The 71,796-nt window shown below is 44.6% G+C and overlaps 4 protein-coding genes across 10 annotated transcripts in view; 3 read left to right on the forward strand and 1 right to left on the reverse strand.

The window, feature by feature from the left end:
• Positions 1–6,986: 6,986 nt before the first annotated feature.
• Positions 6,987–14,088, reverse strand: LOC140495753 (T-cell-specific guanine nucleotide triphosphate-binding protein 2-like). 2 transcript variants are annotated; one of them, XM_072594822.1, is made up of 3 exons: positions 13,840–14,088; positions 12,948–13,220; positions 6,987–10,921 (listed from the first exon to the last, which is right to left on the reverse strand). In XM_072594822.1, the coding sequence occupies exons 2-3, from the start codon at positions 12,965–12,967 to the stop codon at positions 10,246–10,248; spliced, it is 696 nt and encodes a 231-aa protein (XP_072450923.1). In that variant the 5' UTR covers positions 12,968–13,220; positions 13,840–14,088; the 3' UTR covers positions 6,987–10,245. The 2 variants fall into 2 exon arrangements, with proteins under 2 accessions (XP_072450923.1, XP_072450924.1); XM_072594823.1 differs by lacking the exon at positions 13,840–14,088 and adding an exon at positions 13,497–13,509.
• Positions 13,079–32,350, forward strand: LOC140495752 (interferon-inducible GTPase 5-like). Of its 2 annotated transcripts, none has more exons than XM_072594821.1 (3): positions 13,079–13,116; positions 22,203–22,366; positions 28,973–32,350. In XM_072594821.1, the coding sequence occupies exons 2-3, from the start codon at positions 22,347–22,349 to the stop codon at positions 30,234–30,236; spliced, it is 1,284 nt and encodes a 427-aa protein (XP_072450922.1). In that variant the 5' UTR covers positions 13,079–13,116; positions 22,203–22,346; the 3' UTR covers positions 30,237–32,350. The 2 variants fall into 2 exon arrangements, with proteins under 2 accessions (XP_072450922.1, XP_072450921.1); XM_072594820.1 differs by lacking the exon at positions 13,079–13,116 and adding an exon at positions 20,691–20,856.
• Positions 32,351–40,523: 8,173 nt separating this feature from the next.
• On the forward strand, positions 40,524–55,575 carry LOC140495755 (interferon-inducible GTPase 5-like). Of its 3 annotated transcripts, none has more exons than XM_072594825.1 (3): positions 40,524–40,623; positions 45,470–45,633; positions 52,180–55,575. In XM_072594825.1, exons 2-3 carry the CDS (start codon positions 45,614–45,616, stop codon positions 53,441–53,443), a joined length of 1,284 nt encoding a protein of 427 aa, XP_072450926.1. In that variant the 5' UTR covers positions 40,524–40,623; positions 45,470–45,613; the 3' UTR covers positions 53,444–55,575. The 3 variants fall into 3 exon arrangements, with proteins under 3 accessions (XP_072450926.1, XP_072450927.1, XP_072450925.1); XM_072594826.1 differs by lacking the exon at positions 40,524–40,623 and adding an exon at positions 43,693–43,860; XM_072594824.1 differs by lacking the exon at positions 40,524–40,623 and adding an exon at positions 43,940–44,122.
• An 8,174-nt stretch (positions 55,576–63,749) lies between these two features.
• The window catches only part of LOC140495756 (interferon-inducible GTPase 5-like), a 17,287-nt gene continuing 9,240 nt past the window's right edge, over positions 63,750–71,796 (forward strand). Inside the window, exons 1-2 of one of the 3 annotated variants that reach the window (XM_072594829.1) lie at positions 63,750–63,849; positions 70,830–70,993. In XM_072594829.1, coding sequence (XP_072450930.1) covers positions 70,974–70,993 — 20 coding nt within the window. In that variant the 5' untranslated portion in view covers positions 63,750–63,849; positions 70,830–70,973. Of the gene's footprint in view, positions 63,850–67,051; positions 67,163–67,274; positions 67,425–70,829; positions 70,994–71,796 lie in introns of those variants that run through there. The other 2 variants (XM_072594830.1, XM_072594827.1) reach the window with 2 other exon arrangements.

The raw sequence follows: 71,796 nt of genomic DNA on the forward strand, positions 1-71,796 counted from the left end.
CCACTTCCTTCAGACCAAAGGGGTAGCCATGAACACCTGCATTGGCTCCAGCTATGCCTGTCTCTTCATTGGGTATGTGAAACAATCCACCTTCCACAATTACACCAGCACCACCTTTTCCTCTACTACTTCGATGACTGCATCAGCGCCACCTCGTGCTCTCACAAGGAGGTTGAACAGTTCATTCACTTCACTAACACCTTCCACCCTGACCTCAAATTCACCCGGATCATCTCAGACACTGCCCTCCCCTTCCTGAACCTCTCCATCTCCAATTCCGGTGATCAACTCAACACGGACATCTACTTCAAACTCACCGACTCCCACAGCTACCTGGATTACACTTCCTCCCAACCCCTCCTGTAAAAACATTATCCCTTACTCCCAATTCCTCTGTCTCCACTGCATGAGGATCAATTCCATTCCTAAACATCCCAGATGGCCTCAAGGACCGCAATCTCCCCCCCAAAGTGGGCAACAATGCCATCTAGCGCATCTCCTCCACTGCCCACCCCTCCAACAGCAACAAGGATAGAACTCACCATCCCTCCCCCCTCCCCCCTCTCCCACCCCACTCTTCACCTTCCATCCTACCAATCTCTGGATACAACGCATCATCCGCCGCCATTTCTGCTACCTACAGTCAGACCCCACCACCAGAGATATATTTCGCTCTCAACCCATTTCAACATTCCATAAATACCATTCCCTCTACGCCACCCTCCCCCCCACCCGCCCCCCACCCCCCCACCACCCCCCCCCCCCCCCCACCCCCACCCCCACCAACCCACCGTCCACTCCTGGCACCTTCCCCTGCCACCGCAAAAGGGGTAAAACCTGCACCCACACCTCCCCCCCAGCTCTATGCAAGGCCCCAAAGGATCCTTCCATATCTGGCAGAACTCTTCCTGCATCTCCAAATACCTCACCTACTGTGTCTGTTGTTCTCGATGTGGTCTCCTATACATTGGGGAGACAGGACGCCAACTTACAGAACATTTCAGGGAACATCTCTGGGACACCCACACTAAATAAGCCTACTGCCCTGTGGCCAATCACTTCAACTTCCCCTCCCATTCTGCCAAGGACATGCAAATCCTGGGACTCCAACACCATCAAATCCTAGTCACCTGATGACTGGAGGAAGAACACCTCATCTTCCACCTTGGGACCCTCCAACCACATGGAATCAATGTTGATTTCAACAGCTTCTTCATCTCCCCTCCCCTCCCCACCTTATCCCAGATTCAATCCTCCAACTCGGCACTACTCTTTTGAACTGTCCTACCTGTCATCTTCCTTCTCACCTATCATCTCCACCCTCCACTCTGACCTATCACCATCACTCCCTATCTGTGTCCAACTATCGTCTTCCCAGCTACCTTCACCCACCCCCATCCCCCTCCTATTTATTAAATCTCACCCCCCTTAAGCCACCCCTACATTCCTGATGAAGAGTCTATGCTCAAAACGTCAACTCTTTGGCTCCTCAGATGCCCCCTGACTGGCTGTGCTTCTCTAGCACTACACGCTTTGACTGTAACCTGATGATTTTTTACTTTGGCCAACACTAGTACCTCCAAATCTTGATTACCAGGAAAAGTTATCAGGGATGTACAGGTAAGTGCTACTGTTGTCAGAGTTCTACTGAACCAGTGGCTGCTTTCGCATTCGAGAGAAAGAGGGATCACCATGCCTCAGGGAAAAAGGGAAGGGTTGAGAGGGAGCCCAGTTGCTGATGGGAATTACATCCACACCATCTGCAATGCAAACCAGCCATCCAGCGAAATGAACTAACTGACCCTATAGCAATATGTAAGAATGGAGAGTTCACTATAACAATATCGGAGTAAGCTCAAAGTGTTGAGTGGCCTAATCTTGGTCTTATGCTCAGATGTTGTTCATTTGGAGTGCTGGTGCAGACTCAATAAACCACATCGCCTGTTTCTTCACTCTTCCTGTGATTCTGCATTCAATAAGGGAGAGCTTTAGATCTTTGTGATTTACAGTACCCTGCCACTACAGTGATAGAGAGCAACATTTTACATGTGAACTTTAACATTGCACGACAGTGTTGTGGGGAAAATCACCAGTCTCAGAGTCAGAATCTGGATTCGACGACAGAGTTTATTGTACTAAGAAACCGGAGTTCCAGGGAGAGAGAGAGACGGCTGTCAGCTGTGAGCCTTCTCTCACCCTCGAAGCACATGTCACAATATTTTATACATTTCATGGTATAATGGTCCAGGTATCAAATCTTTGTTTGTACAGCATGGCTTGTTTACAGAAAACATTTCAGAGTCATTGTCAGTTTCAGAGGAATTTTGCAGAGTCATTGTCAGTTTCAGCAGCTACGTAGAAGTCCATTGCTGTAGTAATTGGACATGATCATTCTTCCTGAGGAGGAAGATTGTTTTCCATTGCTGCAAATCTAAGGTATTAACACTCATATACAAGCAGTCTCAAGTAGTTAACATTTCTATTGACACTTTCTATCAGACACTTTGGTAGGCAGTAGACGTTACTGATGTGTATTCTCTCTCCCACCCACCATAAACTAATTATCTATGTTCTGTGTCTACTATGCTGGTATCCTGTTAGCCTCAGGCAGTATCTGTGTATGCTTCACTGTACTTTCCCATATAATGGCTCAGTGGCCATCTTGTGTGCTAAGTGACCAATTTATGGTTCAGCGGCCATCTTGTGTCTGTGTGCCCCGTGTAAACTCCCACTTGAACAGACATACAGAGGAACAAACTGCATCAAATTGCTGCCAAATCTATACCAGAGAGGCCAGTAGGTAATGAAAGTGGTTCACTGATCAGGTTTCTCTTCCATTCTGTTATCTGCTTTGACTTGGTGTCCATTTAGATTACTTACAGTGTGGAAACAGGCCCTTCGGCCCAACAAGTCCACACCGCCCCGCCGAAGCGCAACCCACCCATACCCCTACATCTACCCCTTACCTAACACTAGGGGCAATTTAGCATGGCCTGCACATCTTTGGACTGTGGGAGGAAACCGGAGCACCCGGAGGAAACCCACGCAGACACGGGGAGAACATGCAAACTCCACACAGTCAGTCGCCTGAGGCGGGAATTGAACCCAGGTCTTTGGCACTGTGAGGCAGCAGTGCTAACCACTGTGCCACTGTGCCGCCCACTGACTACTGATCTGAGAAACTAACTTAGAGATCGGGAGAGAAAAGAAATGGACAGCATTAGACCAATACTGCAACCAACTCTGTCACTGGTTAATTCTTAAATTCAAGTATGTTTCCTTTTCAGAAAGATGTAAAACAACTTAAAATGATGTCTAATTTAATATACAAAGTCAGCAGTTAAATGCTCCACTAAGAGATTAGCTGGACACATTGGAATTGACACAGTGTCAACAAACCATCCAGGCTAATTAAGGCTCATCTGGAGACAGATTAACCAACAGATGCTCAGCCTATTTTTCTAATCAGCCTGTTCAGTGATGTTATTACGCACTTAAGAGTCATAGAGTTTGACAGCATGGAAACAGACCCATCATTCCAACTTGTCCATACCAACAAGATATCCTAAATTATTTTAGCTTCATTTGCCAGCATTTGGCCCATATCCCTCTAAACCCTTCGTATTCATATACACATCCAGATGCCCTTTAAATGCTGTAATTGTACCAGCCTCAACCACTTCCTATTGCACACACACTCCACCCTCTACATGAAAAGGTCACCCCTTAGGTCCCCATTAAATCTTTCCCCTCTCACTTTACCGTCATGTAAACAATAGCTAATTTGTTCTGGTTGAGGTAAAATAGGTTTTCTCATCATGATGACACTCTCACCAGCTGTCCCAGATACAATCCGGCCAAAATGTTCTTCAGGATTTGGTCAGTTCAGTTATTAACGTACTACTGGGCTCTTCATTGGTGATAGGCATGGAAATCCTCCACCCAGAGCTCAGTCTAACTCCTTACTGAGCCATTGCCTTTGGTGGGTCTCTCATGTTGCTAGGAAGAAATCTAGCCAGGGATTCTGATAGAGGAACACTGTTGATTCTGATCAAGTCTGGCTAGTCTGTGGGTCAGCTTCCACAATTCACAAGCAAGTGTCAAGATGGTTGGAGATGTGGAGTGTGTACACACGAATGGTCGTTTACTGTCATTTCTTCCTGGAACATGGAGATTGCTAGCAAAGCCAACATTTATTGCCCATCCTTACTGTCCCTTGAGAAGAGGGTGGTGCGCCTCCTTCCAAAATCGCTGGCGTCCGTGTTGTAAAGACACACCCACAATTCCTTGTGAGGGAGCGAACGCCAGCAGTTTGACCCAGTGGTAGACACAGTGATGTATTTTAAACTCCACTCTGCATGCTGAGAAAAGAGCTCTATGGGATTGACTTGGTTCATCATGCCTTCGTCTTTACTGATCCCAGGATTTCTAGTGGATCCAGCTTTTGCCTTTGTGCGGTGGTTTGATTCAATTGAGTGGTTTAAGAGGGATGCAGATTTCTGTGAGGGCAGCATCAAAGATTGGGTTACAGATGACAGATTTCCTTCTGTGAACAACACTAGTGAACCAGTGAATTAGAATCCACTACTTTTATTTTTTTTTCTTTTTTTTTCAGCAGTAACAGGGAGTCCTTGCACGTGTGCACACACAGTCACACACTGATCCAATCTCCAAAAGGGGGAAAACACCCGAGTGGCCAGTGACAAGCACTGGCCTTCGCATCAAAGGGCAATGCTGTGTGATCAATCTCCTGTTTATATTTTTTTCTTCTTTTTTTTAACCCCCACACTACCGCCTAACTGCGGTAGTGCTTATTTTTTTTTCGCCAGCACCCATGGTGTGTGTGTGTGTGTGTGTGCACGCAGGTGTGAGACACAGTGAGAGACACAAAGTGCATGAATCTTTATTCAATTTCCACCACCAGGAAGATAGGAAACACCCGAGTGGCCAGTGACAAGCACTGCCCTTCACATCAAAGGGCAATGCTGTGTGATCAAAACAGTGAAGGGGAGGGTAAGGACTCAATCAAAATAGAGTTGGAGGGGGAAATAATGCACTCTCCACTACTTTTATTCAGAGTAATATTCCAGAGTTATCTAATTAACTGGAATTTGAACTGACTCTATAATACAACCTACTGGATGTTTCACCCAGTCACACAGCAGTGTGCCTTGTGTAGTTTGATAATGATGGTAGAGTGTGACTGTGGGCAGGTTTGTAGACAGCAGACCTGGAGGGGCTGTTTGAACTGTATATGGAGTGCGATCTGATATAACCTAGCTGTGCAGGTCTGTAATGTAGGAATAAGTGAGGACTGCAGATGCTGGAGATCAGAGCTGAAAATGTGTTGCTGGAAAAGCTCAGCAGGTCAGGCAGCATCCAAGGAACAGGAGAATCGACGTTTCGGGCATCAGCCCTTCTGCCGAAACGTCAATTCTCCTGATCGTTGGATGCTGCCTGACCTGCTGCGCTATTCCAGCAACACATTTTCAGCTGTAATGTAGGAATGCCTGACAAACTGTTGGAATTGTGACTGTAAGAATATCTGAGGCATGCATGCAATGAGCATTCTTGAGGAGTGTGGAGTGCGACTTTGGGAATGGTGTGAAATAGGACCCAGATGGGTGTGGGGTTAGGCTACAGGAGTAGCTGGGACATGAGTGGAGTAAGAGTGTTGCTTTTGCATTAGTGGACTGTGGTGCCCCCTGCTGCCATCATGTTATATTGGTTCGTTATGCCTACCACCAGATAATGGTGCCTCAGATGGATATGCTTCCATCATTCTTTCTAGCTGTTGTTAGCCTGAACTGCTAATACCATGTGGGGAAGGTTACCCAGACAACATCTTAGACAGACGATGGCTCAACTTTGATGAAGAGTAAATAGATTTGATGTAAATTACTTCTAGAATGTTGTACTAATCTGAGATTGCCTCAAGAGGCAATCAGGCTCAATTTCAGAGTCGGTTCACTTTACTCCATCAGCTATGTGCTGGTAACATTAAGAAAAATCACTGAGTACAACTCTGGTGTGACCGTAGTGACTCAGACAGTACATTGAGCAAACCTTGCACAGTCGAATTCAAGATTCTAGTTAGCTCCTCCCAGGACCAGTCCGTCATATCGTGATCGACTGAGCTTGTGTGGTGATATAAGTTCACCCTTACAGGTAGAAACTATCTTACACTTGAGCTTTAGCTGCTAGAGTTAGGAGTGGATCTATAAGAATAGCCAGAGCTGCCTGCAGCAGGGTAGTGGAAGAATTGCTGAGAGCTTTAGTACAGGAATATATGAGGACCAGAGGGAATGGAGTTGGAGGCAGAAGTATCTAAGGAGTACAAGAGAAGCACTTGGACATGAATATAAAAGCAGGACCAATATGAGAGAAAAAAACATACTTGACCTCATCCTCAATCTGTTGGTCATAGATGCATCTGTCCATAATAGTATCGGTAAGACTGACTACTGCACAGTCCTTATGGAGACAAGTCCTACCTTCACATTGGAACAACTCTCCATTATGTTGTGTGGCACTACACAGGTGCTAAACAGGTAATGAGCAGATGTAGCATCCAAAACTGTGCATCCACGAGTCCCTGTAAACCATCAGTGGTTTAATTATGCAACAGTTCAATTGCAACCTCTGAAATGTCCACCTGCTTCCTCAACTGGGGATTCCCCAACACAGGGTCCTCAGCCAGGTCTGACCCATCTCCCAGACTCCGCTTCAGACCTCACCCCTCTCTTCTCTCCCTCAACAGCAATAGGGTCCCCCTTGTCCTCATCTATCATCCCACCAGTATCCACATTAGCTGCCACTTCTGCCACCTCCAGCAGGTTGCCACCAACAGTCACATATTCCTCTCTCCACACTTTCTCAGCCTTCCCCAGGGACCGTTCCGTCCGGGACATCCAGGTCCATTCCTCCTTCATTCCCAACACCACCCCTAACCCCCTCCCCCACAGCCCCATGGCATCTTCCCCTGCAACCGCTTAAGATGTAATACATGCCCATTTACCTCCTCCCTCCTCAGCATCCATGGGCCCAAACACACCTTCCAGGTGAATCAGCGCTTTACCTGTACTTCACTCAATCTAGTCTATTGCATCACAATGTGGTCTGCTCCACACTGCGGAGATAAAGCATAGAAAGGGTGACCACTTCGCAGAATACCTAGGTTCTGCTCACAAAAAAACTGCTGGCCACTTTAACACATCACTGGGTTCCCTGGCCAACGTCTCTGCCTCAGGCTTGCTGCAGTGTTCCAGTGAAGCTCAGCGCAAGCTGGATAAACAGCACCTCATTTTCCGCTTGAGAGCTCTAAGGGCTTCTGGACTCTATCTCGAGTTCAACAACTTTAGGGCTTGAGCTTCTCCAGTGTCCTTACCAGAACCCCCACGCTCCAGGCTTTGTTATCAAATGGTCACCTATCACAGGGGCAGCACGGTAGCTCAGTGTTTAACACTACAGTCTCACAGCGCCAGGGACCCGGGTTCAATTCCAACCTCGGGTGACTGTCTGTGTAGAGTTTGCATGTTCTTCCTGTGTCTGCGTGGGCTTCCTCAAGATCTCCGGGTTCCTGTGCAGATCAGATGGATTGGCCATGCTAAATTCCCCATAGTGTCAGGTGTATTAGTCAGAGGGGACTGGGTCTGGGTGGGTTACTCTTTGGAGGGTCAGTGTGAATTGTTTGGGCCAAAGGGCCTAATTCCAAACTGTAGGGAATCTGATCTATTACACACAACTCATTGTTAGCCACTAATTGTCCACATTAGTAGCTATTCTCTCTCCCAGCCTGATCACTATCCACTCCTTTGTCTGTCCAACTGCTCTTCTCTCTCTTTGGGCTCTGTCTCCACTTGTTGTTTACACCTTATCCCCTCCCCCCACCCTATCTTCTGCACAAAAACTAACATTTTCCTAGCTACTATCAGTTCTGAGGAAGGGTTACTGGACCCAAAGCGTTAACGCTGACTTCTTTCCACAGATGCTTACAGACCTGCTGAGCTTTTCCAGCAATTTCTGTTTGTGATATCCAGCATCCACAGTTCTTTCGGTTTTTGCAGTCTGCAATCTCATGGCCCAGCATATACCCCACTGAACCATGATCTTCAATCTGGGAGACCAACCCTGGTTAGATGGGGAGTGCAGGATGGTATGCCAGGAGCAACATCAAGCACAGATGGATCACGTATTACAGACTTAATTTTCACCCGTCTGACTTTGGAAGGATGTGGCAGTAAAGGAGCAGGGGAAATTGGGTTGAATAAATAACAGATGAAATTAGGAATGGTCAACAAAACTGGCACATGGAGTTCAACATGAAAATGTTTTGAGATTGAAGGATGATATCAGAATATTCTTTACATGGTGAGAAGTGAAGATACAATTGAATGGATAGCTTTTGGAGTTCAGTTACAAAATTCACTGAAAGTTAACGGACAGAGACAAAAACAAAATTGAATAGACAAATCGAATGTGTGACTTTATCTCAGCAGGGTTTTAGGTCAGACTTCAATTGTACAGATCAGACCTGAGCAGGATAACCTGCCGACAGTTCTATATCTTATACCTCAGGAGTCAGTTGGTAGTCAATGGAAAGATACCATGGCAGAAAAGCATTGAGTTCTGAGGACAATATAACACAGGCCTGTGTTTCCTCGAATATAACAAAAAACTGAGGGATGATCTAGTTGACCTTGAATGGTTATGACACAGGAACAGGCCATTCAGCTGGTGAGTCTGTGATGGCCATCTGCAAGAACAATGCATTCAGTGCCATTCCCCATGCAATCCTGATATTTTATTTCTCAGATCTTTTTTGGATTCATTTTCCAGATAAGGACATTGCTGGCTAGGTCAGTATCTAGGGCAGGACTTATACACTTAATGGTAAGGTCCTGGGGAGTGTTGCTGAACAAAGAGACCTTGGAGTGCAGGTTCATAACATCTTGAAAGTGGAGTCACAGGTAGATAGGATAGTGAAGGTGGTGTTTGGTATGCTTTCCTTTATTGGTCAGAGTATTGAGTACAGGCGTTGGGAGCTCATGTTGCGACTGTACAGGACATTGCTGAGGCCACTGTTGGAATATTGTGTGCAATTCTGGTCTCCTTCCTATCGGAAAGATGTTATGAAACTTGAAAGGGTTCAGAAAAGATTTACAAGGATGTTGCCAGGGTTGGAGGATTTGAGCTACAGGGAGAGGGTGAATAGGTTGGGGCTGTTTTCCCTGAAGCGTCAGAGGCTGAGGGGTGACCTTATAGAGGTTTATAAAATCATGAGGGGCATGAATGGGGTAAGTAAACAAGGTCTTTTCCCTGCGGTGGGGGGGTTCCAGAACTAGAGAGCATAGGTTTAGGGTGAAAAGGCACCTAAGGGGCAACTTCTTCACACAGAGGGTGTGCATGCATGCAATGAGCTGCCAGAGGAAGTGGTGGAGGCTGGTACAATTACAGCATTTAAAAAGGATCCAGAAGGGTATATGAATAGTAAAGGATTAGAGGGCTATGGGCCAAGTGCTGGCAAATGGGACTAGATTAGGTTAGGATATCTGGTCAGCATGGATGAGTTGGACCAAAGGGTCTGTTTCCGTATTGTACATGTCTATGACTCTATGACTTTATTTACCCATCTCTAACTTGTCTAGTGGACAGTTTACTGCCAAGTTGCTGTGCGTCCAGAGTCTCATTTGGGCCAGATCAGGTAAGGATACTCGTGAGCCAGATGTGTTTTCCCAACAATCAACAGTGGTTACACAGTCACTTTTAGTCTACCTTTAAAATTCATATTGCATTCAAAATTCGCCACCTGCCATCATGGGATTTGGACCCAGGGCCCCAACAATTAACGTGAGGCTTTGGATTATTCATCTAGTGTTATTACTACAATACCCCTATCTCCCCATCTAGATGCAGGATGCATCAAGGACTTGCAAGGCTGGATTAAAGGAAATTACAGTTCTGGTGCGAGAGTCTAATGAGAGGTGCATCAACATAAAATGAGTCTTTGTCCGACAGGGTTGAAATCAAGAAGCACTTAGTTAGACAAAGGATAGTAGAAATCTGAAACTCCAGCCACTCCCCCTTCCCCACCCCATGTTACCTCCACCCTGAACAATGAAAACTGAAATTAAGTTTTGTTTACTTAAGGAGTGTGAAGGGTTACAGAACAAAGAGGAATGGATAAAAATAAATGCAGATCAGCCATGATCTAATTAAATGGGAAAACAGAATCCAAGGGATAAATTATGTTATAATGTTACTTTTTAACAGTTTAAAATCATACAGGTTCTGATCAAAGTTTGATATCAGGAAAACATTGGGTGATGGGATGCCTGCAAGTTGTAAATTTTTGATACAGTCATTCCTGATCTTTGCTAGTTCCTCCTTTTCATTAAATATCCTGCAGTGATTTCCCATTGATTTGAGATCATTATCAATTTTAGATCGCACAAAGTAGAATTTCTTCCCAAGCCGTGTAATTTCTTTGGCAAGGTTTGCATCGTTTTCTTTGAACCGGCAGTGTGAGATAATGATGAAGAAATCATACCTATTAAAGTTCATTTCCCTCAGGTATTTATCTGCTGGGAATTTCGTTGTTCCAATTCCTGGCAGATCCCAGAAACGCACATTTGACATTTTGAGATCTTTGTACCCAATAGGCTCCATTGTGGTTTCAATGTTCCCAGTTTCAGCTGCTCCCTCATCATCACTCTGCAGGCTCCTCATTGCATTGATGAAGGTGGATTTCCCAGAGCCTGTTTCTCCTGTCACTGCAATGTTCAGCTCTGTAGAATCCAGATCATCTAACTTTGTGCGTAATGGTGTAACCTTTACTACCCATGAAGTTTCATCATCAGACTTCAGTTTGTTGAGCTCTTCCTGAGTGAAGGAGGTGTTTGGAGATGGAGCCATTTGATCACTGAAAGCAAAAATGTTGCACATGATGTTTTGCATCAGACTATTTGAAATAATTTGCAGTAACACAGCACAACAAATTGGATTTTGAAGACATTAGTGAACAAATGGCATTCGTCATTCATTACTATGGGTTTTTGTGACACAGTCAGAAATGCAAAATAACATTAATCCTCGATGAGGGATCTGGGATCTGTATGACCCAGGGCAATCGGTTCTGAGCTGAGTTTTCGTCATGGAGATGGAAGGCAAGGGTTAGGTTTGACTGTAGGTCATGAACCTGCCTCTTTTGAGAAATTGATAAAAGCCATAATTTTCAATCTTTAATCTTTAACTGATATGGAGATTGGTGTCAAACTGCTATTCATCCACTTCTGAGGTAGCAGTCAGTCTGCTTCTCCAACTACAAATTTGCATTTAATAGTTCAATACAAACATCAGCCTGCTTTCATCACTTCCTAAACAACTCCCCTTACTGGTGCAAACCAAACCTTAAATACATGCCCAATGAATATCGGCTGTTTTCTATTATTTATTGAGCATGTCTGGCTTCAATGTAAAAGGTTTACATCATTTCCAACATTGTCAGCAATCTCGCAGACTATTTTGAAGGAGAGGAACTAGATGGCAAGAAGGGTGAGCCTAAACAAGGGAGATGAGCAGTGATTAAGTGGGTGATGGTGGGTTGGACATTGTTGAGGGATTTGAGGAGGGCTTGAGTAATGTTGGGGGGAATGAGAGGGATGGACTTTGTCAGAATCGGAGCAGTGTTGCAATGGGACGCTCTGCTGTGTCAAGGGCAGACATGTCCATTGAAGAACTCTGTCAAAGAACAGGAGATAGACCCCCAAACGAGTGCACCGTCAGTTTCTGATGAAAAGGGGATGTGGCTTTGTTTTTTCTGCAATCAGCTACCCCCTCCTTCTCCCCAACTCCTCCTCTTTACCCCCTCCCCCCCACATCCCTGCCCAATTCTGCTAAGCACTGGATACAACCTGGAGCTGGGACTGTGAGCATAGAACCAAGTGGATGGTTTCAATTGCAGTCAGAGGGCTGTGCTCCCATTCCATTACTAACTGGAAGATCTGGACTAGTGGTGCACTGAACAGTGAAAAGATTCCTTTGCTTCTCTCTCTCTCTCTCACACACAATTACAGATAGAGATGGAGCTCCTGAGGGATTGGGCAGGCCAACAAGAATAACAGGATGTGTGCAGGAACATTAAACAATAAAAAAAATCTGATTCTCCTTTGCTATACATGTTCACTTTCCATTTTCAAAAAGAGATTTATTGAATTACACTGACCACCGCTCACTGAAACATTTGCAGTCTATCTATTGAAAGATGAGGATATATAAGGCCCTGTGTGAAAGGCATTACAGCCAGTCCGGGCCTCTGCAATGACCCCCTGGATTTGTAATGACTGTCTGGTCAGACATTGGTAAAAACTCACCCATTGTACTCTATGCTACTTTCTCCCCACCTCCACCCTCCTCTAGCTTATCTCTCCATGCTTCAGGCTCTCTGCCTTTATTCCTTATGAAGGGCTTTTGCCCGAAACGTCAATTTTGCTGCTCCTCGGATGCTGCCTGAACTGCTGTGCTCTTCCAGCACCACTAATCCAAAATCTGGTCAGACATTGGGTGACCACTGGCATGGTCCAGAGACACCACTGTTCCACACTCAGATTGGGTACATTGTGTACAATCAGGGCGAGACCAGGTTACAAAGTTCCAATCGGATATTGGGGAATCCATGGATTTGTTCTGCCCCCTTTATGGCCAAGTTCCCCAGGCCACAACTGACCAATTGAGGAACTTTGACAGATGAATCCACAGTCCATAGTGTGACTGAACACAGCCAATGCGCTGTTGGGTGTGAAGAAGTGGCGAGGTTAAATGGAGGTAGTGGAGCTGGAGAATTGTCAGTACACACTCATTACAAGTGATGCCACTGAGCAAGGGGCATGTGTTACAATGACAGGCTGTGTTCGAACAGGAGACACAAAAAGAGGAGTTTCTTGTCCAACCTGGAGCTGGCTCCTCCCATCCTCCTTCTGTGCCTCTCACTGCTTTCCCCGTCTGACTGCCCAGTGATTCCAGAGAGTCCTCCTCAGAAAGGGGGGAGGGGCCAGAGGGCCGTAGCTCCTCCCACGATGTCACTTCCGTGTCTTTGGTCGTGTTCGGTTTTCTCCTAAGGTAAATGAAGGGCTTTTGCCCAAAACGTCGATTTCGCTGCTCCTTGGATGCTGCCTGAACTGCTGTGCTCTTCCAGCACCACTAATCCAGAATTCGGTTTTCTCCTGTTAGAGGGAAAGCAGAGAGTGAGTGAGTGGCAGCACTTTATTCACCATCAGATAAAGTACGAGACTGGTGTGAGGAACTACAGCAGAGAAATGGCTAAGAGAGAGATTTTCACAGTTTTAGAATGCACAACCTGAAACACTAAGTTTAAAGCCAGGGAGTGGGACAATATGCACGGTAGCTCTCTCCAGTGGGATCTGTGTCCGCCTCGAAGCTCAGTAAATGGCCCGGACACCCGGAAAGCTACAGATCATTTTAAACGATTTTGTTTTTACCCCTGCTACTTGCAGCTGGGGTTTCAGTCGAGAGTGGTCATTTCGCTGGCTTTCTCAAGACCCACCGTCACTGAACAACACCGCCATGTCCCACTTCATGTCCCCAAACATTTCCGGAACTGGCACTTCCTCATTTCATGCTTTCACCTCAGCGCTCCTGAGTTTTCAGAGCTGGTGTTTTGAATAATCTCTTTTTGAAGAGATCGAAACAATATAAGGAATCACTCGTTACAGTGTTTAAAGTTGAGCTGTAATTTGGTTTAAACCTATTGAATGTGATTCTCCCTCATTATTTCACTGACTCCCCTCCCCTCCAGTTTGTTGGTTGATTCTTGGTCCTTACCTGTGCTGCTTCCTTGAAAGAGGAGAGTATCAGTGAAGTTCTCCCACTGTCAGCACCTTAATGCAGAGCTGCCGTTATTTTCTCTCTCTCGCACTCACGCAATGTTGAATGAAACAGCCTAATAGTGTGGTACAGCCCCCAGTATAATCAGTGGGACAGACTGCTGTATGGTCCTCCAATCAGAATCACAGTTGGTGCTCATGTGTTGCTGGGGGCAATTTGTTTTAACAAACATGAATACCAGAAGATATTTCAGACATGTTTGAAAACGTTGTGGATGGGTGAAAGTCTGTATTGTGAAGAACTGAGTCCAGGCACAGGCAGAGTTTTAAACTTTTCAAGAGAGGATTTGGATTTCTTTTCAAACAAAGTCAGCTGCAGCTCAGTCAGGAGGACGTTTGCCTAAGTCACAGCTTTCTCAGTCTAAAGTCCCACTTCAGGACAGGGGCACAGTAATCAAAGGTGAAATTCCGGTCCAGTACTGAGAGAACAGGGATAAAAGATTGAACTGAGCCTCTATCTGCCTCCTTCGGGTTGATGTAGAAGATCCTATTTCGAAGTGGTAGATTTGTCCCTGGTTAATATACAGTCCTTAATCAACATCACAAAAACAGATTACCTCACTACTATATTTTTTTTAGGTGTGGGAGCTTGTTGTGCATACATTGTCTGCTTTCTTTCCATGATGTGGAGGTGTCAGTGTTGGGGTGGGGTGGACGAAGTTGAAAATCGCAAAACACCAGGTTATAGTTCAACAGGTTTATTTGAAAGTCCAAGCTTATACTTTCAAATAAACCCTGTGGACTATAATCTGTTGTCGTGTGCTTTATTTCCTACATTACAACCGTGGCAATAATTGCTTCATTGTCTATAAATCACTTTGAGTTGTAGCTGGCCATGAAAGGTGCTACATAAATGAAAGTCTCTCTTTAGTTTTCACCTTTTCAGCAACAGTTACATAACATTTTACGCTATAGGAATAGGTCATTCAGTATGTGTATGTTCCACAAATGCTATCTCCAACCTCATTTAATTTAACACTCTCTCATCAAATCTTCTTTTTTCCTCATGCATTTTATTAGCTTCCCATTTATGTGTCTGTGCTATCTTCCTCAAGTTCTCTATCACAGGGAATTCCACATTTTCTGTTCTCAAGTATCAGTTCATGGGAATTACAGAAATGTTCCTGCACAGATGGAGAGTCCATTTGTCCTATTATGTCTGCACCAGCTGTCAGTGCATTCTAACTTGCTGAAAATTTCCAGCCTTTGCCCCATAACCCAATAATAATGACATTGGACACTCTCTGGAAAAATCTGCAGTTGATGTGCATAAGTTTTCAGTTTTTAGTGCTAATCAAACACAAGAGTCAGCACCACACCAGGTCTGCGTGCAGAGTGATCCATGAATTGTGAATTTGTATAGCTCATTTAAACACCTCTTACTTTTTCCAGTGTTTTACTTAAAACAATACCAATAACAAAACTTTGATTTCAAACCAGTTAAAGATCAGTTTAGTTGCAACTATTGATGAAAGCTATTGCCTGTTAAAAATAGTAATTGGCTAAAATAGAGATACAAAGATTGAAAGTAGGCACAGATAAGATACTTACAAATATGAGAACAGAGGCATTTGGATGGGTATATGAATAGGAAGGGTTTGGTGGGATATGGGCCAGGTGCTGGCAGGTGGGACTAGATTGGGTTGGGATATCTGGTCAGCATGGACAGGTTGGACCGAAGGGTCTGTTTCCATGCTGTTCATCTCTATGACTCTAAGATGAGGAGAAAGTGAGGACTGCAGATGCTGGAGATCAGTGTCAAAAAGCATGGTGCTGGAAAAGCACAACAGATCAGGAAGCATCCGATGAGCATGATGTCCTGATGAAGAGCTTATTCTCAAAACATCAACTCTCTTTCTCCTTGGATGCTGCCTGACTGGCTGTGCTTTTCCAGTACCACACTTTTCGACTGATAACAGTTGGATATCATTGCAGATGTGTTACTTGCTTGAAGGTCTCCCTTCAGACCTGACGAGATTGACAATTGAAGTGAGATTCAGCAGCCGCACTGGATTCTGTAGTTACTTGGAGGTCACTTGTACATTAGTTCTGCAATTATAGCACTTGCAGATTGCCCAGAATTTTTCAGCAGAACTGTGGTTGATTTCTTCCTCCAATTAATTGTCCACTGCCAGTCATGAGCTGATATAGTAGGAGTCCAAAGCATAGAGGAGAAAGTGAGGACTGAAGATGCTGGAGATCAGAGTCAAGTGTGTGTTGCTGGAAAAGCACAGCATGTCAGGCAGAATCCAAGGAGCAGAAGAATTGACGTTTCAGGCATTAGCCCTTCATCAGGAATGAGGTGGAGGCGGCAGAAGTGACAGAGGACGATGCGATGTATGTGGAGGTTGGTGGGGTGGATGGTGATCTTCCCAGCATGGGCATTACTCCCACCTTTTCCTCTGCTACATTGATGACTGTACTGGCGTTGCCTCATGCTCCCACGAGGAGGTTGAACCTTCCACCCCAGCCTCAAATTTACCTGTACCATATCGGACACCTCCCTCCCCATCACCATCTCTGGTGACTGACTAACCACAGACATCTACTACAAGCCCAGCGACTCCCACAGCTACCTAGACTACACCTCCTCTCACTCTACCTCCTGTAAAAACACCATTCCTTATTCCCAATTCCCCTGCCTCCGCCACATCTGTTCCCAGGATGACTAATTCCACCTCAGAAAGCCCCAAATGGCCTCCTTCTTCCACAATCGCAATTTCTCTTCCCATGTGGTTGACAATGCCCTCCAGCGCATCTCCTCCACATCACACATCATCGCGCTTGAACCCCACCCCTCCCAATGGAATGAGGACAGAACCCCTGGTCCTCATCTTTCACTCCACCAACCTCCGCATACATCGCATCATCCTCCGCCACTTCCACCATCTACAAACAGACCCCACCAGCAAAGACCCCTCTCTACCCCTACCAGCATTCCGGAAAGACTATTCTCTCCACTGCTCCCTCGTCAGGTCCACCCCTCCCACCAGCCCACACCCCACCCCTGGCACCTTTCCCTGCCACCATAGGAAATGAAAAACCTGCACCCACACCACTCCCCTCACCTCCATCAATGGCCCCAAGGGATCCTTCCACATCCGTCAGAAATTTGCCTGTACCTCTACCAATGTTGCACCCGGTGTGGTCTCCTCTACATCAGGGAGACAGGACGCTTCCTTGTGGATCATTTCAGAGAACATCTCTGGGACACCCGCACCCACCAACCCCATCGCCCCATAGCTGAACACTTGAACTCCTTCTCCCATTCCGACAATGACATGCAGGTCCTGGGCCTCCTCCATCACCAAACTGTTACCACCCAATGCCTGGAGGAAGAACACCTCATCTTCTGCCTTGGGACCCTGCAACCACACAGGATAAACATGGATTTCAACAGCTTCTTCATTTCCCTTTCCCCTACATTATCCCAGTCCCAAGCCTCCAACTCAGAAGCACCCTCTGGACCCGTCCATCACTGCCCCCTCTGACCTATCACCTTCTCCCTCACCTTCATCCACCTATTGCTTTCCCAGCTACCTTCCCCCAAACCCCACCCCCTCCCATTTATCTTTCAAGCCTGAACCACAAGCCTCGTTACTAATGAAGTGTTTATGCCCGAAACATCGATTCTCCTGCTCCTCAGATGCTGCCTGACCTGCTGTGCTTTTCCAGCATCACACTCTCGACTCGAAATCATAGATCTGAGCTTTTGACTAGGGAATTAGTTAGCTGTATCACATACATGTGGCCCTGTGAAGGGTACCTCATTCTTATGTATCTCTGGTGCAATTCCAGATACAGATCCTGCTCTCTTCATTGAATAAAGCCCATTGCCTGGTGAATGGGAATGGAAGATTGGCATTTCCAGAACCATGCTACAGATTGTTATTGAATATGATTCTTGCTGCTGATGGTGGTCCACAGTATCTCATGGATTTCAAGTTTTCATTTTATAGACCTGATAATGAACCAGTTGTATTTAGCACAGTGGTAGTGCAATATTTAGATTTTATTGTCATGTGAGTTAAAGTACATGAGTATTGGAGTACAGCATAAAGTGTATAGTGTTGCCACATATGGTTCCATTTTAGGTACAAAGGCACCTGGGTACAAAAAACTTAGATACAAAATAGAAAAAGAAACAAAGTTAAAATGTTAAGCTCAGCAGGACTGGTAGCATCTGTGAAGTGAAATCAGAATCAACACTGAGGGTCTGGTGACAATTCCTCAGAACTCTGAGTTACAGCATCCGCAGTATTTTTTTAAACGTTAAGCTCCACCTTCATAAAAGAAGTAAAAAAAACTAAAGAAATAAGATAATAGTTAACATTAGGGTGCTTCTTAATTTAAACTCGAAAAATAACAGAATTCAGCAGTCTTTGATTAACCCTCCACTGAGCTCGCCCGCCAGGAGACCTCAGCTATCTGTGCTCGACATCACTGCTGCAAATACAGGGGGGCCTTCCTCAATACTTGATCTTCCCGCGTTGGGCTGTGGTGGCATTGCTGCCGCTGCTGAAGTGCCATTTCCCCGATCTCCTCCTAGTGCCTCCGGGCAGGAGCCACTTGCACAGTGAGATACCGTCACTCCGGGCTGAGGGACCAAGCTGAGAGACTGTCATGAGCCACTAAGTGACCAGGCCAGGATACTGCTATGTGCTGCTGAGAAACTCGGCCAAAACACACACCAGTCCTAGGTGTTGGAGGGAAAATGACCATGTGACTATTACATCTACCATTACTGTCATGATATTGCAACAGAGAATTTGTTGACGGTGAATTCAGGTAGATGTTTCATTCTTGTTGGTTTCCTTACCAGCGACTGAAAGACCAAATCTTGCAATTTTATCCCTGAGGACTCTGTCAGCAACGGGACCACCAAGCTACTGTTGGTAATGAAAGTTGAATTCTCCCACCTGGAATATCTACTATCATCCTAAGTGCCTCTTCCAAGTGTGATCAACATGTTTGGTTAGCTGAGGAAAGGGTGAGGAAATAATCAGCAGATTTCCATGGCCAAGTTTAACCTGGTGTATACGGAAGTGAAGGCTGAGTGGTGGATAATGTAGATTCTCACCGATATCTTAGACAATCAGAAGTTAGTTAACCTTTTTTCCACAGTCTGAGTAGTTCATGGATTGGTGCAGATCACACTGTCTGCATGCATACCTCACCATCCTCTTCTGCAGGTTTCAGTTCTCAGTGTTTGGCAGTCTGCGTTTATATCCGTGAACAAGCGGCGGAAATTCTAAAGACCCTTCTGACCTTATTACTGCTGACCCTTACCCCTGCCGAATGGGAGTGAGCTTCCTGCATCCATCTCAGATTTTACTGCAGTTTTCTTTCCTGCTGTTCAGGAACTGATGCTGCTCATTAACTGCCTACAAAGATGAAGCACTATTTCTTGATGCTGTAGCAATCAGAAATACTGTTATGTAGTCACTCTATAGATTCTAGCGTGGGTTAGGATGGTTCGTATCTATTGTTAAGAGTGTGGAGAATATTCATTTATTTTATGAGCACTGTAAGAATCATTGACACTGTGTAGTACTGGAATTATAGGTCCAGCAGATCCAAGGATGAAGGATCATTCGAAGAGACAGCAATAATGGATAGCTCGCCCAGACAGGCTGTCTCTCCCACACACAAGACATTGAGGGTTATTTACAATTCGTTCACAAGATGTACCACTGGCCAACCAGTGCCCAGAGGGCAGTTCAGAGTCAACCACATTGCAGAACCCCATGTTGGCCAGACTGGATACCATCTTCCCAACCATCCCTCTCCAGCTTCGCATCCTCCCTTCCACTCCTCTGATTCACCCTTCCTTGTATCTACCAACGAGATTCGTTTCTCCCACAACCCAAACAGGTCGTGTCCACCACCTGTATTCCCCTATCACTACTTCACCATTCTGACCCTCTCCCCAGCTATAAAGCACCACCACCACCACTCCCCGCCTCCCCCCCACCCCGCCATTTATCCGCAGTATCCACTAATCCCACCTCGATTCCTGAAGAAGGGTTATACCTGAAACATTCACTTCTCCACCTCCTGATGTTGCCTGGCTTGCTGTGTTCCTCCAGCCTCCTGCTTGTCTACTCTCGACCCAATAAGGACAGCAGTTTCCTTTCCTCAAGGACATGAGTGAACTAGATGGGTTATTTTTCCCAACAATTGGCAATGATTTCTAGGTCACCATTAGACTCTTCATTTCCGATTTTTTATTGAACCCACACTTCACCATCTATCCTGGCAGTATTCAAACTCATTTCCTGGTACATTACCTGGGTCCCGATCTCGGAAGGCCATTGTTCCCCCGCGATATGTTATAATATGTCTGAACAGATGGATTAAAAATGTCTTTATAATCAGAGATTGAGGGGTTTGCTTTGAGGAGCCGTTTGTTCTTTAAGCGGTTCAGTGTTGGCTGGTGTTTGACCTTCTTTGTTTGTTGGTGAAATTTCAATCGAAACTGCTGACGTGTTCCTGAGCTGAGTGATGTACAGATTCATATCAGGAACTGAATTCCCGGAAAGTGAAACTTCATGGAGCTACAGGGCGACTTTTAAACAGAGCAAAGTCATTTCGTCAAATAGGAATTGTTTGAACCCATCCATCTCCAACTATCCAGCCCAGTGACTGCATCTGAAATTCAAGCAGATACCAGTCCCCAACTTCTTGTCTGGGGTAAAGTTGAGTTTTGTTTAGATTCTCACTTTTGTGTAAATTGTAAAAGCAAAATCTCCCCAGTAACAAGTGACCTTGCTTGGCCTTTGATTTTCATTGGTCAGATTTACTGTGCATTTGCTGCGCATTAAGTTTGTATTTAAATATCGAGCTTCCTTGTTCACTGACAAAGTGAGTGCGACACCGAGATCACAGATACCATCGGTGTGCATTCAGTGTGAACTACAGGGAGAAATTCGCCCCCTCCACGGAGACAGTGCAGGTAAGGACCAGGAAATGAAAACAAAACAGTGCAGGTGTCACATTCAGAGAGAATTGCATTTAAATTTAAACAGGATTACAGCACAACTTGGGAGAGTCTGCCTCTGTCGATCTGTTTCACCCTCGAACTCTGAAGTTTTACATAAAGAATTCTGCAGGAGGCCAAATCTAAGTGAAACTGTTCCCGGAGCAAACTGCAGGGAATGTCTAGTCGTGCTTTTGAGAAGGGAGTGAGTTGTATTCAAGTGACAGGATGTGGAGACTGGACACAGCAGAAAGTTAACATTGAGAAACTGCTTCGGAGTCTTTGGCAATATGGACAAACCACCTTGTTTCTCCTTATCCGCAGGGTTTAAAAACAAACGCATGAAATTAATTTAAACTTTTTTGGGTGCGAATGCTGAGTGCGCATATCTCGTTGCCTTAAAAATACTCTCATGTCCTGAAACAGACTCGCAATGTGGATTTCACCAGTTTCCTCATTTCCCCCTTCCCCTCCACCTCCCCTTCCAGCACAACACCGTCTCCATGACCTGTACTACCTGCCTATCTTCCTTTCCACCTGTCCATTCCACCCTCCTCTCTGACCTATCAGCTCCACCCCCACATTCACCTATTGTACTCGATGCTACTTTCTCCCCACCCCCATCCCCCTCTCATTTATCTCTCCACCCTGCAGACACGCTGCCTCTATTTACTGATGAAGGGCTCTTGCCCGAATTGTCGATTTTCCTGCTCCTGGGATGCTGCCTGACCTACTGTGCTTTTCCAGCACCACTCTAATTTAAACTCTGGTTTCCAGCATCTGCAGTCCTTGTTTTTACCTATTTAACAAATCAGTCATTTTGTGATTTTCAGTCACAAATAGATTTGTGGCCAGTTCATATGTAAATGGAACAACATCATGAAAACCTTGGGTGAAATGAAGTAAAAAGGCCATGTTCATGAGGCTAAAGCTGGAATGGGGCAAATCATGAGGAACTTTGTAGCAATTTGCCACACAGTGTCTGCACATCACCACCAGATACCAGCCAATTTGCACATTAATCAAAGGGAAGGTCATTCAGACAACTTTATTTGTACAGTAAAACCTGCACTAACAATATTTTTCTATTTTCCACTCAGCCTGCCCTCTTTGTTTCCCCAAAGAGAGCAATTTCCTGAAAATATTGAAGATGAAACACATCTCACTCCTTCCCTCACACACTGACCGGGTGAAGATGTAAAATGTTCTGGGATGAAGTTCATGTTCTTGATTAAGGACGGGGGTTCCTCACACCTGTCTTGTACTTTATCTGATGATGAATAAGGTGCTGCCACTCTCTCTCTCTACTCTCCCTCCAACAGGAGAAAACCGAACACAACCAAAGACAAAGAAGTGACATCGTGGGAGGAGCTACGGCCCTCTGGCCCCTCTCCCCTTTCTGAGGAGAGCTCCCTGGAATCACTGGGCAGTCAGACGGGGAAAGCAGTGAGAGGCACAGAAGGAGGATGGGAGGAGCCAGCTCCAGGTTGGTCAAGAAACTCCTCGTATTCTGTCATAGGCTCAAAGGAACATAGAAACAGGAAAAGGTCATTCAGCCCATGGAGCCTCCTCTTCCAGTAAATTAGATCATGGTTAGATCCTCATGATCTCCATGTGATTGTTCTGCAGAACTGAATTGATTTCTGTCATGAATATGCTCCATGATTGAGCTTCCACATCCCTCTGGGACAGCAATTTACAACAACCTAACACCATCTCAGTGAAGGAATTCCTCCTCCTCTTAAATGGCCTCCCACTTAACTGGAGACGATGTTCCAGATTTTAGATTCAAAAGCCTTCATATGTATAAATACCTGTCATGTGTGATCAGATTTTTTTTATCAGAGTCAATGCGGTCAACCCTTCTGCAAAATGTAGTTTCTTCAATTCCTCCTCATATGACAATCCTACCATCACAAGATTAATGTGATGAACTTCCATTGCACTCTCTCCACGAATGTATATCCCTCCTTTAACGGAGACTAAAACTGGACGCAATACGCCAACTGGGCTCTCAGGATTTATAGAAGTGGATCTTTATACCTGGTCTCAAATCCCTGTGCAATTCCATTTTAACACCTGTCATGGGGAAAATGTTGACTCTAAGCAATCAAACAAAGACAGCAATGCTTTCCAAAAGGGAAATCCTGCCAGACACCTTTTTATTAGAATTGTTTCAGGAGGCATTCAGCCAGGTTGGTAAACAGGAAGCACAAGATGCTATGTATTTGAATTTTCAAAAAGGTGTTCTATAAGGTATTGCCCATAGGTCCACTTATTAAGACAAGAGCCCATGGCACTGGTGGTGTATATAAGTGTGCACAGAGGATTGGCTAGCAAATCAAGAATATAGAAAGATAGGATAATGAGGGAATTCTCACTGTAACCAGTGGAGTGCCAGAGGGATCAATGCTGGGGCCACGATTATATACATTATAAACTAATGACTTTGCATAAAGGAGTTGAATACAGAGGAACCTTGATTATCCAAACGAGATGGGCGGGCGGATAATCGATTTTAAATGCCTTTCGTTTGGGGCTCAGTTTTTAAAGTCTGCTCCCCATTCAGGAGACTGCAGCAGCTCACAGCACACGAGACCCCACCCCAATCCCGCCTCCTCCCCATCCAACACCTCCCCCTCGCCCCTGACATCATGCAACTCCTTCCCCTGCCCCCCGACAATGCCTGCCCCCCCCCAACCCCATCCAACACTACACCCCGCCTTCCAACACTGCCCCCAACCCCTCTCCAGGGCAGCTGGACTGGACACCAACATCAAGACGGCTGTTGCTGTCTGTGTGGGGTAGGTCTCGAATTAGGACACACACTTCTTTTTACTGCACCTTTTTGACAGGTTCCACCTCTGCCCTGTACAGGACAGTGTTGGTCAGATTATCTTGGGAAGGAGGGGGTGTGGTTTAGGGTACATCCCCCTGTAGAATTCTAGGGAAAGTGTGGCGAGAGAGGGGAGGAGGTCAGTCATTTGGAGACAGTGCCTGTTTAATCATTGTAAACAAAAGACATCTTTGATGTAATGTTTCTATCGGGACCTCGAGACCACCTTCGGGTAATCCGATTTTTGGATAATTAGTATTCGGATAATCAAGGTTCCCCAATATACGATAGTGAAGTGTAAGGTAACACAATAGAATGGAGGCAAGCAGTGAGCAGGATAGAAATAATCCGCAGAAGGATTTAGACAGATTCTGTGAGCAGGCAAAACATTTGATAGGTGGATTATAATCTGGGAAAATGTGAGATTATGCATTTTAGAAGAAAGTAGAGAAGAGCTGAAAATTGTCGAAATGAGAGACTGCAGAATTTTGCATAACGGAAGGAATTTGCATCCTTGTACAGGAATCACAGGAAGCTAAAACACAAGGTCAGTGGGTAACAGCGAAGGGAATTAGACTTAGCTTTTATTTCAAAGGAAACGGTGAATAAAAATATGGAGGTCTTGCTGAAACAATACAAGGCACGAGTCAGATCATAGCTGTAATACTGGGAAGGATTTTATTCCCCTTGCCCTAAGGAAAGAGGTACTGACATTGAAGGCAGCTCAGGGGTGATTATTTTTTGAGGTTGAACAGGCTGTGCCTGTAATTGGAGTTCGGGGAATGTAGGGAGACGTTACTGAAACATGGGATTCTGAAGGGGCTTAATAGGATGGATGAAGAGAAATTATTTTCTCTTGTAGGAGAACCTAGAACCTGAGAGCATAATGTCAAAAACAGAGCTCATGTATTTAAAACTGAGATTAGAGGGAATTTCACTTTCTCTGAAGGTAGTACATTTGTGGAATTCTTCATGCAGAGGTCTGTTGAGGATGGTCTGTAGGATGGATTCGGTAAAATTGTTCAAGATCGAGATCGACAGCTTTTTAAGCATTAAGGGGATTTCAGATTATTTGGATAAAGCAGGAAAGGAGTTGAAGATTATTAGATCAGCTGTGATGTTATTGCATGGTCGAACAGACTCAATGGGCTGAATGGCCTAATCTGCTCCATATCCTCTGCTGTTATTGTCCATCACACTTTAACCCATTCACTGAGCCTGTCCAAGACGTGTTGAGGCCTCCTGGTATACTCTTCATAACTTATTTCAGTTTGGTATCTTCAGCAACTTTGGAAATCTGACAATTGGTCTCCAAATCCATATCATTTATGCATCTTGTGAACAGCAGTGAATCAAGTGGTGATCCTTACCAAATCCCACTGGTAAACAGTCTGACTTTTGACAATAATCTATTTACAGAGCAACCTTGATTTATCTGAAAGAGGCGGGTGGGGAGTATTTTGTTTGGCTAACTGTTCAGATAACTCACCTGATCGTAAACAAAAGAAGCCATACTGAACACAAAATGTAAAAAAAATGGTTTGCAGTGTTTTTATTTCATTAAATCGAGTTAAAATGTACACAAACACTGGATATTGCTTAAATGGAGACCAAATCCTGAAATATTCCTTAAGCACTCTACGTATTTATGGAGGAGAGTAGAGGATGTAACGTTGTGCTCTACTGGGGAGTTCGTTTAAATCTATAATTTTGCTAAGTCTGCTATTTAAACAAACTAATTTTTGCATTCTGCAAATTGCAGAATTTTAACTGTATTGTTCAGAAGTATCTTGTGACTATAGCGACAGGAGATAACACTAGAGCAACATTCCAGGCTGCCTTGCTCATGTGTTTACTTTCTTTATCTTTTTTTTTATGAGTGGCCGGGTAAAGTGACAGGAATAAAACACTTACTTTTGCAAAGAGCTGTGTAACTAACCCCTGGTAAAAAAAATCCAGTCGCTGGTGCTTGATGTTCTTGTGCTTCTTTGTTTTTTCCAGCGTTTCCACATGTTCTTTAGTACAGATTATCCAAATTCACTTTTAATCATTGCAAACAAAAGATGCAATTGGCGCACCAGTGTCAGAAACTCCTCTTTAATGGAACTTTTTTGAGACCATGAAATCTTGCTCAGATAACTGAAGTTGTTCGGTGTTCCTAATATCAGCTTTCTCACTGTTAACCCAGTCTTAGCCATATTTGTATGTTTTGCCCCAACCTCATGCCTTCTAATTCCATTCACAAACCCACCTGGGGCGTTATCAAAAGGGAGCTGAAAATCCAAATACACCACACCCACTGATTCTCCTGGATCAATGCTAAAAGTAATCACCACAAAGAAACACCAATAAGTTTGTCAATAAGCCTTCCCCTTCACAAGTCTATGTTGACTCTGACCACTTCTATCATTCTTTTCCAAATAGCCACTTATTACATCTTCTGTAGATTTTAACAATGAGTGATGTCAAGGTAACAGCTCTGCAGTTCTCCCCCTTCCTCCCTTTGTGAATAGTGGTGTAACATTGCTCTTCTCAGTCCATAGGAATGCTTTCAGAATCTACAGAAGTTTGAAAGATAATCACTAATTCATCCAGTATCCATCTGGGCTCAGTTTTAGCACTCTGGGATGAAGCTAACTTGGTCCAGGAAACTTACCAGCCTTCAATCAAGTTAACTTTTCCAGCATTAACTGTTTATGAATGCTTATTCCTTTCAGTCACTCTGTTCCATACGCTCTTGGTCAGTTAGTATTTCTGGGAGATTTTTTTGTATCTTCTACAAAGGTGGACACAGTAACTATTTAGTTTCTCTACCTTGTTCTCCGACTTCCAACTTCAATATGCCTACATTTGTTGGAGCTAGTTTATTTTTTTTTTGGTGGATTTGTTTCACTCAAATCTGAGTTTCTCAGCTTCCCATTCCCTTTCAAAAACATTAAAGCCCCAGCAGCACGAGCAAACATCCCTGCAAAGATGCTCGTCTTCTCCATGCTCTCCCTCTCTCCACAAGATTCTCCAGGCGCAAGCTCCATTTTCCTAATTCTGTGCTGACTCTCAGTAGGAATTCTGAAGTTACTGCACTAGGGATCCAGCTTTTCAATCTCCTTTCCAGTTCCCTGAAATTTGCTGTTTCTACCCAAGTCATATGCACCACGAACTCCACTAGTTCAGCTTCTCCCAGAAGAATGTCCTGCAATCACTAATGACACTGTTGGCCCTGGTACCAGGGAGTAACACCGAAATGCCAGTTCCCTTAACTAATGAATCCTGTCTCATTCTCTCCTCTTGTCCAGCAGAACCACCCATAGTGCCATGAACTTGGCTCTGACTGCACTCATAAAGGAACCAATGCCTTCACCAATATCCAAACTAGAAAATTAATTAGGGTTCTCTTCCTGGTTCTCTAGGACTGTTTGACAGTCAACCATGTCCTTCTGTCTACAAGATCCTAGCCTGCAGTTTGACTACCTCTGTGAACATGCTATCCACCTTGATCTCAGTCCTGCAGATGCATCATAGTGACTCTAGCTGCCAATCCAAACTGCAAAGCCCAGAGCTCAGGTTTCTGTGGCTGGTTACATTACTTGCATTTGTGGTTGGTCATGTCACTGGTAGCGTCCATGACTTCTCACATACAACAGGACACACATACCATGTGACCGCGCTGCCTTGCCATCCCAAGCTGAACAGCTTGTGCTTCTTCCTCCTCGAGAATACAACCAATCAGTGCAACACATTACACTTGCTCAATGTTGTTTGTAAAGAAAGTACACTGGCAGGCATACAGCTCCTGTACCCTATTAAACTCTCCTCTGCTTCAGTCCTTCAACACAAAAGGAGTATCTCCAACAGCAAGGCCCTGGGTTTGGGCTTTAACCAACCCTCAGTTCACTTGATCCATCACGCCACTTGAGCCTCACAAATAACAGTTTGGAACCACTCCTTTGGGAGGGCTTAGGAGAATGAAGGAAGGTGATTCATAGGCTTGTGAAGAGGAACTTGGCGTGTGGAGGTAGACATTTGGTTGCTACTTTGTAGAAAGAGAGAGAGAGGCTATGATTATCCTCAAGTGCAGTAGCAATGAACCTATATGTAATGGGTCCATCAGTAAGAGGGACGACTGCCATTCATCTCGTTGCTCACATAAGACCTTTTGTAGAAATTGGCCATTACAACCAGCTTTATTTAAAACAATGATTTCATTTTAATAGTCAGTGAAAAATTAAGTGTGTTAGGAGGCTCTGAACATTTCTAAGGATTATTTAAGCTTCTGGATGTAAGTTTGCTCGCTGAGCTGCAAGGTTTGTTTTCAGATGTTTCATCACCTAACTTGGTAACATCATCAGTGAGCCTCTGGTGAAGCACTGATGTTAGTGACCCACTATCTATTTATGTATTTAGGTTCCCTTGGGTTGGTAATGTCATTTGCTGTTCTATTTTTCAGAGGGTGGTAAATGGGGTCCAAGTCGATATGTTTGTTGATAGAGTTCAAAGTATTCAAAAAGATCAGGTACCCAATGAACACAGTCCACCGATTTTTCCCCAACAAACCCTAACAAGCAGAAGAAACGCATCTAGAAACGCTAGCCACTCTCCCCACATCAAAGACATCTTGGAAATGACTGCCAGACTACTCCGACCTCGTGGCATCACGGTAGCCCACAAACCCACCAACACATTAAAACAGCAGCTAATGAACTTGAAAGGCCCTATACAGACAAGCAAAACTAATGTCATTTACAAAATACTTTGCAAGAACTGAAACAAACACTACACAGGACAAACAGGCCAAACACTAGCCACCAGGATACATCAACATCAACTAGCCAGAAAAAGGCATGACCCACTGTAACTAGTATCCTTATATCCAGATGAGGAAGGACACCACTTTGACTGGGACAACACATCCATCCTAGGACAAGCCAAACAGAGACATGCACGAGAATTCCTAGAAGCCTGACATTTCAACTGGAACTCTATCAACAAGCACATTGACTTAGATCCTATTTCCCACCCCCCTGAGAAAAAGAACACCAAATGACATCACCAACCCAAGGAAACTAAACACATAAATAGAAAGAAGGTCACTAACACGAGTGCTTCATCTGGAGGTTCACTGACGATGTTACCTAGTATGGTGATGAAACATCTGAAAATGAACCTTCCAGCTCAGCGAGCAAACTTACACCCAGAACCTCAACCCCCAGAAGCTACAAATCTTCTCAAAACTCATTATTTAAGCTTATTTTCTTTCAGAGATCAACGAGCTGAAACTTCAAATTGTTTAGAAGATGAAACAGTGGAATCTTCAAACTCTACATTCTTCACTGATGAAGAGCTCACCAAACTCAAGTCTGATTATGACACGGGTGGAGTGGAAAAGGTTAAAACAGTAGTACAGCAGAAAGTAACTCAACTGGACAATACCGAGCTTAATGTTGCAGTAACGGGAGAATCAGGTGCAGGGAAATCTTCCTTCATCAATGCGATGAGAGGACTTCAGTTCGATGATGAGGGAGCAGCTGAAGTCGGTAACATAGAAACCACAATGGAGCCAAAGGGATACAAACATCCCAACCTGCCAAATGTTTGTTTCTGGGATTTGCCAGGAATTGGGACCAAAAAATTCCCTGCGAATAAATACTTGAAGGAAATGAAATTTAATAGGTATGACTTTTTCATCATCATCTCAGCCTGTCGATTCACAGAAAATGACACACGACTTGCCAAAGAGATTAAACAGCTTGGTAAGAATTTCTATTTTGTTCGATCTAAAATTGATAATGATCTTGATTCAAACAGAAAGAGTGGGAGACAATTTAATGAAGAGGAAGAACTGGAGAAGATCAGGAATGACTGTGTCAGCAAGCTGCAAGAGGCTGGGATCCCATCACCCAGTGTGTTCCTGATATCAAACTTTGACCTGAATCTGTATGATTTTAGTCTGTTAAATAAAGCTCTGGAAGATGGCCTTCCTAATATAAAGAAAAGTGTATTCATCCTCGCCCTCCCAAATGTCAGCTTGGAGATTGTGGAGAAGAAAAGGAAAGAGCTAAGGAAACGAGTCTGGATGTTGGCGACACTTTCTGGGGTAATTGGGGCAGTGCCAGTTCCTGGAGTCTCCCTGGGCTGTGACATTGGGATAGTAATTGGAGGAATAGTACATTTCCGTCAATGTCTGGGTCTGAATGATTCCTCTCTTCAAAGTCTGGCCAAAAGGGCAGGGAAACCTGTGGAGGATCTGAAAGCAGTGGTGACAACTCCCCTGGTCGGGGGGGAGATAACCCCCGATATCATAAACAGATTGGCCTGGGGTGCTGTTGCTGTCACCGTTTCAGCAATCGAGCTCGCCCTTGACACCATCCCAGTGATTGGTTCCATCTTCGGAGCAGGGTCTTCGTTCCTTGTGACCTACAAATTGCTGAGTGCTGCACTGGATGATCTTACAGAGACTGCACAGAAAGTGGTGATAGCTGCATTTGGGACTGAAAATGATCCAAACCAAAAATCAGTGCAGTGAGTGAATGCTGCAGCTGATGGATAAATGGGATCTAGCCCTAAATACTGATTAAATTTTACTCAAATATTCCCTGTGACTGAACTCATTTGTGAAAATCTTCCACCCTGATTCCAGGGAAATGTTATTGCAGAACAGCATCTTTTTCGAGGTGTATAATAAGGAGAATTTTAAGACTCCAATTAACTTCACATGTTCCTGGCACACTGGCTACCCCGTCATGAAATACAAATAAAATACGTGTTCCCTGTTGCTGGAATCATCCAGCACAGGATGTATCCATTCAGCCCACTATTCCTCTGCTCAGAAATATCTGTGTGTCCACAATGACAGTGATGGACAGCTCCTTCTAACGTTCAGCTCCATCTCTGTAATGTCCCTTCTAAAATATGACAACAGCATTATGACTGAAATGGACTCCTACAGAAAGAAAACTCACTGGGACTGTGTTTTATTTTTGATTGTAGGTAATGTCCACATTGGTCCCATTTTTCCACCTTCATAGCTATCATTCACGTGACATTTTAAACCTGTGTTAAGGTTAACGGTATCGTCTTCCTCCCAGCACACAACAATCCCAACATAAAGCCTTATCAAGAGGAAGCTTATTTTCCAATGCTGTTAAACCCATCAGCACATTCAGTGTACAGCCCATCACCTCGTGTTAGAACAGTTGTTGCGCAATGCAGAGAGTGTCAGAAAAGATTTCAGTTTTCTGCAGATCTCAATATACATGATATCAGAATATGGATAAAGGCACTGGATAAAGTAAGGACAAAGAGCCCTGACAACATGCAGCAATATGACTGAAGGCACCGGCTCCACACCCTGCCAAGGCCCTAAGCAATTTGTCCATTTGAATCTAACTGACAAATAGCACAGATCGAATGATGAACCAATAACTGCCCTTGCAGTCTCCTCTCAATCATTAACAAAGTGATGTTGCTATCAAACAACAGATGCTCAACAATAACCTGCTCTCTGATGCTCAGTTTGGTTCAGCCAGGCCCGCTCAGCTCCTGGCTTCATGGCAGCTTAGATCCAAACACGGTCCAAAGAGATGGATTGCACAGGTGATGTGAGAGAGACTGCACTTGGCATCAAGGTCCCACCCCTCAGTACCAGTGAGACAGGACTTGGAACAACCCTGATGCAGCAAGGACAGCGGGTTGCATTTAGTTCCAGGGCATTACACTTGAATTGACAAAGAATGCTTTGCTTGTGAACATTTTCATCAATGCCTACTTCCAGGAGACAAAATCACATTCAGAACTGACCACAAACCACTTCAAAGTAATTTTCCACAATTGCCACTGTCTGCTGCAAAAGCTATGACTCACAATACAGAGGTAGCATTTGCAAATGTGAGGCAGGCGACTGAAGCAGATGTAAATTGCAGACATGCTGTTGACAGCAGCTTCCCAGTGAAGACAGTACAGGATACTGGAATCATAAAGCTGCTGCTATCCATAAACTGCAGCATCCACAGAAACAGTTTCTTTGGTCCAAGTCATCCACACTGACCAGACATTCCAATCTGACCTAGTCCCATTTGCCCACATTTGGCATATCCCTCTAAACCCTTCTGACTCATATACCCACCCATATGCCTTTTAAATGTTGTAATTGTACCAGCCTCCACCACTTCCTTTGGCATCTAAGTCTTTTCCCCTCACCTTAAACCATATTGACATAAACTGTAATCGATTGTCACTGATGGACACAATTCTGAAAAGAAACCCTTCCACTGACAATTTTGTGTTTTCAAGGTTCATGTTGTGCAAAACTGACACACTCACCTCTACAACCATGTTACTCACTTACCCACTGCCAGTTCTCCCATGGGTCCCAGCTGCTGAGATACTATAAGACAGGAGGACCAGTGATTGCAAAGACGACTGTAACAAAATACGCTCAAGGTCCAAGATTCCTTTGTTCTGAATCAATCTTCCCTTTTTCAACACTTTAAACAAAAGGCAAGTTTATTTTCAGTCAAGCTCATGTTCTGCATCTGTTTTTATGGCATTACCATAACATTGGAGTTCAGCTTGTGTTGACATTTGTACTGGAAAGTGTTCTAATTAAATGCTGTATTATCAATAAATAATTGATTACCATTTTGGAGACTGTTAACAAAGTTATTGCTCAAAGGGTTCAAATCATTTTGGAAATCTTCCTTCCTTACCACATTTTTAAGTTTTGTTTCCTTCCATAATATGATCAGAAACTTCTGAAGGTAGGAGAGCTAGTGAGAGACTAACACTGTCTCTTCCAGGGATATGCCCGCTGCATCACAATTCAATTAGACAGTGGCAAGGCCACAAGTAGACTTCCCCGGGAATCAAATTGAGGTCCCATTTGGAGGGAGCTGCTGACTAAACACAGGCCAATGGGTCTTATATTGGAATGTCATAGAGGAGGCCATGGGTCCTGCTGGAGATACACACATTCAGAGTCCAAGGATTGCAGGGTGAACTAGGAGTAAGGGAAGTGATGGGGAGGCAGAGGAGTAGGTTTTGCGATTGGGGCTCCATGCAACTACAAACAAGCACCCACCTGTGAGACGCCTAATCCCTTGATCAGATACTGATTGGCTTTGGATCAAGAGATCCTTGCCCATTCCTCCCTAAGATGACAAGCTGTCTGCATGATTTGGAGATGCCGGGGTTGGACTCGGGTGTACAAAGTTAAAAATCACACAAAACCAGGTTATAGTCTAACAGGTTTAATTGGAAGCACTAGCTTTCGGAGCGCAGCTCCTTCATTTGGTGGTTGTGCAGCAAGGGAACATCTATAGTGCATGCTGCATAGTAACATGCCAGCTTTCCATGGCGTTAACCCCAGCAGCAGTCAGCTAAGACCCCTGAATGGCCATTTCTTGGTCTTAAGTGTCTCGATTGGATGGACAGGATTTGCTGGATGGGAAAGTTGACCGCGGGCCTTCCACACTTAATTCTCTGTCTAATAAGGTGCCCTTCCTGCCTCCAAAATCACCAATATCAAGGGCCGAAGATTTGCCCCACATCTTTGAAATGAAGAGATTCCTCCAGTTGTCAGATACTTTTAGATCCTTATCTGTTCAATCCCTAAGAACTAAAGAATTTACTGTACATACTAGTGTAAAAGTCAATTTTTTAGGACGGTTTGTTTAAGCTGAAATTAGGGGTTTGACTATGACACAAGTATTGTTTTCGAGGGGATGAAAGTCATGCTTAGTATGAGTCAAAAATGGACAAACACGAACTAGATCTCTATATCAAATAATAAACAACAAAAGGAGAAAGAATTATGGCCATATTGAATAGTTATCGCCAAAATAAATGTCTCCATTCTGCTGGCTATGGTAGAATGGTGTCGTATTGTATTCCAGTTACAAGTCCAGTATACTCGAGAAATAGTTGCATTTTCTCACTAATTTTTAAGGTTAAATTTATGGGGTTGACTATTACAGGGTGCCTCAGTTTAAATTTGTGTCCATTAAAATACATACCATATCGGTAACAGAAGCCCAGCTGATCTCTAAATGAATAAAGATGCAATACACAAGAATTACAGCAATTCTGAAAACCTGGAGCAGAACGTGACAGCTGATGGACTGGAAAGCCGGAGTGAAGCATAATGGGTACGCACACTGACTCATAAGTGTTGATTTGTTATCTGTGAATAACCAAGGTTGACTTTTACATGAGATCTATGGAAAGATCCTAACATTTTGGGGTCAACTTTTACATGAGATTGCCTTCTACTCGAGTACGTACAGTACTTGCAAAGAATCAATGTCCCTTTTCTCTCCAAAGTAATTGAAAATGGTGTCACCTCCCAAATCCATTCCCATTTATTCTGGAATTTTCCGAACTTGATCAAGTGTATCCCAAGAAATTGTGGGAATCTAACGAAGAAACTGCAGGATCCCTCGCAGACATATTTGTATCATCGACAGGCACAAGGGAGGTGCCAGAAGACTGGAGGGTGGCTAATGTTGTGCACTTATTTAAGAAGGGCTGTAAGGAAAGGGCTGGGAACTACAGAGCAGTCAGCCTAACTCTCACATACCCAAACTCTCACATAGAGCATTTATATACAAAACTGGCACAGGGGTTATGTCCTTCACAATGTTGAATATGAGACATGTGTACATGCAATTGTGGTTAAATGAGGATTTCCAAAGGTACGCGATAATTAATTCCCATAAGGGCTTGTACCAATATACGAGACTGCCATTTGAGCTATCATCAGCCTGTACTATTTTTCAGTGGATGATGGAGAACATTTTACAATGTTCTACCCCGGTGGTCAACCCGAGGTTGTTATTTATTTAGATGACACAGAGCAGACCAATGAAGAGCACTTTGAGTACTTGGACATAGTCCTGAGCTGTTTCTTGCAGACAGACATATGCATTTGAAGTTAAAAATGTGGGTTCCAGGTATATTGGGCTACAGAATGGCCAAGAAACATTGGAAAATAACGTGAGGATGAATAAATGTGCTGGGCTTCCATGTCAATCCTGGAGATTAGGTCTTTCCTTGGATCGGTAAATTATTATGGAAAGTTCATACTTTACCCTGGCCTCAATCCTGGCACCCTTACATCTGCCATTGGAAAAGGGTCAGCCTCAGAAATGGTCTTGTAGCCAAGATATGGGCATTAGGGAAATGAGGAAGTAGCGTTCATCATTGAAGGTGTAAGCACCCTATTGCTGCAAGTGAGATCTGGTGCTGACATGTGATGCCTCCGCAGACAGATTTGGGTCGTGGTGACTACCAGTGGCTCAATGGAACGGAATGCCCAATGATGTCGGCTTCCCGGACTTTGGCAGAAGCCTATGCTATTGGTTAAGTTACACCAATGCCTTTACAGATATAAATTTGTAATAATAACAGACCACAAACCACTGCTAGGGTATTCAAAGAGAACAAGCCCATGTCATCCAGCATAGCACAGTGGCTCAGTGGTTCGCACTGCTGCCTCACATGCCAGGGACCTTTGTTCGATTTCACCCTCGGGTGACTGTCTGTGTGGTGTTAGCACATTTTGCGTGAGTTTACTCCGGGTGTTCAGGTTTCTTCCCACATTCCAAAGATGTGCAGGTTAGCTAAATTAGCAATGCTAAATTGCCTGTAGTGTTCAGGGACGTGTAGGTTAGGTGCATTAGTTAGGGGTAAAATGTAGAGTAAATGTCGGGGAATGGGTCTGTGTGGGATACTCTTTGGAGGGTCACTATGAGCTTGTTGGGCTAAGTGGCCTATTTCCACGCTGTAGGCATTCTATTAGATTACATTAGATTACATTCCTGGTCGAATTCAGGAGTGGTTCTCATTCCAAGGGTGCACAATTACATCGTCCAGGAGGCCAAGTAGCAATGGTGGATGCCATGAACTGCCTCCCACTGGCAGATACACCACTGGTGGTGCTGCCACTGGAAGAATCCATTTTCAACATGTGAATGCAAGAAGATGCACTCCGAGCAAAACTGAAACAGCTGGTAGTGATGCAGCAAATATATGGGCCATCACAACCAGAAAAGCGATCTTTCTTGACCTGGCAAATCCACACCATGGAGAGGACGCCATGTTATTATGTCAGGCATGAGTGATTGTCCCGAGGAAAGGCTGCTGCCAAATACTGGCTGAACTCCATCAAAGTTAGCCAGGGCTTGTCCAAATGAAGGTTTTGACGAGAAGTTATATCTGGTGGCCAGGTCTGAATATAAATGTGTCACATTGGTGGGGGATTACCCAGAGTTCCAACAAGGACAAATGTACTGCCAGCATCTCTCCAACATTCATGGGAATAGTCGGGTAAATCCGGGATTTGGTTACACTTGGAATATTCCAGCCCTTTCGTGGTCTGAATGTTCTTCATTATTGTGGATGCCTACTCAAATTGGTTGGATGTGCATAAAGTTCATTCATCAACCACAGGGACCGTAGCAAAGATTTCAGCAGCCTTTGCAATACGCGGACTCCTGGAAGTGTTGGTCACCGACAACAGGTCATCCATTACCAGCAGGGACATCGAGTGGTTCCTAAAATTGAATAGCATTCGGCATATAACGACAGCTCCATATCATCCCTTGTGCAATGGTTGAGCAGAAAGAGCCATCCAAACATTGAAGGCAGTCTCAAAGAAACAGCCCATAGGTTTACTCGATACCAAACTGACCTGGTTCCTGTTTGATAATAGGACCACCCACATGCAACCACTGGAATAGCTCCAGTAGAGTCGCAAATGGGGAAAAGGCTCCATGCCAGGTTAAATCTGATCTTCCCTGATATGTTGGGGAGTGGGCGAGGAGGTAAAAAGCCATCATAAACACGAATGTCTGACACAAGACTGCTTTAAGCAAGAGAGACGACTTACTTCAGGGGATGATGCATGGTACCAAAACCATGGAAATGGCCCTGCGTGGGTAAGAGGCAAGGTCAGGTTCCGTGGCGTACAAAGTCTGGGTCGGTGAGCCGGTCCTGAACAACCATGTGGACCACATGAAAGCTGCAAACTCGCAAACAGGGCAAGAGCAAATCATAGCTGGCCCCTCAGAACAGCTGGCAAGGCTGTGGAAAACTGTGGGCTTTTTCCCTCCATCTATTGTCAAAGAAACCTCGGTGTCTGAGATGGACACAGCAGATGTTGCAGCCTCGGTGCTTTTACTGTCAGAAGAAGAGTATGAATTTATTCCGAGACACTCCCTGTGCAGGCGCTGACCTACTGTCCGCTATGTGTCACCTGTATCCAAGGCAGAGTCAGAGGTACATGAGAGGCTACAAGATAAACAATAGACCTATGTCCCTGGGTGTGGTGATTATAACGGGGTCAGCCTGGGGACTTCATGGAATGAGTCCCTGAGTGGGCTAGCTGAAAAGCCCCAATCAGGGAGCCCTGGCTGACAGATAAAAACAGGAGCAATTCTTCTGTGGAATTGTTTGCTGAATTGTTGAGTTGGGGGAGCAATATTGTAGAATGCATAGAGGATTTGTTAGTAAACCAGAAGCAGCGAGTAGACATCAATGGAGCAGTTTACATTTAGGAACTCACTGAATAGGAGTATCCCAAAAGGATCAATACTGGGCCACAGCTGTTACCAACCTAAACCTTTGATTGCTGATGAAGAGACCTAGACTAATGTTTGTACATGTGCTGATGATATAACGTGGAGTGGAAAGGTAAGCTGTGACGAGGACACATAGAATGTGAAGAGAGATAGACAAGTCAAGAGAGTGGATAACAAGATGGCAGTTGGAGTACAGTGTAGATACATGGAAGATTATTCATGTTGGTTGCAAGAATGTGGAACTACCAAATGTTGATGTTCAGGGAGATCCAGATGTGCTCAGACAAGGAGAACAGAATGTCAGCAGGCAGCTGCAGCAAGCAATTGTGAAAACAAATGGCAAAGTGTTTGTTATAGAGGGGGGATTGAAGTTAGGAGTAAAGAAGTCTTCCTAAAATTGGACAGGTTTTGGTAAGGTTACAGATGCAGCACTGTGTGCAGGCCCAGCCTCTGTATTTAAGGAATGAAATCATTGCATCAGTAAAGTTTCACTATATTGGTCCCTGGGACATGGGGCTTGTATTATGCTGAGAGACTGAGTAAATCTGGAGTTCAGATGAAGAGAACATATTTCATTAAGACATATAACTTTATGAAGCATTTGACAGGATAATTGCTGAGAGATTGTTTCCATTGGTCAGAGGTTCTAAAATCAGTCTTAGCATAAGGTGACAATCATTCTGGAATGACAGGAGGAGAAATTTCTTCACTCAAAGGATTATGGTTTGGTAGAGTTCTGTATACCCTGGTGGATTATGTATATTCCATTATTCCAGACACCCATCACTGATTCCTGTCATTACAGTGGGTGAAACTCAGTGTCAGAATGATGTCAGGTCCAGCTGCTCAGAACAGGAAAAGTGATTGGGAAGAAATTGCAACAGCAAATCAGGTACTGCAGAGGGAAAAGATGAGGGACTGAGTTACGTCCACTCAATGCAAATCTTATGATGCAGAATTACTAATATAAACATTATCAGTGCTGTATCTGTCACTGCTGTCAAATATCATACTGTTACTTTCTGCTTCACTGGAATTCTTTTCAATTAATTGATCTTCACTAACATACATCCATATACATCAATTCTTGTTAACAATACTTATATTTGTGAACTTTTGTTCATCTTAATAAGACTGATGGGGATCTGACCAAATGAAACTGATGAACAAGATAAGTATCCCACCACATATTCTGAACTGGAATACAATGTTACCTGCCAAGGTGAAATGTATGATATGGGAGAAAGTGAGGACTGCAGATGCTGGAGATCAGAGCTGAAAATGTGTTGCTGGAAAAGCGCAGTAGGTCCAGCAGTATCCAAGGAGCAGGAGAATCGAAGGAGGTCATCTCCTCTGGCCAGAAGCTCTTCAGCCATGTTCTCAAACAGACTCGCTACCACAGCCACATCTACCAGGACAGAACCCCACTGGTCCTCACCAACCTCCATATACATCGTATCATCCGTCGTCATTTCCACCTCCTCCAAACGGACCCCACCACCAGGGATATATTTCCCTCCCCTCCCCTATCAGTGTTCCGAAAAGACCACTCCCTCCGCGACTCCCTCCTCAGGTCCACACCCCCCACCAACCCAACCTCTACTCCCGGCACATTCCTCTGCAACCGCAAGAAATGCAAAACTTGCGCCCACACCTCCCCCCCTTACTTCCCTCCAAGGCCCCAAGGGATCCTTCCATATCCGCCACAAATTCACCTGCACCTCCACACACATCATTTACTGCATCCGCTGCAGCCGATGTAGCCTCCTCTATATTGGGGAGACAGACCGCCTACTTGCAGAAAATTTCAGAGAACACCTCTGGGACACCAGCACCAACCAACCCAACCACTCCGTGGCTCAACACTTCAACTCCCCCTCCCACTCCACCAAGGACATGCAGGTCCTTGGACTCCTCCATCGCCAGACCATAGCAACACGATGGCTGGAGGAAGAGCACCTCATTTTCCGACTAGGAACCCTCCAACCACAAGGGATGAACTCAGATTTCTCCAGTTTCCTCATTTCCTCTCCCCCCACCTTGTCTCAGTCCCAACCCTCAAACTCAGCACCACCTTCCTAACTTGCAATCTTCTTCCTGACCTCTCCGCCTCCCCCCACCCCCACCCCCACTCCGGCCTATCACCCTCACCTTATCACCCTCACCTTAACCTCCTTCCACCTATTGCATTTCCAATGCTCCTCCCCCAAGTCCCTCCTCCCTACCTTTTATCTTAACCTGCTTGGCACACTTTCCTCATTCCTGAAGAAGGGCTCATGCCCGAAACGTCGATTCTCCTGCTCCTTGGATGCTGCCTGACCTGCTGCGCTTTTCCAGCAACACATTTTCAGAAATGTATGATATGTCACTGCTTTGCAAACCAACTGTCATGGGAAATGAATCAGTTTCTGCAGCGTGAGCTTTACTGTCAAAACAATACTGTACCATCATGAGCAGGGAGTAACCACTCACAGCACAATGTCTCCTGCTCCTTGGATGCTGATTGACCTGCTGTACCTTTCCAGTGCCACACTTTTCAACTCTGACTCTCCAGCATCTGCAGTCCTCACTTCCTCCCAGACTACATGTCTTACCCATCATCCTGAAGCTAGTGCCAAGGATTTATGTGTTGAGAGTTACTGTCATGCTCACACAATCTGACCTTATGAGGGACAAGTATGAAATAGATGGTGGTTCCTTGGTTAGCACTAATGCCAGTATTTTCCAGTGTTTCAGCCTGCTGCCTGCAGAGAAACACCTCATCTGCACTGAGAGGTTTGGATGACCCCCAAAGCAACAGAACTGGAGAGAAGGCAGGAGAGTAGGTTTAAGAGGTAATTCAGCCAAGATTGAAAGACAGAGCAGGCTCGATGGGCTGAATGGCCTAATTCGGCTCCTCTCTCTTATTCTCAGACAGAATTGATATCTTAGTGGATGTACAAAGCGATGGGAAACTATACCTGTGCAATTAAAAGCTTCTGTTATTTTAAATGAAGTGTCCTTCAGATGAACTATAGTCCTTTGCTTGGCAAAGGGACTCCCCAGTGCAGTTAAGAATGAGGATGATGCTCAGAACAAAGGAGAACTAAGTTCAAGAATCACAAACTATAAAAATATACTCTACCCGGTAGCAAGTGAGCATTCATTGTGTGTGATTCTCATTGGACAGTGCACAGTAATCGGTATAATCTGACAGAATGTAGCAGTCCCTGTTCTGTACCCAGTTGCTCAGTGTCCCTGGTGTGAGAGTGAAGCAGCAGGAGCAGTCACTCTGCATTGAGGTGCTGACAGCGGGAGAACTTCACTGATAGACTCTCCTTCAAGGAAGCAGCACAGGTAAGGACCAAGGATCAAACAACAAACTGGGGGAGTTAGTGAAATGACGAGGGAGGTTCATATTGAACAAGTTTAACCTAAGTTGCAGCTCAGTTTTGACAGCTGTTCCAAGCGCTTTCCCTTCTCTCAATCTTCACTGTACTTCACGTTCTGGATGTGTCCAAGGCATTAATTGCTCAATATGATTAGTTTGCTTTAATAGGTGTGATTTAAAATGATACTTGTACGGGCAAAACAAACTACAGGAAAGGTGTTTGGATGAAATGTTGAGAGCTGTGTATGTACTGGAACAGGGATTACCACCGAACGAGAGGTAGGGGATATTGAATACTCTCTGCAGAGGTTGATCCGTGCCTTCAGTTCAGAGACAGCAGTGTATGAGGATAGAATAGAGGCAGTTACACTGGCCAGGTTCCTTGGCTCCAGGTGGCCACTTCCTCCTTTCTTTCCCAACCTTTTTTATAATTTTATTTCACATTTTCACTTTCTTCACCCTCTTGCGGGAGGGTGTGACATTGCGGGGGGCAATGGTCCCTCATTCAAAATCCCTGAGTGAGCGATCCAACATCGGGAAGGCAGTGGTGTCACATAGTAATACCCCATCCCTGTGGCAGACCCCTGTTACCCCGAACACTGCTGGAGCACTAAAAAGAGATTTCCTAACCTAAGGATGCTCACCTGTAGGCACTGGTTGGTTGGCACTGCCATTATGTTTCCTTCATTGTCGAGCCAAACCTTACTCTCTGCATGCTCTATCTAGTGAGTGAAACCTGCTTAAACAGTCCTTCTTTTTCTAAAATACAGAGATTTAGACTCAGCAAAACCTGCTAGTACTATCAACGATTAAAAGCAGAGTTAAATAGAAGCAAAGGAACATACAGAGACAAAACAGTGAACCAAGAAAGTAACAAATAAGTCACGATATTTAAATTTTAGAAGGCCAAGGACTATCAAAAAGAAAAAGAAGGCAAGTATTTTCTTCTGGGATTCATTAGTGAGCGACACCCTCAATGATTTACAACTGGTTAAACACCACAGGCAACTTTACTTTAGACCAATAAATGATCCCAAGAGGAGATCCCTTGCTATCAGCATGTAAGATCTTTACCCAGTAAATACATTCAGCTTTTCTGAGGATAAGAAAAAGCATCATGTCACAATATATGAAGATCAAAGCAATGTAGTTAGCTGCAATATTTCCCTAAAACAGGCAGTCTCTGCTGATCACAGTCTGATGGGTGAGGTACAGGGACCCCAATACAACCACCTGGTCAATGACCCTGTCTGTTAACATAATCACAGCCAATCACAGAGCTCCCCCACCTCTCAGGTCTCATATCCAGCCGTCAATGAATCACCAACTGCAGACTAATCCTGTTCCATCCTGAGGAAGTGTCATTCAATCTGAAACATTAACTCTAATTTTGCTCGACAGTTGATGTCAGACCCACTGAGCTTTTCCAGCAATTTGTTTTTGTTCCAAACTTATTTATTTTATGAGCACAGTAAGAATCATTGACACTGTGTAGTACTGGAGTTATAGGTCCAGCAGATCCAAGGATGAAGGATCATTCGAAGAGACAGCAATAATGGATAGCTCGCCCAGACAGGCTGTCTCTCCCACATACAAGACATCGAGGGTGATTTACAATTCATTCACAAGATGTACCTCACTGGTCAACCAGTATTTATTGCTATCTCTAATTGCCCACAGGGTAAACCACATTGCAGTACCACATGTTGGCCAGACTGGATAACAACCTTCCCAACCATCCTCCAACTCCCTCGCCAGCTTTGCTTCCATTCCATTCCTCCTATACACCCTTCCTTGCATTTACCAACGAGATTCATTTCTCCCATCAACCAAATAAATCGTATCCACTACCTGTATTTCCCATCACTACTTCACCATCCTTACCCTCTCCTCACCTATAACCAGCACCCCCCCCCCCCCATTTATCCGCAGTATCCATTACTCCCACCTCGATTCCTGAAGAAGGGTTAAAGGGTTATACCTGAAACATTCACTTCTCCACCTCCTGATGTTGCCTGGCTTGCTGTGTTCCTCCAGCCTCCTGCTTGTCTACTCTCGACCCAATAAGGACAGCAGTTTCCTTTCCTCAAGGACATGAGTGAACTAGATGGGTTATTTTTCCCAACAATTGGCAATGATTTCTAGGTCACCATTAGACTCTTCATTCCCGATTTTTTATTGAACCCACATTTCACCATCTATCCTGGCAGTATTCAAACTCATTTCCTGGTAAGTTACCTGGGTCCCGATCTCGGAAAGCCATTGCCTCCACCCTGACTCAGTTACCAGACCCTGAAACCAATCTGCATCACAAAGGCTCTGCATTCATTAACTGCTGGCCCACCAGGCTTCAGATGGATCATTCTCTAGGCCAGCTAAGGACCAATTCAGCTCCCTGGTCAAATCTCTGGGTTACACACTCCCCATACAATCCAGCAGTACATTCCACATGACCATCCTCTTGCCTGAAGGGCACTGGTCAATCACATTGGTGGCTTGCACCATTTTTGCTGTTGAATTCCATTGGTCAACTGGACACGATGGATTTGGACACATGACCCCAATGTCACCACCAACCAGAGCAATATGACAACTCAGCACCCAATCTGCCAGGGCTTCAGTCCCACCACCTTGCTGCCCCATTCTGTTTTGCTGCATGAACCACAGGTCAGTCAGCAATATTTTTGTTTCTGTTGGGGATAACAGAGCAGACTCTGCTAATGTTTACAGTTGTGCAACGGGTAAATATTTAATCAGATCAGAGTCTCAGAGTGCGGTGGTAGTGACCCCTACTTGTGGGCTAGAAAGTCTCGCTTCGACTCCCAGTTTCTGTAGAGATATGTTATAATATGTCTGAACAGATGGATTAAAAATGTCTTTATAATCAGAGATTGAGGGGTTTGCTTTGAGGAGCCGTTTGTTCTTTAAGCGGTTCAGTGTTGGCTGGTGTTTGACCTTCTTTGTTTGTTGGTGAATTTTCAATCGAAACTGCTGACGTGTTCCTGAGCTGAGTGATGTACAGATTCTTTTCAGGAACTGAATTCCCGGAAAGTGAAACTTCATGGAGCTACAGGGCGACTTTTAAACAGAGCAAAGTCATTTCGTCAAATAGGAATTGTTTGAACCCATCCATCTCCAACTATCCAGCCCAGTGACTGCATCTGAAATTCAAGCAGATACCAGTCCCCAACTTCTTGTCTGGGGTAAAGTTGAGTTTTGTTTAGATTCTCACTTTTGTGTAAATTGTAAAAGCAAAATCTCCCCAGTAACAAGTGACCTTGCTTGGCCTTTGATTTTCATTGGTCAGATTTACTGTGCATTTGCTGCGCATTAAGTTTGTATTTAAATATCGAGCTTCCTTGTTCACTGACAAAGTGAGTGCGACACCGAGATCACAGATACCATCGGTGTGCATTCAGTGTGAACTACAGGGAGAAATTCGCCCCCTCCACGGAGACAGTGCAGGTAAGGACCAGGAAATGAAAACAAAACAGTGCAGGTGTCACATTCAGAGAGAATTGCATTTAAATTTAAACAGGATTACAGCACAACTTGGGAGAGTCTGCCTCAGTCGATCTGTTTCACCCTCGAACTCTGAAGTTTTACATAAAGAATTCTGCAGGAGGCCAAATCTAAGTGAAACTGTTCCCGGAGCAAACTGCAGGGAATGTCTAGTCGTGCTTTTGAGAAGGGAGTGAGTTGTATTCAAGTGACAGGATGTGGAGACTGTACTCAGCAGAAAGTTAACATTGAGAAACTGCTTCGGAGTCTTTGGCAATATGGACAAACCACCTTGTTTCTCCTTATCCGCAGGGTTTAAAAACAAACGCATGAAATTAATTTAAACTTTTTTGGGTGCGAATGCTGAGTGCGCATATCTCGTTGCCTTAAAAATACTCTCATGTCCTGAAACAGACTCGCAATGTGGATTTCACCAGTTTCCTCATTTCCCCCTTCCCCTCCACCTCCCCTTCCAGCACAACACCGTCTCCATGACCTGTACCACCTGCCTATCTTCCTTTCCACCTGTCCATTCCACCCTCCTCTCTGACCTATCAGCTCCACCCCCACATTCACCTATTGTACTCGATGCTACTTTCTCCCCACCCCCATCCCCCTCTCATTTGTCTCTCCACCCTGCAGACACGCTGCCTCTATTTACTGATGAAGGGCTCTTGCCCGAATTGTCGATTTTCCTGCTCCTGGGATGCTGCCTGACCTACCGTGCTTTTCCAGCACCACTCTAATTTAGACTCTGGTTTCCAGCATCTGCAGTCCTTGTTTTTACCTATTTAACAAATCAGTCATTTTGTGATTTTCAGTCACAAATAGATTTGTGGCCAGTTCATATGTAAATGGAACAACATCATGAAAATCCTGGGTGAAATGAAGCATAAAATGCCATGTTCATGAGGCTAAAGCTGGAATGGGGCAAATCATGAGGAACTTTGTAGCAATTTGCCACACAGTGTCTGCACATCACCACCAGATACCAGCCAATTTGCACATTAATCAAAGGGAAGGTCATTCAGATAACTTTATTTGTACAGTAAAACCTGCACTCACAATATTTTTCTATTTTCCACTCATCCTGCCCTCTCTCTTTCCTCAAAGAGAGCAATTTCCTGAAAATATTGAAGATGAAACACATCTCACTCCTTCCCTCACACACTGACCGGGTGAAGATGTAAAATGTTCTGGGATGAAGTTCATGTTCTTGATTAAGGACGGGGGTTCCTCACACCTGTCTTGTACTTTATCTGATGATGAATAAGGTGCTGCCACTCTCTCTCTCTACTCTCCCTCCAACAGGAGAAAACCGAACACAACCAAAGACAAAGAAGTGACATCGTGGGAGGAGCTACGGCCCTCTGGCCCCTCTCCCCTTTCTGAGGAGAGCTCCCTGGAATCACTGGGCAGTCAGACGGGGAAAGCAGTGAGAGGCACAGAAGGAGGATGGGAGGAGCCAGCTCCAGGTTGGTCAAGAAACTCCTCGTATTCTGTCATAGGCTCAAAGGAACATAGAAACAGGAAAAGGTCATTCAGCCCATGGAGCCTCCTCTTCCAGTAAATTAGATCATGGTTAGATCCTCATGATCTCCATGTGATTGTTCTGCAGAACTGAATTGATTTCTGTCATGAATATGCTCCATGATTGAGCTTCCACATCCCTCTGGGACAGCAATTTACAACAACCTAACACCATCTAAGTGAAGGAATTCCTCCTCCTCTTAAATGGCCTCCCGCTTAACTGAAGACGATGTTCCAGATTTTAGACTCAAAAGCCATCATATATATAAATACCTGTCATGTGTGATCAGATTTTGTTTAGCAGAGTCAATGCGGTCAACCCTTCTGCAAAATGTAGTTTCTTCAATTCCTCCTCATATGACAATCCTACCATCACAAGATTAATGTGGTGAACTTCCATTGCACTCTCTCCACTAATGTATATCCCTCCTTTAATGGAGACTAAAACTGGACGCAATACGCCAACTGGGCTCTCAGGATTTATCGAAGTGGATCTTTATACCTGGTCTCAAATCCCTGTGCAATTCCATTTTAACACTTGTCATGGGGAAAATGTTGACTCTAAGCAATCAAACAAAGACAGCAATGCTTTCCAAAAGGGAAATCCTGCCAGACACCTTTTTATTAGAATTGTTTCAGGAGTCATTCAGCCAGGATGGTAAACAGGAAGCACATGATGCTATGTATTTGAATTTTCAAAAAGGTGTTCTATAAGGTATTGCCCATAGGTCCACTTATTAAGACAAGAGCCCATGGCACTGGTGGTGTATATAAGTGTGCACAGAGGATTGGCTAGCAAATCAAGAATATAGAAAGATAGGATAATGAGGGAATTCTCACTGTAACCAGTGGAGTGCCAGAGGGATCGATGCTGGGGCCACGATTATATACATTATAAACTAATGACTTTGGATAAAGGAGTTGAATACAGAGGAACCTCGATTATCCAAACGAGATGGGCGGGCGGATAATCGATTTTAAATGCCTTTCGTTTGGGGCTCAGTTTTTAAAGTCTGCTCCCCATTCAGGAGACTGCAGCAGCTCACAGCACACGAGACCCCACCCCAATCCCGCCTCCTCCCCATCCAACACCTCCCCCTCGCCCCTGACTTCATGCAACTCGTCCCCCTGCCCCCCGACAATGCCTGCCCCCCCCCAACCCCATCCAACACTACACCCCGCCTTCCAACACTGCCCCCACCCCCTCTCCGGTGCAGCTGGACTGGACACCAACATCAAGACGGCTGTTGCTGTCTGTGTGGGGTAAGTCTAGAATTAGGACACACACTTCTTTTTACTGCTCCTTTTTGACAGGTTGCACCTCTGCCCTGTACAGGACAGTGTTGGTCAGATTATCTTGGGAAGGAGGGGGTGTGGTTTAGGGTACATCCCCCTGTAGAATTCTAGGGAAAGTGTGGCGAGAGAGGGGAGGAGGTCAGTCATTTGGAGACGGTGCCTGTTTAATCACTGTAAACAAAAGACATCTTTGATGTAATGTTTCTATCGGGACCTCGAGACCACCTTTGGGTAATCCGATTTTTGGATAATCGGTATTCGGATAATCAAGGTTCCCCAATATATGATAGTGAAGTGTAAGGTAACACAATAGAATGGAGGCAAGCAGTGAGCAGGATAGAAATAATCCGCAGAAGGATTTAGACAGATTCTGTGAGCAGGCAAAACATTTGGGAGGTGGATTATAATCTGGGAAAATGTGAGATTATGCATTTTAGATGAAAGTAGAGAAGAGCTGAAAATTGTCGAAATGAGAGACTGCAGAATTTTGCATAACAGAAGGAATTTGCATCCTTGTACAGGAATCACAGGAAGCTAAAACACAAGGTCAGTGGGTAACAGCGAAGGGAATTAGACTTAGCTTTTATTTCAAAGGAAACGGTGAAGAAAAATATGGAGGTCTTGCTGAAACAATACAAGGCACGAGTCAGATCATAGCTGTAATACTGGGAAGGATTTTATTCCCCTTGGCAGCTCAGGGGTGATTATTTTTTGAGGTTGAACAGGCTGTGCCTGTAATTGGAGTTCGGGAGAATGTAGGGAGACGTTACTGAAACATGGGATTCTGAAGGGGCTTAATAGGATAGATGAAGAGAAATTATTTTCTCTTGTAGGAGAACCCAGAACCTGAGAGCATAATGTCAAAACCAGAGCTCATGTATTTAAAACTGAGATTAGAGGGAATTTCACTTTCTCTGAAGGTAGCACATTTGTGGAATTCTTCATGCAGAGGTCTGTTGAGGATGGTCTGTAGGATGGATTCGGTAAAATTGTTCAAGATCGAGATTGACAGCTTTTTAAGCCTTAAGGGGATTTCAGATTATTTGGATAAAGCAGGAAAGGAGTTGAAGATTATTAGATCAGCTGTGATGTCATTGCATGGTAGAACAGACTCAATGGGCTGAATGGCCTAATCTGCTCCATATCCTCTGCTGTTATTGTCCATCACACTTTAACCCATTCACTGAGCCTGTCCAAGACGTGTTGAGGCCTCCTGGTATACTCTTCATAACTTATTTCAGTTTGTTATCTTCAGCAACTTTGGCAATCTGACAATTGGTCTCCAAATCCATATCATTTATGCATCTTGTGAACAGCAGTGGATCAAGTGGTGATCCTTACCAAATCCCACTGGTAAACAGTCTGACTTTTGACAATAATCTATTTACAGAGCAACCTTGATTTATCTGAAAGAGGCGGGTGGGGAGTATTTTGTTTGGCTAACTGTTCAGATAACTCACCTGATCGTAAACAAAAGAAGCCATACTGAACACAAAATGTAATAAAACATGGTTTGCAGTGTTTTTATTTCATTAAATCGAGTTAAAATGTACACAAACACTGGATATTGCTTAAATGGAGACCAAATCCTGAAATATTCCTTAAGCACTCTACGTATTTATGGAGGAGAGTAGAGGATGTAACGTTGTGCTCGACTGGAGAGTTTGTTTAAATCTATAATTTTGCTAAGTCTGCTATTTAAACAAACTAACTTTTGCATTCTGCAAATTGCAGAATTTTAAATGTTTTGTTCAGAAGTTTCTTGTTATTATAGCGACAGGAAATAACACTAGAGCAACATTCCAGGCTGCGAGGAGCAAGTTGAACAAGTCTGGTTAAACTGAGAAGGGTGAAACCCTGACCGTCACATAAATACGGAAATCCCAGCATGAAACAAGGTCCTGAACAGCTTCTACAATCACAAGAGCATTTGTCAGTTTCCGCTGAACTCCGAGTCATGATAGAAAGACAGGAGCACTGCCTTGCTCACGTGTTTACTTTCTTTATCTTTTTTTAAGAGTGGCCAGGTAAAGTGACAGGAATAAAACACTTACTTTTGCAAAGAGCTGTGTAACTAACCCCTGGTAAAAAAAAATCGAGTCGCTGGTGCTTGATGTTCTTGTGCTTCTTTGTTTATTCCAGCGTTTCCACATGTTCTTTAGTACAGAGTATCCAAATTCACTTTTAATCATTGCAAACAAAAGATGCAATTGGCGCACCAGTGTCAGAAACTCCTCTTTAATGGAACTTTTTTGAGACCATGAAATCTTGCTCAGATAACTGAAGTTGTTCGGTGTTCCTAATATCAGCTTTCTCACTGTTAACCCAGTCTTAGCCATATTTGTATGTTTTGCCCCAACCTCATGCCTTCTAATTCCATTCACAAACCCACCTGGGGCGTTATCAAAAGGGAGCTGAAAATCCAAGTACACCACACCCACTGATTCTCCTGGATCAATGCAAAAAGTAATCACCACAAAGAAACACCAATACGTTTGTCAATAAGCCTTCCCCTTCACAAGTCTATGTTGACTCTGACCACTTCTATCATTCTTTTCTAAATAGCCACTTATTACATCTTCTGTCGATTTTAACAATGAGTGATGTCAAGGAAACAGCTCTGCAGTTCTCTCTCTTCCTCCCTTTGTGAATAGTGGTGTGACATTGCTCTTTTCAGTCCATAGGAATGCTTTCAAAATCTACAGAAGTTTGAAAGATAATCACTAATTCATCCAGTATCCCTCTGGGCATCAGTTTTAGCGCTCTGGGATGAAGCTAACTTGGTCCAGGAAACTTACCAGCCTTCAATCAAGTTAACTTTTCCAGCATTAACTGTTTATGAATGCTTATTCCTTTCAGTCACTCTGTTCCATACGCTCTTGGTCAGTTAGTATTTCTGGAAGATTTTTTTGTATCTTCTACAAAGGCGGACACAGTAACTATTTAGTTTCTCTACCTTGTTCTCCGACTTCCAACTGCAATATGCCTACATTTGTTGGAGCTAGTTTATTTTTTTTGGTGGATTTGTTTCACTCAAATCTGAGTTTCTCAGCTTCCCATTCCCTTTCAAAAACATTAAGTCATATGCACCACGACCTCCACCAGTTCAGCTTCTCCCAGAAGAATGTCCTGCAATCACTAATGACACTGTTGGCCCTGGTACCAGGGAGTAACACCGAAATGCCAGTCCCCTTAACTAATGAATCCTCTCTCATTCTCTCCTCTTGTCCAGCAGAACCACCCATAGTGCCATGAACTTGGCTCTGACTGCACTCATAAAGGAACCAATGCCTTCACCAATATCCAAACTAGAAAATTAATTAGGGTTCTCTTCCTGGTTCTCTTGGACTGTTTGACAGTCACCCATGTCCTTCTGTCTACAAGATCCTAGCCTGCAGTTTGACTACCTCTGTGAACATGCTATCCACCTTGATCTCAGTCCTGCAGATGCACCATAGTGACTCTAGCTGCCAATCCAAACTGCAAAGCCAAGAGCTCAGGTTTCTGTGGCTGGTTACATTACTTGCATTTGTGGTTGGTCATGTCACTGGTTGCGTCCAAGACTTCTCACATACAACAGGACACACATACCATGTGACCGCGCTGCCTTGCCATCCCAAACTGAACAGCTTCTGCATCTTCCTCCTCGAGAATACAACCAATCAGTGCAACACATTACACTTGCTCAATGTTGTTTGTAAAGAAAGTATACTGGCAGGTATACAGCTCCTGTACCCTATTAAACTCTCCTCTGCTTCAGTCCTTCAACACAAAAGGAGTATCTCCAACAGCAAGGCCCTGAGTTTCGGCTTTAACCAACCCTCAGTTCACTTGATCCATCACGCCACTTGAGCCTCACAAACAACAGTTTGGAACCACTCCTTTGGGAGGGCTTAGGAGAATGAAGGAAGGTGATTCATAGGCTGGTGAAGAGGATCTTGGCGTGTGGAGGTAGACATTTGGTTGCTATTTTGTAGAAAGAGAGAGAGAGGCTATGATTATCCTCAAGTGCGGTAGCAATGAACCTATATGTAATGGGTCCATCAGTAAGAGGGATGACTGCCATTCATCTCGTTGCTCACATAAGACCTTTTGTAGAAATTGGCCATTACAACCAGCTTTATTTAAAACAATGATTTCATTTTAATAGTCAGTGAAAAATTAAGTGTGTTAGGAGGCTCTGAACATTTCTAAGGATTATTTAAGCTTCTGGATGTAAGTTTGCTCGCTGAGCTGCAAGGTTTGTTTTCAGATGTTTCATCACCTAACTAGGTAACATCATCAGTGAGCCTCTGGTGAAGCACTGATGTTAGTGAACCACGATCTATTTATGTATTTAGGTTCCTTTGGGTTGGTAATGTCATTTGCTGTTCTATTTTTCAGAGGGTGGTAAATGGGGTCCAAGTCGATATGTTTGTTGATAGAGTTCAAAGTATTCAAAAAGATCAGGTACCCAATGAACACAGTCCACCGATTTTTCCCCAACAAACCCTAACAAGCAGAAGAAACGCATCTAGAAACGCTAGCCACTCTCCCCACATCAAAGACATCTCGGAAATGACTGCCAGACTACTCCGACCTCGTGGCATCACGGTAGCCCACAAACCCACCAACACATTAAAACAGCAGCTAATGAACTTGAAAAGCCCTATACAGACAAGCAAAACTAATGTCATTTACAAAATACTTTGCAAGAACTGAAACAAACACTACACAGGACAAACAGGCCAAACACTAGCCACCAGGATACATGAACATCAACTAGCCAGAAAAAGGCATGACCCACTGTAACTAGTATCCTTATATCCAGATGAGGAAGGACACCACTTTGACTGGGACTACACATCCATCCTAGGACAAGCCAAACAGAGACATGCACGAGAATTCCTAGAAGCCTGACATTTCAACTGGAACTCTATCAACAAGCACATTGACTTAGATCCTATTTCCCACCCCCCTGAGAAAAAGAACACCAAATGACATCACCAACCCAAGGAAACTAAACACATAAATAGAAAGAAGGTCACTGACACGAGTGCTTCATCTGGAGGTTCACTGAAGATGTTACCTAGTATGGTGATGAAACATCTGAAAATGAACCTGCCAGCTCAGCGAGCAAACCTACACCCAGAACCTCAACCACCAGAAGCTACAAATCTTCTCAAAACTCATTATTTAAGCTTATTTTCTTTCAGAGATCAACAAGCTGAAACTTCAAACTGTTTAGAAGATGAAACAGTGGAATCTTCAAACTCTACATTCTTCGCTGCTGAAGAGCTCGCCAAACTCAAGTCATATTATGACATGGGTGCAGTGGAAAAGGTTAAAACAGTGGTACAGCAGAAAGTAACTCAACTGGACAATACCGAGCTAAATGTTGCAGTAACGGGAGAATCAGGTGCAGGGAAATCTTCCTTCATCAATGCCATGAGAGGACTTCAGTTCGATGATGAGGGAGCAGCTGAAGTCGGTAACATAGAAACCACAATGGAGCCAACGGGATACAAACATCCCAACCTGCCGAATGTTTGTTTCTGGGATCTGCCAGGAATTGGATCCCTGGAAATGCCACTGAATAAATACCTGAAGGAAATTAAATTTAAAAAATATGATTTCGTCATTATTATCTCAGCCTGTCGATTCACAGAAAATGACTCAAAACTTGCCAAAGAGATCAAACGGCTTGGGAAGAATTTCTATTTTGTTCGATCTAAAATTGATCATGATCTTGATTCAAAGAGAAAGGGAGGGAGACAATTTAATGAAGAGGAAGAACTGGAGAAGATCAGGAATGACTGTGTCAGCAAGTTGCAAAGGACAGGGATCGCATCACCCAGTGTGTTCCTGATATCAAACTTTGACCTGAATCTGTATGATTTTAGTCTGTTAAATAAAGCTCTGGAAGATGGCCTTCCGAATATAAAGAAAAGTGTATACATCCTCGCCCTCCCAAATGTCAGCTTGGAGATTGTGGAGAAGAAAAGGAAAGAGCTAAGGAAACGAGTCTGGATGTTGGCGACACTTTCTGGGGTAATTGGGGCAGTGCCAGTTCCTGGAGTCTCCCTGGGCTGTGACATTGGGATAGTAATTGGAGGAATAGTACATTTCCGTCAATGTCTGGGTCTGGATGATTCCTCTCTTCAAAGTCTGGCCAAAAGGGCAGGGAAACCTGTGGAGGATCTGAAAGCAGTGGTGACAACTCCCCTGGTCGGGGGGGAGATAACCCCCGATATCATAAACAGATTGGCCTGGGGTGCTGCTGCTGTCACCGTTTCAGCAATGGAGCTCGCCCTTGACACCATCCCAGTGATTGGTTCCATCTTCGGAGCAGGGTCTTCGTTCCTTGTGACCTACAAATTGCTGAGTGCTGCACTGGATGATCTTACAGAGACTGCACAGAAAGTGGTGAGAGCTGCATTTGGGACCGAAAATGATCCAAACCAAACATCAGTGCAGTGAGTGAATGCTGCAGCTGATGGATAAATGGGTCTAGCCCTAAATACTGATTAAATTTTACTCAAATATTCCCTGTGACTGAACTCATTTGTGAAAATCTTCCTCCCTGATTCCAGGGAAATGTTATTGCAGAACAGCATCTTTTTCGAGGTGTATAATAAGGAGAATTTTAAGACTCCAATTAACTTCACATGTTCCTGGCACACTGGCCACCCCTTCATGAAATACAAAGAAAATACGTGTTCCCTGTTGCTGGAATCATCCAGCATAGGATGTATCCATTCAGCCCACTATTCCTCTGCTCAGAAATATCTGTGTGTCCACAATGACAGTGATGGACAGCTCCTTCTAACGTTCAGCTCCTTCTCTGTAATGTTCCCTTCTAAAATATGACAACAGCATTATGACTGAAATGGACTCCTACAGAAAGAAAACTCACTGGGACTGTGTTTTATTTTTGATTGTAGGTAATGTCCACATTGGTCCCATTTTTCCACCTTCATAGCTATCATTCACGTGACATTTTAAACCTGTGTTAAGGTTAACGGTATCGTCTTCCTCCCAGCACACAACAATCCCAACATAAAGCCTTATCAAGAGGAAGCTTATTTTCCAATGCTGTTAAACCCATCAGCACATTCAGTGTACAGCCCATCACCTCGTGTTAGAACAGTTGTTGCGCAATGCAGAGAGTGTCAGAAAAGATTTCAGTTTTCTGCAGATCTCAATATACATGATATCAGAATATGGATGAAGGCACTGGATAAAGTAAGGACAAAGGGCCCTGATAACATGCAGCAATATGACTGAAGGCACCGGCTCCACACCCTGCCAAGGCCCTAAGCAATTTGTCCATTTGAATCTAACTGACAAATAGCACAGATCGAATGATGAACCAATAACTGCCCTTGCAGTCTCCTCTCAATCATTAACAAAGTGATGTTGCTATCAAACAACAGATGCTCAACAATAACCTGCTCTCTGATGCTCAGTTTGGTTCAGCCAGGCCCGCTCAGCTCCTGGCTTCATGGCAGCTTAGATCCAAACACGGTCCAAAGAGATGGATTGCACAGGTGATGTGAGAGAGACTGCACTTGGCATCAAGGTCCCACCCCTCAGTACCAGTGAGACAGGACTTGGAACAACCCTGATGCAGCAAGGACAGCGGATTGCATTTAGTTCCAGGGCATTAACAGAATGGAACACATTACACTTGAATTGACTAAGAATGCTTTGCTTGTGAACATTTTCATCAATGCCTACTTCCAGGAGGCAAAATCACATTCAGAACTGACCACAAACCACTTCAAAGTAATTTTCCACAATTGCCACTGTCTGCTCCAAAAGCTATGACTCACAATACAGAGGTAGCATTTGCAAATGTGAGGCAGGCGACTGAAGCAGATGTAAATTGCAGACATGCTGTTGACAGCAGCTTCCCAGTGAAGACAGTACAGGATACTGGAATCATAAAGCTGCTGCTATCCATAAACTGCAGCATCCACAGAAACAGTTTCTTTGGTCCAAGTCATCCACACTGACCAGACATTCCAATCTGACCTAGTCCCATTTGCCCACATTTGGCATATCCCTCTAAACCCTTCTGACTCATATACCCACCCATATGCCTTTTAAATGTTGTAATTATACCAGCCTCCACCACTTCCTTTGGCATCTAAGTCTTTGCCCCTCACCTTAAACCTTATTGACATAAACTGTAATCTATTGTCACTGATGGACACAATTCTGAAAAGAAACCCTTCCACTGACAATTTTGTGTTTTCAAGGTTCATGTTGTGCAAAACTGACACACTCACCTCTACAACCATATTACTCACTTACCCTCTGCCAGTTCTCCCATGGGTCCCAGCTGCTGAGATACTATAAGACAGGAGGACCAGTGATTGCAAAGACGACTGTAACAAAATACGCTCAAGGTCCAAGATTCCTTTGTTCTGAATCAATCTTCCCTTTTTCAACACTTTAAACAAAAGGCAAGTATATTTTCAGTCAAGCTCATGTTCTGCATCTGTTTTTATGGCATTACCATAACATTGGAGTTCAGCTTGTGTTGACATTTGTACTGGAAAGTGTTCTAATTAAATGCTGTATTATCAATAAATAATTGATTACCATTTTGGAGACTGTTAACAAAGTTATTGCTCAAAGGGTTCAAATCATTTTGGAAATCTTCCTTCCTTACCACATTTTTAAGTTTTGTTTCCTTCCATAATATGATCAGAAACTTCTGAAGGTAGGAGAGCTAGTGAGAGACTAACACTGTCTCTTCCAGGGATATGCCCGCTGCATCACAATTCAATTAGACAGTGGCAAGGCCACAAGTGGACTTCTCCGGGAATCAAATTGAGGTCCCATTTGGAGGGAGCTGCTGACTAAACACAGGCCAATGGGTCTTATATTGGAATGTCATAGAGGAGGCCATGGCTCCTGCTGGAGATACACACATTCAGAGTCCAAGGATTGCAGGGTGAACTAGGAGTAAGGGAAGTGATGGGGAGGCAGAGGAGTAGGTTTTGCGATTGGGGCTCCATGCAACTACAAACAAGCACCCACCTGTGAGACGCCTAATCCCTTGATCAGATACTGATTGGCTTTGGATCAAGAGATCCTTGCACATTCCTCCCTAAGATGACAAGCTGTCTGCATGATTTGGAGATGCCGGGGTTGGACTCGGGTGTACAAAGTTAAAAATCACACAAAACCAGGTTATAGTCTAACAGGTTTAATTGGAAGCACTAGCTTTCGGAGCGCAGCTCCTTCATTTGGTGGTTGTGCAGCAAGGGAACATCTATAGTGCATGCTGCATAGTAACATGCCAGCTTTCCATGGCGTTAACCCCAGCAGCAGTCAGCTAAGACCCCTGAATGGCCATTTCTCGGTCTTAAGTGTCTGGATTGGATGGACAGGATTTGCTGGATGGGAAAGTTGACCGCGGGCCTTCCTACACTTAATTCTCTGTCTAATAAGGTGCCCTTCCTGCCTCCAAAATCACCAATATCAAGGGCCGAAGATTTGCCCCACATCTTTGAAATGAAGAGATTCCTCCAGTTGTCAGATACTTTTAGATCCTTATCTGTTCAATCCCTAAGAACTCAAGAATTTACTGTACATACTAGTGTAAAAGTCAATTTTTTAGGACGGTTTGTTTAAGCTGAAATTAGGGGTTTGACTATGACACAAGTATTGTTTTCGAGGGGATGAAAGTCATGCTTAGTATGAGTCAAAAATGGACAAACACGAACTAGATCTCTATATCAAATAATAAACAACAAAAGGAGAAAGAATTATGGCCATATTGAATAGTTATCGCCAAAATAAATGTCTCCATTCTGCTGGCTATGGTAGAATGGTGTCGTATCGTATTCCAGTTACAAGTCCAGTATACTCGAGAAATAGTTGCATTTTTTCACTAATTTTTAAGGTTAAATTTATGGGGTTGACTATTACAGGGTGCCTCAGTTTAAATTTGTGTCCATTAAAATACATACCATATCGGTAACAGAAGCCCAGTTGATCTCTAAATGAATAAAGATGCAATACACAAGAATTACAGCAATTCTGAAAACCTGGAGCAGAACGTGACAGCTGATGGACTGGAAAGCCAGAGTGAAGCGTAATGGGTACGCACACTGACTCATAAGTGTTGATTTGTTATCTGTGAATAACCAAGGTTGACTTTTACATGAGATCTATGGAAAAATCCTAACATTTTGGGGTCAACTTTTACATGAGATTGCCTTCTACTCGAGTATGTACGGTACTTGCAAAGAATCAATGTCCCTTTTCTCTCCAAAGTAATTGAAAATGGTGTCACCTCCCAAATCCATTCCCATTTATTCTGGAATTTTCCGAACTTGATCAAGTGTATCCCAAGAAATTGTGGGAATCTAATGAAGAAACTGCAGGATCCCTCGCAGACATATTTGTATCATCGACAGGCACAAGGGAGGTGCCAGAAGACTGGAGGGTGGCTAATGTTGTGCACTTATTTAAGAAGGGCTGTAAGGAAAGGGCTGGGAACTACAGAGCAGTCAGCCTAACTCTCACATACCCAAACTCTCACATAGAGCATTTATATACAAAACTGGCACAGGGGTTATGTGCTTCACAATGTTGAATATGAGACATGTGTACATGCAATTGTGGTTAAATGAGGATTTCCAAAGGTATGCGATAATTAATTCCCATAAGGGCTTGTACCAATATACGAGACTGCCATTTGTGCTATCATCAGCCTGTACTATTTTTCAGTGGATGATGGAGAACATTTTACAATGTTCTACCCCGGTGGTCAACCCGAGGTTGTTATTTATTTAGATGACACAGAGCAGACCAATGAAGAGCACTTTGAGTACTTGGACATAGTCCTGAGCTGTTTCTTGCAGACAGACATATGCATTTGAAGTTAAAAATGTGGGTTCCAGGTACATTGGGCTACAGAATGGCCAAGAAACATTGGAAAATAACGTGAGGATGAATAAATGTGCTGGGCTTCCATGTCAATCCTGGAGATTAGGTCTTTCCTTGGATCGGTAAATTATTATGGAAAGTTCATACTTTACCCTGGCCTCAATCCTGGCACCCTTACATCTGCCATTGGAAAAGGGTCAGCCTCAGAAATGGTCTTGTAGCCAAGATATGGGCATTAGGGAAATGAGGAAGTAGCGTTCATCATTGAAGGTGTAAGCACCCTATTGCTGCAAGTGAGATCTGGTGCTGACATGTGATGCCTCCGCAGACAGATTTGGGTCGTGGTGACTACCAGTGGCTCAATGGAACGGAATGCCCAATGATGTCGGCTTCCCGGACTTTGGCTGAAGCCTATGCTATTGGTTAAGTTACACCAATGCCTTTACAGATATAAATTTGTAATAATAACAGACCACAAACCACTGCTAGGGTATTCAAAGAGAACAAGCCCATGTCATCCAGCATAGCACAGTGGCTCAGTGGTTCGCACTGCTGCCTCACATGCCAGGGACCTTTGTTCGATTTCACCCTCGGGTGACTGTCTGTGTGGTGTTAGCACATTTTGCGTGAGTTTACTCCGGGTGTTCAGGTTTCTTCCCACATTCCAAAGATGTGCAGGTTAGCTAAATTGGCCATGCTAAATTGCCTGTAGTGTTCAGGGACATGTAGGTTAGGTGCATTACTTAGGGGTAAAATGTAGAGTAAATGTCGGGGAATGGGTCTGTGTGGGATACTCTTTGGAGGGTCACTATGAGCTTGTTGGGCTAAATGGCCTATTTCCACGCTGTAGGCATTCTATTAGATTACATTAGATTACATTCCTGGTCGAATTCAGGAGTGGTTCTCATTCCAAGGGTGCACAATTACATCGTCCAGGAGGCCAAGTAGCAATGGTGGATGCCATGAACTGCCTCCCACTGGCAGATACACCACTGGTGGTGCTGCCACTGGAAGAATCCATTTTCAACATGTGAATGCAAGAAGATGCACTCCGAGCAAAACTGAAACAGCTGATAGTGATGCAGCAAATATATGGGCCATCACAACCAGAAAAGCAATCTTTCTTGACCTGGCAAATCCACACCATGGAGAGGACGCCATGTTATTATGTCAGGCATGAGTGATTGTCCCGAGGAAAGGCTGCTGCCAAATACTGGCTGAACTCCATCAAAGTTAGCCAGGGCTTGTCCAAATGAAGGTTTTGACGAGAAGTTATATCTGGTGGCCAGGTCTGAATATAAATGTGTCACATTGGTGGGGGATTACCCAGAGTTCCAACAAGGACAAATGTACTGCCAGCATCTCTCCAACATTCATGGGAATAGTCGGGTAAATCCGGGATTTGGTTACACTTGGAATATTCCAGCCCTTTCGTGGTCTGAATGTTCTTCATTATTGTGGATGCCTACTCAAATTGGTTGGATGTGCATAAAGTTCATTCATCAACCACAGGGACCGTAGCAAAGATTTCAGCAGCCTTTGCAATACGCGGACTCCTGGAAGTGTTGGTCACCGACAACAGGTCATCCATTACCAGCAGGGACATCGAGTGGTTCCTAAAATTGAATAGCATTCGGCATATAACGACAGCTCCATATCATCCCTTGTGCAATGGTTGAGCAGAAAGAGCCATCCAAACATTGAAGGCAGTCTCAAAGAAACAGCCCATAGGTTTACTCGATACCAAACTGACCTGGTTCCTGTTTGATAATAGGACCACCCACATGCAACCACTGGAATAGCTCCAGTAGAGTCGCAAATGGGGAAAAGGCTCCATGCCAGGTTAAATCTGATCTTCCCTGATATGTTGGGGAGTGGGCGAGGAGGTAAAAAGCCATCATAAACACGAATGTCTGACACAAGACTGCTTTAAGCAAGAGAGACGACTTACTTCAGGGGATGATGCATGGTACCAAAACCATGGAAATGGCCCTGCGTGGGTAAGAGGCAAGGTCAGGTTCCGTGGCGTACAAAGTCTGGGTCGGTGAGCCGGTCCTGAACAACCATGTGGACCACATGAAAGCTGCAAACTCGCAAACAGGGCAAGAGCAAATCATAGCTGGCCCCTCAGAACAGCTGGCAAGGCTGTGGAAAACTGTGGGCTTTTTCCCTCCATCTATTGTCAAAGAAACCTCGGTGTCTGAGATGGACACAGCAGATGTTGCAGCCTCGGTGCTTTTACTGTCAGAAGAAGAGTATGAATTTATTCCGAGACACTCCCTGTGCAGGCGCTGACCTACTGTCCGCTATGTGTCACCTGTATCCAAGGCAGAGTCAGAGGTACATGAGAGGCTACAAGATAAACAATAGACCTATGTCCCTGGGTGTGGTGATTATAACGGGGTCAGCCTGGGGACTTCATGGAATGAGTCCCTGAGTGGGCTAGCTGAAAAGCCCCAATCAGGGAGCCCTGGCTGACAGATAAAAACAGGAGCAATTCTTCTGTGGAATTGTTTGCTGAATTGTTGAGTTGGGGGAGCAATATTGTAGAATGCATAGAGGATTTGTTAGTAAACCAGAAGCAGCGAGTAGACATCAATGGAGCAGTTTACATTTAGGAACTCACTGAATAGGAGTATCCCAAAAGGATCAATACTGGGCCACAGCTGTTACCAACCTAAACCTTTGATTGCTGATGAAGAGACCTAGACTAATGTTTGTACATGTGCTGATGATATAACGTGGAGTGGAAAGGTAAGCTGTGACGAGGACACATAGAATGTGAAGAGAGATAGACAAGTCAAGAGAGTGGATAACAAGATGGCAGTTGGAGTACAGTGTAGATACATGGAAGATTATTCATGTTGGTTGCAAGAATGTGGAACTACCAAATGTTGATGTTCAGGGAGATCCAGATGTGCTCAGACAAGGAGAACAGAATGTCAGCAGGCAGCTGCAGCAAGCAATTGTGAAAACAAATGGCAAAGTGTTTGTTATAGAGGGGGGATTGAAGTTAGGAGTAAAGAAGTCTTCCTAAAATTGGACAGGTTTTGGTAAGGTTACAGATGCAGCACTGTGTGCAGGCCCAGCCTCTGTATTTAAGGAATGAAATCATTGCATCAGTAAAGTTTCACTATATTGGTCCCTGGGACATGGGGCTTGTATTATGCTGAGAGACTGAGTAAATCTGGAGTTCAGATGAAGAGAACATATTTCATTAAGACATATAACTTTATGAAGCATTTGACAGGATAATTGCTGAGAGATTGTTTCCATTGGTCAGAGGTTCTAAAATCAGTCTTAGCATAAGGTGACAATCATTCTGGAATGACAGGAGGAGAAATTTCTTCACTCAAAGGATTATGGTTTGGTAGAGTTCTGTATACCCTGGTGGATTATGTATATTCCATTATTCCAGACACCCATCACTGATTCCTGTCATTACAGTGGGTGAAACTCAGTGTCAGAATGATGTCAGGTCCAGCTGCTCAGAACAGGAAAAGTGATTGGGAAGAAATTGCAACAGCAAATCAGGTACTGCAGAGGGAAAAGATGAGGGACTGAGTTACGTCCACTCAATGCAAATCTTATGATGCAGAATTACTAATATAAACATTATCAGTGCTGTATCTGTCACTGCTGTCAAATATCATACTGTTACTTTCTGCTTCACTGGAATTCTTTTCAATTAATTGATCTTCACTAACATACATCCATATACATCAATTCTTGTTAACAATACTTATATTTGTGAACTTTTGTTCATCTTAATAAGACTGATGGGGATCTGACCAAATGAAACTGATGAACAAGATAAGTATCCCACCACATATTCTGAACTGGAATACAATGTTACCTGCCAAGGTGAAATGTATGATATGGGAGAAAGTGAGGACTGCAGATGCTGGAGATCAGAGCTGAAAATGTGTTGCTGGAAAAGCGCAGTAGGTCCAGCAGTATCCAAGGAGCAGGAGAATCGAAGGAGGTCATCTCCTCTGGCCAGAAGCTCTTCAGCCATGTTCTCAAACAGACTCGCTACCACAGCCACATCTACCAGGACAGAACCCCACTGGTCCTCACCAACCTCCATATACATCGTATCATCCGTCGTCATTTCCACCTCCTCCAAACGGACCCCACCACCAGGGATATATTTCCCTCCCCTCCCCTATCAGTGTTCCGAAAAGACCACTCCCTCCGCGACTCCCTCCTCAGGTCCACACCCCCCACCAACCCAACCTCTACTCCCGGCACATTCCTCTGCAACCGCAAGAAATGCAAAACTTGCGCCCACACCTCCCCCCCTTACTTCCCTCCAAGGCCCCAAGGGATCCTTCCATATCCGCCACAAATTCACCTGCACCTCCACACACATCATTTACTGCATCCGCTGCAGCCGATGTAGCCTCCTCTATATTGGGGAGACAGACCGCCTACTTGCAGAAAATTTCAGAGAACACCTCTGGGACACCAGCACCAACCAACCCAACCACTCCGTGGCTCAACACTTCAACTCCCCCTCCCACTCCACCAAGGACATGCAGGTCCTTGGACTCCTCCATCGCCAGACCATAGCAACACGATGGCTGGAGGAAGAGCACCTCATTTTCCGACTAGGAACCCTCCAACCACAAGGGATGAACTCAGATTTCTCCAGTTTCCTCATTTCCTCTCCCCCCACCTTGTCTCAGTCCCAACCCTCAAACTCAGCACCACCTTCCTAACTTGCAATCTTCTTCCTGACCTCTCCGCCTCCCCCCACCCCCACCCCCACTCCGGCCTATCACCCTCACCTTATCACCCTCACCTTAACCTCCTTCCACCTATTGCATTTCCAATGCTCCTCCCCCAAGTCCCTCCTCCCTACCTTTTATCTTAACCTGCTTGGCACACTTTCCTCATTCCTGAAGAAGGGCTCATGCCCGAAACGTCGATTCTCCTGCTCCTTGGATGCTGCCTGACCTGCTGCGCTTTTCCAGCAACACATTTTCAGAAATGTATGATATGTCACTGCTTTGCAAACCAACTGTCATGGGAAATGAATCAGTTTCTGCAGCGTGAGCTTTACTGTCAAAACAATACTGTACCATCATGAGCAGGGAGTAACCACTCACAGCACAATGTCTCCTGCTCCTTGGATGCTGATTGACCTGCTGTACCTTTCCAGTGCCACACTTTTCAACTCTGACTCTCCAGCATCTGCAGTCCTCACTTCCTCCCAGACTACATGTCTTACCCATCATCCTGAAGCTAGTGCCAAGGATTTATGTGTTGAGAGTTACTGTCATGCTCACACAATCTGACCTTATGAGGGACAAGTATGAAATAGATGGTGGTTCCTTGGTTAGCACTAATGCCAGTATTTTCCAGTGTTTCAGCCTGCTGCCTGCAGAGAAACACCTCATCTGCACTGAGAGGTTTGGATGACCCCCAAAGCAACAGAACTGGAGAGAAGGCAGGAGAGTAGGTTTAAGAGGTAATTCAGCCAAGATTGAAAGACAGAGCAGGCTCGATGGGCTGAATGGCCTAATTCGGCTCCTCTCTCTTATTCTCAGACAGAATTGATATCTTAGTGGATGTACAAAGCGATGGGAAACTATACCTGTGCAATTAAAAGCTTCTGTTATTTTAAATGAAGTGTCCTTCAGATGAACTATAGTCCTTTGCTTGGCAAAGGGACTCCCCAGTGCAGTTAAGAATGAGGATGATGCTCAGAACAAAGGAGAACTAAGTTCAAGAATCACAAACTATAAAAATATACTCTACCCGGTAGCAAGTGAGCATTCATTGTGTGTGATTCTCATTGGACAGTGCACAGTAATCGGTATAATCTGACAGAATGTAGCAGTCCCTGTTCTGTACCCAGTTGCTCAGTGTCCCTGGTGTGAGAGTGAAGCAGCAGGAGCAGTCACTCTGCATTGAGGTGCTGACAGCGGGAGAACTTCACTGATAGACTCTCCTTCAAGGAAGCAGCACAGGTAAGGACCAAGGATCAAACAACAAACTGGGGGAGTTAGTGAAATGACGAGGGAGGTTCATATTGAACAAGTTTAACCTAAGTTGCAGCTCAGTTTTGACAGCTGTTCCAAGCGCTTTCCCTTCTCTCAATCTTCACTGTACTTCACGTTCTGGATGTGTCCAAGGCATTAATTGCTCAATATGATTAGTTTGCTTTAATAGGTGTGATTTAAAATGATACTTGTACGGGCAAAACAAACTACAGGAAAGGTGTTTGGATGAAATGTTGAGAGCTGTGTATGTACTGGAACAGGGATTACCACCGAACGAGAGGTAGGGGATATTGAATACTCTCTGCAGAGGTTGATCCGTGCCTTCAGTTCAGAGACAGCAGTGTATGAGGATAGAATAGAGGCAGTTACACTGGCCAGGTTCCTTGGCTCCAGGTGGCCACTTCCTCCTTTCTTTCCCAACCTTTTTTATAATTTTATTTCACATTTTCACTTTCTTCACCCTCTTGCGGGAGGGTGTGACATTGCGGGGGGCAATGGTCCCTCATTCAAAATCCCTGAGTGAGCGATCCAACATCGGGAAGGCAGTGGTGTCACATAGTAATACCCCATCCCTGTGGCAGACCCCTGTTACCCCGAACACTGCTGGAGCACTAAAAAGAGATTTCCTAACCTAAGGATGCTCACCTGTAGGCACTGGTTGGTTGGCACTGCCATTATGTTTCCTTCATTGTCGAGCCAAACCTTACTCTCTGCATGCTCTATCTAGTGAGTGAAACCTGCTTAAACAGTCCTTCTTTTTCTAAAATACAGAGATTTAGACTCAGCAAAACCTGCTAGTACTATCAACGATTAAAAGCAGAGTTAAATAGAAGCAAAGGAACATACAGAGACAAAACAGTGAACCAAGAAAGTAACAAATAAGTCACGATATTTAAATTTTAGAAGGCCAAGGACTATCAAAAAGAAAAAGAAGGCAAGTATTTTCTTCTGGGATTCATTAGTGAGCGACACCCTCAATGATTTACAACTGGTTAAACACCACAGGCAACTTTACTTTAGACCAATAAATGATCCCAAGAGGAGATCCCTTGCTGTCAGCATGTAAGATCTTTACCCAGTAAATACATTCAGCTTTTCTGAGGATAAGAAAAAGCATCATGTCACAATATATGAAGATCAAAGCAATGTAGTTAGCTGCAATATTTCCCTAAAACAGGCAGTCTCTGCTGATCACAGTCTGATGGGTGAGGTACAGGGACCCCAATACAACCACCTGGTCAATGACCCTGTCTGTTAATATAATCACAGCCAATCACAGAGCTCCCCCACCTCTCAGGGTAAACCACATTGCAGTACCACATGTTGGCCAGACTGGATAACAACCTTCCCAACCATCCTCCAACTCCCTCGCCAGCTTTGCTTCCATTCCATTCCTCCTATACACCCTTCCTTGCATTTACCAACGAGATTCATTTCTCCCATCAACCAAATAAATCGTATCCACTACCTGTATTCCCCATCACTACTTCACCATCCTTACCCTCTCCTCACCTATAACCAGCCCCCCCCCCCACCCCGCATTTATCCGCAGTATCCACTAATCCCACCTCGATTCCTGAAGAAGGGTTAAAGGGTTATACCTGAAACATTCACTTCTCCACCTCCTAATGTTGCCTGGCTTGCTGTGTTCCTCCAGCCTCCTGCTTGTCTACTCTCGACCCAATAAGGACAGCAGTTTCCTTTCCTCAAGGACATGAGAGAACTAGATGGGTTATTTTTCCCAACAATTGGCAATGATTTCTAGGTCACCATTAGACTCTTCATTCCCGATTTCCTATTGAACCCACACTTCACCATCTATCCTGGCAGTATTCAAACTCATTTCCTGATACATTACCTGGGTCCCGATCTCGGAAAGCCATTGTCTCCACCCTGACTCAGTTACCAGACCCTGAAACCAATCTGCATCACAAAGGCTGTGCATTCATTAACTGCTGGCCCACCAGGCTTCAGATGGATCATTCTCTGGCCCAGCTAAGGACCAATTCAGCTCCCTGTTCAAATCTCTGGGTTACACACTCCCCATACAATCCAGCAGTACATTCCACATGACCATTGTTAGAAACGAAAATCGCTTCTCAATAATCGCTCTAGACAAATTCAGGAAAACAAAGTTTTATTAGCAAGTCTGCAGAGTTGGGCACCCTTCTGAGAAAAAGGCGCGCTGAGGCTAACAAAGTTTCTCATTATATACAGCACAAGTCCCTCCCCTCTTTGGCTCTAAAGAGTCACGAGGTTCACATTCTCAACCGTCAGTATTTTTTTTTCATTCTGCACCCTTATCACAAAGTCTGCAGCAGATGTCTCCCGAGTTGTTTTTCTACCCTGTAGTCTTATCAGTCAAGGACTTATTCTTCTCTGTCAACGTGAGTGGTCTTATCAATCTGTAGCAGATGTCTTGTCCTTTATTATAGAGAAGCATGTTTTACCCCACCCCTATGGCTCTATTCCCCTTAGACTTTAGGGTCATGCACATCTCAATTGTTTGAACCGAAATCGCCTTTCACAACCATCCTCTTGCCTGAAGGGCACTGGTCAATCACATTGGTGGCTTGCACCATTTTTGCTGTTGAATTCCATTGGTCAACTGGACACGATGGATTTGGACACATGACCCCAATGTCACCACCAACCAGAGCAATATGACAACTCAGCACCCAATCTGCCAGGGCTTCAGTCCCACCACCTTGCTGCCCCATTCTGTTTTGCTGCATGAACCACAGGTCAATCAGCAATATTTTTGTTTCTGATAGGGATAACAGAGCAGACTCTGCTAATGTTTACAGTTGTGCAACGGGTAAATATTTAATCAGATCAGAGTCTCAGAGTGCGGTGGTAGTGACCCCTACTTGTGGGCTAGAAAGTCTCGCTTCGACTCCCAGTTTCTGTAGAGATATGTTATAATATGTCTGAACAGATGGATTAAAAATGTCTTTATAATCAGAGATTGAGGGGTTTGCTTTGAGGAGCCGTTTGTTCTTTAAGCGGTTCAGTGTTGGCTGGTGTTTGATCTTCTTTGTTTGTTGGTGAAATTTCAATCGAAACTGCTGACGTGTTCCTGAGCTGAGTGATGTACAGATTCATATCAGGAACTGAATTCCCGGAAAGTGAAACTTCATGGAGCTACAGGGCTACTTTTAAACAGAGCAAAGTCATTTCGTCAAATCGGAATTGTTTGAACCCATCCATCTCCAACTATCCAGCCCAGTGACTGCATCTGAAATTCAAGCAGATACCAGTCCCCAACTTCTTGTCTGGGGTAAAGTTGAGTTTTGTTTAGATTCTCATTTTTGTGTAAATTGTAAAAGCAAAATCTCCCCAGTAACAAGTGACCTTGCTTGGCCTTTGATTTTCATTGGTCAGATTTACTGTGCATTTGCTGCGCATTAAGTTTGTATTTAAATATCGAGCTTCCTTGTTCACTGACAAAGTGAGTGCGACACCGAGATCACAGATACCATCGGTGTGCATTCAGTGTGAACTACAGGGAGAAATTCGCCCCCTCCACGGAGACAGTGCAGGTAAGGACCAGGAAATGAAAACAAAACAGTGCAGGTGTCACATTCAGAGAGAATTGCATTTAAATTTAAACAGGATTACAGCACAACTTGGGAGAGTCTGCCTCAGTCGATCTGTTTCACCCTCGAACTCTGAAGTTTTACATAAAGAATTCTGCAGGAGGCCAAATCTAAGTGAAACTGTTCCCGGAGCAAACTGCAGGGAATGTCTAGTCGTGCTTTTGAGAAGGGAGTGAGTTGTATTCAAGTGACAGGATGTGGAGACTGGACACAGCAGAAAGTTAACATTGAGAAACTGCTTCGGAGTCTTTGGCAATATGGACAAACCAGCTTGTTTCTCCTTATCCGCAGGGTTTAAAAACAAACGCATGAAATTAATTTAAACTTTTTTGGGTGCGAATGCTGAGTGCGCATATCTCGTTGCCTTAAAAATACACTCATGTCCTGAAACAGACTCGCAATGTGGATTTCACCAGTTTCCTCATTTCCCCCTTCCCCTCCACCTCCCCTTCCAGCACAGCACCGTCTCCATGACCTGTACTACCTGCCGATGAAGCCAAACGCCAACTCGAGGACACCTCTTCCTACTTCTCCCGACCATGACCCCACCCCCCCCATCACCAAACCATCATCTCCCAGACCATACAGAACCTCATCACCTCAGGAGATCTCCCACCCACAGCTTCCAACCTCATAGTCCGGGAACCCCGCACTGCCCGGTTATACCTCCTTCCCAAGATCCACAAGCCTGACCACCCTGGCCGACCCATTGTCTCAGCATGCTCCTGCCCCACTGAACTCATCTCTACCTACCTTGACATTGTCCTATCCCCCCTAGTCCAGGAACTCCCCACATACGTTCGAGACACCACCCACGCCCTCCACCTCCACCAAGACTTCCGTTTCCCTGGCCCCCAACGCCTTATCTTCACCATGGATATCCAATCCCTCTACACCTCCATTCGCCATGACCAGGGGCTCCAAGCCCTCCGTTTTTTCCTCTCCAGACGTCCCCAACAGTACCCTTCCACTGACACTCTCATTCATTTGGCTGAACTGGTCCTCACCCTGAACAATTTCTCCTTTGAATCCTCCCACTTCCTCCAGACCAAAGGCGTAGCCATGGGCACACGTATGGGCCCCAGCTATGCCGGTCTCTTTGTTGGCTATGTAGAACAGTTGATCTTCCGTAATTACACCGGCACCACTCCCCACCTCTTCCTCCGCTACATTGATGACTGCATTGGCGCCACCTCGTGCTCCCGCGAGGAGGTTGAGCAATTCATCAACTTCACCAACACATTCCACCCTGACCTTAAATTTACCTGGACTATCTCTGACACCTCGCTCCCCTTCCTGGACCTCTCCATCTCCATTAGTGACGACCGACTTGACACTGACGTTTTTTACAAACCCACTGACTCCCATAGCTACCTGGATTACACCTCTTCCCACCCTATCTCTTGCAAAAATGCCATCCCGTATTCCCAATTTCTCCGCCTCCGCCGTATCTGCTCCCAGGAGGACCAGTTCCACCATAGGACACACCAGATGGCCTCCTTCTTTAGAGACCGCAATTTCCCTTCCCACGTGGTTAAAGATGCCCTCCAACGCATCTCGTCCACATCCCGTACCTCTGCCCTCAGACCCCACCCCTCCATCCGTAACAAGGACAGAACGCCCCTGGTGCTCACCTTCCACCCTACAAACCTTCGCATCAACCAAATCATCCACCGACATTTCCGCCACCTCCAAAAAGACCCCACCACCAGGGATATATTTCCCTCCCCACCCCTTTCTGCCTTCCGCAAAGACCGTTCCCTCCGTGACTACCTGGTCAGGTCCATACCCCCCCCCCCCCCCCCCCCCTACGACCCACCCTCCCATTCTGGCACTTTCCCCTGCCACCGCAGGAACTGTAAAACCTGTGCCCACACCTCCTCCCTCACCTCTATCCAAGGCCCTAAAGGAGCCTTGCACATCCATCAAAGTTTCACCTGCACATCCACCAATATCATTTATTGTATCCGATGCTCCCGATGCGGTCTCCTCTACATTGGGGAGAGTGGGCGCCTCCTAGCAGAGCGCTTTAGGGAACATCTCCGAGACACCCGCACCAATCAACCAAACCGCCCCGTGGCCCAACATTTCAACTCCCCCTCCCACTCTGCCGAGGACATGGAGGTCCTGGGCCTCCTTCACCGCCGCTCCCTCACCACCAGACGCCTGGAGGAAGAACGCCTCATCTTCCGCCTCGGAACACTTCAACCCCAGGGCATCAATGTGGACTTCAACAGCTTCCTCATTTCCCCTTCCCCCACCTCATCCTAGTTTCAAACTTCCAGCTCAGTTACTGTCTCCTTGACTTGTACGACCTGCCTATCTTCTTTTCCACCTATCCACTCCACCCTCTCCTCCTTGACCTATCACCTTCATCTCCTCCCCCACTCACCCATTGTACTCTATGCTACTCTCTCCCCACCCCCACCCTCCTCTAGCTTATCTCTCCATGCTTCAGGCTCACTGCCTTTATTCCTGATGAAGGGCTTTTGCCCGAAACGTTGATTTCGCTGCTTGTTGGATGCTGCCGGAACTGCTGTGCTCTTCCAGCACCACTAATCCAGTATCTTCCTTTCCACCTATCCATTCCACCCTCCTCTCTGACCTATCAGCTCCATCCCCACCCCCCATTCACCTATTGTACTCTATGCTACTTTCTCCCCACCCCCATCCTCCTCTCATTTATCTCTCCACCCTGCAGACACGCTGCCTCTATTTACTGATGAAGGGCTTTTGCCCGAATTGTCGATTTTCCTGCTCCTGGGATGCTGCCTGACCTACTGTGCTTTTCCAGCACCACTCTAATTTAGACTCTGGTTTCCAGCATCTGCAGTCCTTCTTTTTACCTATTTAACAAATCACAATTAGATTTGTGGCCAGTTCATATGTAAATGGAGCAACATCATGAAAATCCTGAGTGAAGTGAAGCATAAAATGCCATGTTCATGAGGCTAAAGCTGGAATGGGGCAAATCATGAGGAACTTTGTAGCAATTTGCCACACAGTGTCTGCACATCACCACCAGATACCAGCCAATTTGCACATTAATCAAAGGGAAGATCATTCAGATAACTTTATTTGTACAGTAAAACCTGCACTCACATTATTTTTCTATTTTCCACTCAGCCTGCCCTCTCTCTTTCCTCAAAGAGAGCAATTTCCTGAAAACATTGAAGATGAAACACATCTCACTCCTTCCCTCACACACTGACTGGGTGAAGATGTAAAATGTTCTGGGATGAAGTTTATGTTCTTGATTAAGGACGGGGGTTCCTCACACCTGTCTTGTACTTTATCTGATGATGAATAAGGTGCTGCCACTCTCTCTCTCTACTCTCCCTCCAACAGGAGAAAACCGAACACAACCAAAGACAAAGAAGTGACATCGTGGGAGGAGCTACGGCTCTCTGGCCCCTCCCCCCTTTCTGAGGAGGGCTCTCTGGAATCACTGGGCAGTCAGACGGGGAAAGCAGTGAGAGGCACAGAAGGAGGATGGGAGGAGCCAGCTCCAGGTTGGTCAAGAAACTCCTCGTATTCTGTCATAGGCTCAAAAGAACATAGAAACAGGAAAAGGTCATTCAGCTCATGGAGCCTCCTCTTCCAGTAAATTAGATCATGGTTAGATCCTCATGATCTCCATGTGATTGTTCTGCAGAACTGAATTGATTTCTGTCATGAATATGCTCCATGATTGAGCTTCCACATCCCTCTGGGACAGCAACTTACAACAACCTAACACCATCTAAGTGAAGGAATTCCTCCTCCTCTTAAATGGCCTCCCACTTAACTGGAGACGATGTTCCAGATTTTAGACTCAAAAGACATCATATATATAAATACCTGTCATGTGTGATCAGATTTTTTTTATCAGAGTCAATGCGTTCAACCATTCTGCAAAATGTAGTTTCTTCAATTCCTCCTCATATGACAATCCTACCATCACAAGATTAATGTGATGAACTTCCATTGCACTCTCACCACGAATGTATATCCCTCCTTTAACGGAGACTAAAACTAGACGCAATACGCCAACTGGGCTCTCAGGATTTATAGAAGTGGATCTTTATACCTGGACTCAAATCCCTGTGCAATTCCATTTTAACACCTGTCATGGGGAAAATGTTGACTCTAAGCAATCAAACAAAGACAGCAATGCTTTCCAAAAGGGAAATCCTGCCAGACACCTTTTTATTAGAATTGTTTCAGGAGGCATTCAGCCAGGTTGGTAAACAGGAAGCACAAGATGCTATGTATTTGAATTTTCAAAAAGGTGTTCTATAAGGTATTGCCCATAGGTCCACTTATTAAGACAAGA

The sequence above is a fragment of the Chiloscyllium punctatum genome, chromosome 25, assembly GCF_047496795.1.
Source record: "Chiloscyllium punctatum isolate Juve2018m chromosome 25, sChiPun1.3, whole genome shotgun sequence".
Classification (NCBI taxonomy): domain Eukaryota; kingdom Metazoa; phylum Chordata; class Chondrichthyes; order Orectolobiformes; family Hemiscylliidae; genus Chiloscyllium; species Chiloscyllium punctatum.

Excerpts from the sequence above, each read along its gene's own strand:
- LOC140495753 (XM_072594822.1), bottom strand. The coding sequence starts at position 12,967 with ATGGGAGGAGCCAGCTCCAG. Across the intron at positions 10,922-12,947 it reads ATGGGAGGAGCCAGCTCCAG|TGATCAAATGGCTCCATCTC; the intron begins GTTGGACAAGAA and ends TTTTGCTTTCAG.
- LOC140495752 (XM_072594821.1), top strand. The coding sequence starts at position 22,347 with ATGGGAGGAGCCAGCTCCAG. Across the intron at positions 22,367-28,972 it reads ATGGGAGGAGCCAGCTCCAG|AGATCAACGAGCTGAAACTT; the intron begins GTTGGTCAAGAA and ends ATTTTCTTTCAG.
- LOC140495755 (XM_072594825.1), top strand. The coding sequence starts at position 45,614 with ATGGGAGGAGCCAGCTCCAG. Across the intron at positions 45,634-52,179 it reads ATGGGAGGAGCCAGCTCCAG|AGATCAACAAGCTGAAACTT; the intron begins GTTGGTCAAGAA and ends ATTTTCTTTCAG.